The sequence below is a fragment of the Hordeum vulgare genome, chromosome 3H (genome assembly GCF_904849725.1).
Source record: "Hordeum vulgare subsp. vulgare chromosome 3H, MorexV3_pseudomolecules_assembly, whole genome shotgun sequence".
Classification (NCBI taxonomy): Eukaryota; Viridiplantae; Streptophyta; class Magnoliopsida; order Poales; family Poaceae; genus Hordeum; species Hordeum vulgare.
Window position 1 is genome coordinate 569,879,461 of NC_058520.1, and position 71,204 is coordinate 569,950,664.

Consider the following 71,204-nt stretch of genomic DNA (forward strand, 5'->3'; position numbering starts at 1 on the left):
GCGCATGGAGACCTATCATGGTGATGTCCATATATGAGAGGGGATTTCCGATCTACGTACCCTTGTTTATCGCACAGCAGAAGCGTTAGTGAACGCGGTTTATGTAGTGGAACGTCCTCACGTCCCTCGATCCGCCCCGCGAACCGTCCCACGAACCGTCCCGCGATCCGTCCCACGATCTAGTGCCGAACGGACAGCACCTCCGCGTTCAGCACACGTACAGCTCGACGATGATCTCGGCCTTCTTGATCTAGCAAGAGAGACGGAGAGGTAGATGAGTTCTCCGGCAGCGTGACGGCGCTCCGGAGGTTGGTGGTGATCTAATCTCGGCAGGGCTCCGCCCGAGCTCCGCAGAAACGCGATCTAAAGGTAAAACCGTGGAGTTATGTGGTCGGGCTGCCTTGAAAAAGTTGTCTCAAATCAGCCCTAATTGCTCCATATATATAGGAGGAGGGAGGGGAGGCTTGCCTTGAGGCTCAAGGAGCCCCAAGGGTTGCGCCACCAAGGGAGGAGGAGTCCTCCTCGAATCCTAGTCCAACTAGGATTGGAAAGTGGAGTCCTTCTCTCCTTTCCCACCTCCTTTTTTTTCTTTCTCTTTGATTTTCTATCCTTGGCGCAGAGGGCCTTCTTGGGCTGTCCCACCAGCCCACCAAGGGCTGGTGCGCCACCCCCAAGGCCCATGGGCTTCCCCGGGGTGGGTTGCCCCCCCCACCCGGTGAACACCCGGAACCCATTCGTCATTCCCGGTAACTCCGAAAACCTTCCGGTAATCAAATGAGGTCATCCTATATATCAATCTTCGTTTCTGGACCATTCTGGAAACCCTCGTGACGTCCGTGATCTCATCCGGGACTCCGAACAACATTCGGTAACCAACCATATAACTCAAATACGCATAAAACAACGTCGAACCTTAAGTGTGCAGACCCTGCGGGTTCGAGAACTATGTAGACATGACCCGAGTGACTCCTCGGTCAATATCCAATAGCGGGACCTGGATGCCCATATTGGATCCAACATATTCTACGAAGATCTTATCATTTAAACCTCAGTGCCAAGGATTCATATAATCCCGTATGTCATTCCCTTTGTCCTTCGGTATGTTACTTGCCCGAGATTCGATCGTCAGTATCCGCATACCTATTTCAATCTCGTTTACCCGGCAAGTCTCTTTACTCGTTCCGTAATACAAGATCCCGCAACTTACACTAAGTCACATTGCTTGCAAGGCTTGTGTGTGATGTTGTATTACTGAGTGGGCCCCGAGATACCTCTCCGTCACACGGAGTGACAAATCCCAGTCTCGATCCATACTAACTCAATGAACACCTTCGGATATACCTGTAGAGCATCTTTATAGTCACCCAGTTACGTTGCGACGTTTGATACACACAAAGCATTCCTCCGGTGTTAGTGAGTTATATGATCTCATGGTCATAGGAACAAATACTTGACACGCAGAAAACAGTAGCAACAAAATGACATGATCAACATGCTATGTCTATTAGTTTGGGTCTAGTCCATCACGTGATTCTCCTAATGACGCGATCCAGTTATCAAGCAACAACACCTTGTACATAATCAGAAGACCCTGACTATCTTTGATCAACTGGCTAGCCAACTAGAGGCTTGCTAGGGACAATGTTTTGTCTACGTATCCACATGTATATAAGTTTTCATTCAATACAATTATAGCATGGATAATAAACGGTTATCTTGATACAGGAATTATAATAATAACTATATTTATTATTGCCTTTAGGGCATAATTCCAACATATTCATGACCAGAGAGGTAATAAGTAGCATCAAGGATCTGAACATAAACTCTTCCACCAATTAATCCAACTAGCATCAACTACAAAGAGTAATTAACACTACTAACAACCTTACAAGTACCAATCGGAATCGCGAGACGGAGATTGGTTACAAGAGATGAACTAGGGTTTGGAGATGAGATGGTGCTGATGAAGATGTTGATGGTGACGAGTCCCCTCCGATGAGAGGAGTGTTGGTGATGACGATGGCGACGATTCCCCCCTCCGGGAGGGAAGTTTCCCCGGCAGGTTCGTCCTGCCGGAGCTCTAGATTGGTTCTGCTCAAGTTCCGCCTCGTGGCGGCGGCGAATCCTCCGAAAAGCCTCCTCCTGATTTTTTTTCCAGACGAAACCCTTCTTGTAGCCAAAGGGGGGAGCCAGAGTGCCAGCTGGGTGCCCACAAGCCCCCTAGGTGTGGCCAGGGGGGTGGTCGCGCCTAGCAGGCTTGTGGACACGTGTTGGCGCCCCTCTGGCACTTCTTCGGCCCAGTATTTTTTATAAATCCCGAAAAAAATCCTTGGTTATTTTTACGGCGTTTGGAGTTGCGTAGAATAGGTATCTCAAACTTGTTCCTTTCTCAGGCCAGAATTCCAGCTGTTGGCATTCTCCTTCTTCATGTAAACCTTGCAAAATAAGAGAGAAAAGGCATAAGTATTGTAGCGTGAAGTGAAATAACAGCCCAAGAAGCGATAAATATCAACATAAAAGCATGATGCAAAATGGACGTATCACCAGCCTCCTCCACCCGCCGCAGGTTGCTCTTCGCAGCCTCAGAAAAGCGGGCTAGTCCTACGCGGCTGTGGGGCATGATATGGGATGACTCGGACCGCACAAGGACCTACTCGCCTGTCGTGGACCATCACCACCTAGTCCTTCTCAACGTCCAGCATACAATGCCGCGTTCGGCCCGACTCGCTGCCACACCACCCGCCATGCCCGCGTCGGTTGACGGGGGCCTTACGGTAACTACAAGGGCATGGGCTTCGGCCCCGGTCTCCCCCGCTCCCGGCATTGGTGACATCATCAATTGCCGATTGGTCTCGGCATGTGCGACGACCGGTGTCCCTCCTCCTCTGGGCACTGCCTCTGACTCGGCCTTGACAAGCCCAGTCTGCTCATGTCCGACCATGGCTGGCTTGCGGGCCCGACCGGTCTTGATTGGCTCAAGGACCGAATCCACCATCCGCCTAGGCTCTGACACCCTCGACGGAGCCGGCTCTGGCGCCCGAGCCAACTCCGTCTCTAACTTTGCGGCACGATCCAACTCGTGTTGCTGCTTAATGCGCCGCTCCAAGGCCAGCACGGTCCCCGTCACCTTACCATGTGCCGCTTCTCGTGCGGCGGTGAGACATTTCTTTTCCTCTCGGACCGTGGTCTCGTGCTCCTGGTCGAGCAGCCTAGTAGCGTTTGGCGCGCTCAGGTCAGGCAGCTCAATGACAACACTCAGAAGGAAGGAAAGGGAGGGGAGGTGCGTTGTAAGAAACCAATCTGTCAACAGAAACGAAAAGACTAAAGATAGAAAAGGAACCTACCCTGCGACCATGGGGATCTGGCGTCTAGCCCAGGGTGGCGGTCGCGTTCCCGACAGAACGACAGACGAGCCCATTTTCTTCCGGGTCGGGGGCTGCACCGTTGGCTACTCCGTGGTTGGCTTCTTCTTGCATCGGGCCGCATCAAGTGCCCGACGTTCGGCCGGCTGCTCCTTGCTCCTCCCTCGCGGCTCCGTCCTGGCTGTGGGGGCAGGTGCATCCAAGACTCAAACATCATCATCATCATCATCGGTCCAGTCCATGATTGTGAGTTCAGGGTGGGACTCACCAACTGTTGGAAATATGCCCTAGAGGCAATAATAAATTAGTTATTATTATATTTCTTAGTTCATGATAATCGTTTATTATCCATGCTATAATTGTATTGATTGGAAACACAATACTTGTGTGGATACATAGACAAAACACTGTCCCTAGTAAGCCTCTAGTTGACTAGCTCGTTGATCAAAGATGGTTAAGGTTTCCTGGCCATAGGCAAGTGTTGTCACTTGATAATGGGATCACATCATTAGGAGAATCATGTGATGGACTAGACCCAAACTAATAGACGTAGCATGTTGATCGTGTCATTTTGTTGCTACTGTTTTCTGCGTGTCAAGTATTTGTTCCTATGACCATGAGATCATATAACTCACGGACACTGGAGGAATGCTTTGTGTGTATCAAACGTCGCAACGTAACTGGGTGACTATAAAGATGCTCTACAGGTATCTCCGAAGGTGTTCGTTGAGTTAGTATAGATCGAGACTGGGATTTGTCACTCCGTGTGACGGAGAGGTATCTCGGGGCCCACTCGGTAATACAACATCACACACAAGCCTTGCAAGCAATGTAACTTAATGTAAGTTGCGGGATCTTGTATTACGGAACGAGTAAAGAGACTTGCTGGTAAACGAGATTGAAATAGGTATGCGGATACTAACGATCGAATCTCGGGCAAGTAACATACCGAAGGACAAAGGGAATGACATACGGGATTATATGAATCCTTGGCACTGAGGTTCAAACGATAAGATCTTCGTAGAATATGTAGGATCCAATATCTGCATCCAGGTCCCGCTATTGGATATTGACCGAGGAGTCTCTCGGGTCATGTCTACATAGTTCTCGAACCCGCAGGGTCTGCACACTTAAGGTTCGACGTTGTTTTATGCGTATTTGAGTTATATGGTTGGTCACCGAATGTTGTTCGGAGTCCCGGATGAGATCACGGACGTCACGAGGGTTTCCGGAATGGTCCGGAAACGAAGATTGATATATAGGATGACCTCATTTGGTTACCGGAAGGTTTTCGTGCATTACCGGAAAAGTTTCGGGCTCATCGGTAGTGTACCGGGAGTGCCGGGAGGGGTGCCGGGGACCATCGGGAGGGGTGTCACGCCCCAAGGGGTCTCATGGGCTATGGGAAGAGATAAACCAGCCCCTAGTGGGCTGGAATAAGTTCCCACTAAGGCCCATAAGGTTTGAGAAGGAAAAAACACAAGGTGGAAAGAGTTTCCAAGTGGGAAGGTGGAATCCTACTCCAAGTAGGATTGGAGTAGGACTCCTCCACCTACAATTTCGGCCAAACCTTTAGGTTTTGAGGCTGCCTCCTCCCCTCCCTCCCACCTATATATACGGAGGTTTTAGGGCTGATTTGAGACGACTTTTCCACGACAGCCCGACCACATACCTCCACGGTTTTTCCTCTAGATCGCGTTTCTGCGGAGCTCGGCCGGAGCCCTGCTGAGACAAGGTCATCACCAACCTTCGGAGCGCCGTCACGCTGCCGGAGAACTCTTCTACCTCTCCGTCTCTCTTGCTGGATCAAGAAGGCCGAGATCATCGTCGAGTTGTACGTGTGCTGAACGCGGAGGTGCCGTCCGTTCGGTACTAGATCGTAGGACTGATCGCGGGATTGTTCGCGGGGCGGATCGAGGGACGTGAGGACGTTCCACTACATCAACCGCGTTCACTAACGCTTCTGCTGTACGATCTACAAGGGTACGTAGATCACTCATCCCCTCTCGTAGATGGACATCACCATGATAGGTCTTCGTGCGCGTAGGAAAATTTTTGTTTCCCATGCGACGTTCCCCAACACCAACGGCCTCGGTCGCTTCGGCTCTGAAACAATCTGGCACGTCTTCTCGCCAAGTCTCCCAGGGGGACCCGGACTCCTTGTTGTCCGCCCCCCAGCTCGAGGTCCGCCGCGTCGGATTCAGTGCGCCCCGTCGGGAAGATTTGGGGGTGCGGCTCGTCCAGCGTCATATGTCCCACGGATAGCTGCGGGCGAAGCCAACACAACTCATAAGAACAAGAACAAAACGCAAAGTAGGGAACCCAAAAACAGGACTCAACAAAGATTACCGTGGGCGCCGGGTAGAACTGGTTAATGTATCATCTTGCCGTAATGCTAAGTGGGCGAGTCCAACTTGAAGTTGGTGATAATATTTACTCGGATGGCTACATGGGCCAGTGGCAACTCGTGGGTGGTCAGTCGGCAGGGGTCCAGCCGGCCCCGCAGACCGCACATCCAATGCGGACGGTCCTTTAGCAGCAACACCCGGCGGTCGATGAAGGCCGCCACCAGATCCACATCCATTAGCCCCTCGCTGGACCTTCAGCTCATGCACCCGGTCGAGCATCCGACCGAGATCGTCCCCCTCCACCTTCATGGTCCAGTTCAGGTTGGTTGGAGGCGTGTCAGCAAAGGTCGGCAGCCAAACGTAGTCCAGGGCTAGGTCAACGTTCTTCACATAGAAGAACGACTTCTCACACATCTTGACAGAGTCAATAAGAGAAAGGCAAGAGCATTTACCCACACGGACGCACACCACTGCTCATCCGCGGGCATATGACACGATGCCTTTCTTCTGTGCCTTGAGGAAGAACAACTTCCTAGAGCTCGGGGAAGGAAAGGATTCAAGCCTCACAAAAACTAACAAAACCCTAAAGTTACAGAATAGAGCTAGGCCCTAGATGGTGTGGCTAAAGCCCAAAAGTATCGAGGAAGAGGTGGAAGAATCTGCTCGCCGGAAGGCCTAAACCCCGTAAGAAATACGAGGTGAAGACAACGTACTCTCCCTCCTCCGTCCATGGTGTCAGCTCGACGCTGGGGGCCATGATGGCGACGCGCTCCGCTGCCAGGATCTTCCGGGCACGACGGAGGCCCTCGATCTCCTTCAAGGTGACGAAGGATCCTTCCCAACTACCGAAGGGAGGACACTCCATCTCCGGGCATAGACGTAACTAAGCGAGAACGGCGCGGAGACAGGTCGCGGTGGTGCCAAGCGATTCATCGTCGACCAGCGTGGCGAGCGCACTAAGGGAGGAGAGGCAGTGGCGAGCGTCGCGGGCATGAGGAGGAAGGGGAGGCGACGGGGCGCAGCGTGCTCACGAACAAATATGGAGAGAAGAAGAAGAAGAGGGGTAGGAGGGCGAGCAGGAACTTCCTCGGCCTCTCCTCCTCCCCTCCCATTTATAGAATAGGAAGACGTGGGGGCATGGGGATTAACTCTGCCCATGAACCGTCGTCGCCCTCGGCCTGCGGGCATGATTGCCCACTTCGAGGAGGCTAACCAATGTGCATCATGCGCAGAAGAACCCGCTCGTGGGCCGCAATGCCTAGCAGGCTAGGCTTGCGGCAGCGTCCTATCATGCACACGAGGGTGAGGGCCACCCCTTCCACGGGCCACGCGTGGCACATTTAGACTGATGAGGGAACCGAGGCAACACTGTGCGGCCTGTGGCGCTAGCCGGCAGCGATGTTCGGCCTGTCGGCACCGGCCCGCGCTCCACGTCCATGACGCGCATTTCTTGAAAAGAGGAAGGAAGCCGCTGGCTCCCTCACGTCAAGGAACCTTGGTCCCACATCGGCTTCGGGGACTACTGCCCGGGATATAACCCTGGGTATGCCAACGCAATGGAAGCGCCGCTTCCAAAATGTTAGGGGCGGTTGCCCATCCCGTTGTTGGGGAACGTCGCATGGGAAACAAAAAATTTCCTACGCGCACAAAGACCTATCATGGTGATGTCCATCTACGAGAGGGGATGAGTGATCTACGTACCCTTGTAGATCGTACAGCAGAAGCGTTGGAGAACGCGGTTGATGTAGTAGAACGTCCTCACGTCCCTCGATCCGCCCCGCGAACAATCCCGCGATCAGTCCCACGATCTAGTACCGAACGTACGGCACCTCCGCGTTCAGCACACGTACAGCTCGACGATGATCTCGGCCTTCTTGATCCAGCAAGAGAGACGGAGAGGTAGAAGAGTTCTCCGGCAGCGTGACGGCGCTCCGGAGGTTGGTGATGACCTTGTCTCAGCAGGGCTCCGCCCGAGCTCCGCAAAAACTCGATCTAGAGGAAAAACCGTGGAGGTATGTGGTCGGGCAGCCGTGAGAAAGTCGTCTCAAATCAGCCCTAATTGCTCCATATATATAGGAGGAGGGAGGGCGGGCCTTGCCTTGGGGTCCAAGGACCCCCAAGGAGTCGGCCGAGCCAAGGGGGGGAGGACTCCCCCCCCAAACCGAGTTGGACTTGGTTTGGTGGGAGGAGTCCCCCTTCCTTCCCACCTCCTTCCTTTTTTTCCTTTCCTCTTGATTTTTCTTCTCTTAGCGCATTGGGCACTTGTGGGCTGTCCCACCAGCCCACTAAGGGCTGGTGTGGCTCCCCCAATGCCTATGGGCTTCCCCGGGGTGGGTTGCCCCCCCGGTGAACTCCCGGAACCCATTCGTCATTCCCGGTACATTCCCGGTAACTCCGAAAACCTTCCGGTAATCAAATGAGGTCATCCTATATATCAATCTTCGTTTCCGGACCATTCCGGAAACCCTCGTGACGTCCGTGATCTCATCCGGGACTCCGAACAACATTCGGTAACCAACCATATAACTCAAATACGCATAAAACAACGTCGAACCTTAAGTGTGCAGACCCTGCGGGTTCGAGAACTATGTAGACATGACCCGAGAGACTCCTCGGTCAATATCCAATAGCGGGACCTGGATGCCCATATTGGATCCTACATATTCTACGAAGATCTTATCGTTTGAACCTCAGTGCCAAGGATTCGTATAATCCCGTATGTCATTCCCTTTGTCCTTCGGTATGTTACTTGCCCGAGATTCGATCGTCAGCATCCGTATACCTATTTCAATCTTGTTTACCGGCAAGTCTCTTTACTCGTTCCGTAATACAAGATCCCGCAACTTACACTAAGTTACATTGCTTGCAAGGCTTGTGTGTGATGTTGCATTACCGAGTGGGCCCCGAGATACCTCTCCGTCACACGGAGTGACAAATCCTAGTCTTGATCCATACTAACTCAACGAACACCTTCGGAGATACCTGTAGAGCATCTTTATAGTCACCCAGTTACGTTGCGACGTTTGATACACACAAAGCATTCCTCCGGTGTCCGTGAGTTATATGATCTCATGGTCATAGGAACAAATACTTGACAAGCAGAAAACAGTAGCAACAAAATGACACAATCAACATGCTATGTCTATTAGTTTGGGTCTAGTCCATCACATGATTCTCCTAATGATGTGATCCCGTTATCAAGTGACAACACTTGCCTATGGCCAGGAAACCTTGACCATCTTTGATCAACGAGCTAGTCAACTAGAGGCTTACTAGGGACAGTGTTTTGTCTATGTATCCACACAAGTATTGTGTTTCCAATCAATACAATTATAGCATGGATAATAAACGATTATCATGAACTAAGAAATATAATAATAACTAATTTATTATTGCCTCTAGGGCATATTTCCAACAGTCTCCCACTTGCACTAGAGTCAATAATCTAGTTCACATCACCATGTGATTCCAACGAATCCAACACCCATATAGTTATGGGGCCTGATCACGTCTTGCTCGTGAGAGAGGTTTTATTCAACGGTTCTGAAACTTTCAGATTCGTGCGTTCTTTACAAATCTTTATGTCATCTTATACATGTTGCTACTATGTGCTATTCGGAAATGCTCCAAATATCTACTCTACTATACGAATCCGTTTCACTATTCATAGTTATCCGGATTAGTGTCAAAGCTTGCATTGACGTAACCCTTTACGACAAACTCTTTAACCACCTCCATAATCGAGAAAAATTCCTTAGTCCATTAGTTACTAAGGATAAATTTCGACCACTGCTAGTGATTCAATCATGGATCACTCTCTGTACCTCTCAACATACTTTGAGTCAAGGCACACTTCAGGTGCGGTACACAGCATGGCATACTTTACATTCTACGGCTAAGGCATAGAAGACGACCTTCGTCTATTCTCTTTATTCTGCCGTGGCTGGGTTTTGAGTCTTACTCCAATTCACACCTCACAACGCAACCAAGAACTCCTTCTTTGCTGGTCTATTTTGAACTCTTTCAAAAACTTGTCAAGGCATGCATCTTGTTGAAACTTCTATTAAGCGCTTTCGATCTATCTCCATAGATCTTTGATGCTCAATGTTCAAGTAGCGTAATCCAGGTACTCCTCTGAAAACTTCTTTCAAACAACCTTGTATGCTTCACAGAAATTCTACATTACTTCTGATCCACAATATGTCACCACATATACTTATCAGAAATTCTATAGTGCTCCCACTCACTTCTTTGGAAATACAAGTTTCTCCTAAACCTTGTACAAACCCAAAATCTTTGATCACCTGATCAAAGTGTATATTCCAACTCCGAGATGCTTGCACCAGTCCATTGAAGGATCGCTGGAGCTTGCATACTTGCTAGTATCTTTAGGATCGACAAAACCTTCTGGTTGTATCACATACAATGTTTGCTCAAGGAAACCGTCGAGGAAACAATGTTTTGACATCCTACGTGCAATATTTCATAAATAATGCATCAACAACTAACATAATTCTAACAGACCTTTAGCATCGCTACGAGTGAGAAAGACTCATCATAGTCAAGTAGTTCTACCAAAGTCTACACTTTGTTTTCACACATGGATCCTCTCTCGGATTTCATGGCTTCCAGCCATTTGTCGGAATCTGGGCCCACCATCGCTTTCTCCATAACTCGTAGGCTCACTGTTGCTCAACAACATGACCTCCAAGACAGGGTTACCGTACTACTCCGCAGCAGTACGCGACCTTGTCGACCTACGAGGTTTGTAGTAACTTGATTCGAAGCTCAATGATCATCATCACCAGCTTCCACTTCAATTGGTGTAGGCGCCACATGAACAACTTCCTGCGCCCTGCTACACACTGGTTGAAGTGATGGTTCAATAACCTCATCAAGTTCTACTACCCTCCTACTCAATTCTTTCGAGAGAAACCTTTCCTCGAGAAAGGATCCGTTTCTAGAAACAAACACTTTGCTTTCGGATCTGAGATAGGAGATGTACCCAACTATTTTGGATATCCTATGAAGATGCATTTATCCGCTTTGGGTTCGAGCTTATCAGACTGAAACTTTTTCACATAAGTGTCGAAGCCCGAAACTTTCAAGAAACGACAGTTTAGATTTCTCTAAACCTCAATCTATACTTTGTCATCTCAACGGAAATACGCGGTGCCCTATTTTAAAATGAATGCGGTTGTCTCTAATGCATAACCCATAAACGATAGTGGTACTTCGATAAGAGACATCATAGCATGCACCATACCAAATAGTGCGTGGCTATGACGTTCAGACACATCATCACACTATGATGTTCCAGGTGGCATGAACTGCGAAACAATTTCCACATTGTTTTGACTGCGTACCAAAACTCGTAACTCAGATATTCATTTCTATGATCATATCGTAGATAGTTTATCCTCTTGTTACGACGAACTTCACTCCGAAACAGAATTGAACTTTTCAATATTTCAGACTTGTGATTCATTAAGTAAATACTCTAGTATCTACTCAAATCGTCAGTGAAGTAAGAACATAATGATATCACTGCGTGCCTCAGCACCCATTGGACTGCATACATCAAAATGTATCACTTCCAACAAGTTACTATCTTATTTCATCTCAATGAAAACAAGGCCTTGCTCATGTGGTATGATTCGCATGTCACTAGTGATTCAAAATCAGGTGAGTACAAAGATCCATCAGCATGGAGCCTCTTCACGCAATTTATACTAACATGACTCAAGCGGCAGTGCCACAAGTAAGTGGTACTATCATCATCAACTCGTATCTTTTGGCACCAATATCATGAACATGTGTAACACTACGATCGAGATTCAATAAACCATTGAAGGTGATTATTCAAGAAAATAGAGTAACCATTATTCTCTTTAAATGAATAATCGTATTGCAATAAACACGATCCAATCATGTTCATGCTTAACGCAAGCACCAAATAACAATTATTTAGGTTTAAAACCAATCCCGATGGTAGAGGGAGCGTGCGACGTTTGATCATATCAATCTTGGAAACACTTCCAACACGTATCGTCACCTCGCCTTTAGCTAGTCTCCGTTTATGTCGTAGCTTTCATTTCGCGTCACTAATCACTTAGCAACCGAACCGGTATCCAATACCCTCATGCTACTAGGAGTACTAGTAAAGTACACATCAACATCATGTATATCAAATACACTTCTTTCGACTTTTGCCAGCCTTCTTATCTACCAAGTATCTTGAGTTGCTCCGCCTCAGTGATTGTTCCCCTCATTACAGAAGCACTTAGTCTCGGGTTTGGGTTTAATCTTGGGTCTCTTCATTAGTGCAGCAACTGTTTTGCCGTTTCACGAAGTATCCCTTCTAGCCCTTGCCTTTCTTGAAACTTAGTGGTTTTACAAACCATCAACTATTGATGCTGCTTCTTGATTTCTACTTTCGCAGTGTCAAACATCGCGAATCGCTCAAGGATCATTGTATGTATCCTTGATATGTTATAGTTCATCACGAAGCTCTCACAGCTTGGTGGCAGTGACTTTGGAGAACTATCACTATCTCATCTGGAAGATTAACTCCCACTTGATTCAAGTGATTGTCGTACCCAGACAATCTGAGCACATGCTCAATGATTGAGCTTTTCTCCTTTACTTTGTGGACAAAGAATCTTGTTGGAGGTCTCGTACCTCTTAACAAGGGCACAAGCATGAAATCACAATTTCATCTCTTTAGAACATCACTTATGTTCCGTGACGTTTTAAAACGTTTTCGGCGCCTTGCTTCTAAGCCATTTAAGTATTTTGCACTGAACTATCGTGTAGTCATCAGAAACGTGTATGTCGGATGTTCACAGCATCCACAGACGACGCTCGAGGTGCAGCACACCGAGTGTTGCATTAAGGACATAAGCCTTCTGCGCAGCAACGAGGACAATCCTCGGTTTTACAGACTCAGTCTGCAAAGTTTGCTACTATCAACTTTCAACTAAATTTTCTCTAGGAACATATAAAAAACAGTAGAGATATAGCGCAAGCTACATCGTAATTCGCAAAGACCATTAGACTATGTTCATGACAATTAGTTCAATTAATCATATTACTTAAGAACTCCCACTCAAAAAGTACATCTCTCTAGTCATTTGAGTGGTACATGATCCAAATCCACTATCTCAAGTCCGATCATCACGTGAGTCGAGAATAGTTTCAGTCGTAAGCATCTCTATGCTAATCATATCAACTATACGATTCATGCTCGACCTTTCGGTCTCATGTGTTCCGAGGCCATGTCTGCACATGCTAGGCTCGTCAAGCTTAACCCGAGTGTTCCGCGTGCGCAACTGTTTTGCACCCGTTGTATGTGAACGTTGAGTCTATCACACCCGATCATCATGTGGTGTCTCGAAACGACGAACTGTAGCAACGGTGCACAGTCGGGGAGAACACAATTTCGTCTTGAAATTTTAGTGAGAGATCACCTCATAATGCTACCGTCGTTCTAAGCAAAATAAGGTGCATAAAAGGATTAACATCACATGCAATTCATAAGTGACATGATATGGCCATCATCACGTGCTTCTTGATCTCCATCACCAAAGCACCGGCACGATCTTCTTGTCACCGGCGCCACACCATGATCATCCATCAACGTGTTGCCATCGGGGTTGTCGTGCTACTCATGCTATTACTACCAAAGCTACATCCTAGCAAAATAGTAAACGCATCTGCAAGCACAAACGTTAGTATAAAGACAACCCTATGGCTCCTGCCGGTTGCCGTACCATCAACGTGCAAGTCGATATTTCTATTACAACATGATCATCTCATACATCCAATATATCACATCACATCGTTGGCCATATCACATCACAAGCATACCCTGCAAAAACAAGTTAGACGTCCTCTAATTTTGTTGTTGCATGTTTTACGTGGTGACCAAGGGCATCTAGTAGGATCGCATCTTACTTACGGAAACACCACAACGGAGATATATGAGTTGCTATTTAACCTCATCCAAGGACCTCCTCGGTCAAATCCGATTCAACTAAAGTTGGAGAAACCGTCACTTGCGAGTCATCTTTGAGCAAAGGGGGTTACTCGTAACGATGAAACCAGTCTCTCGTAAGCGTACGAGTAATGTCGGTCCAAGCCGCTTCAATCCAACAATACCGCGGAATCAAGAAAAGACTAAGGAGGGCAGCAAAACGCACATCACCGCCCACAAAAACTTTTGTGTTCTACTCGAGAAGACATCTACGCATGAACCTAGCTCATGATGCCACTGTTGGGGAACGTCGCATGGGAAACAAAAAATTTCCTACGCGCACGAAGACCTATCATGGTGATGTCCATCTACGAGAGGGGATGAGTGATCTACGTACCCTTGTAGATCGTACAGCAGAAGCGTTGGAGAACGCGGTTGATGTAGTGGAACGTCCTCACGTCCCTCGATCCGCCCCGCGAACAATCCCGCGATTAGTCCCACGATCTAGTACCGAACGTACGGCACCTCCGCGTTCAGCACACGTACAGCTCGACGATGATCTCGGCCTTCTTGATCCAGCAAGAGAGACGGAGAGGTAGAAGAGTTCTCCGGCAGCGTGACGGCGCTCCGGAGGTTGGTGATGACCTTGTCTCAGCAGGGCTCCGCCCGAGCTCCGCAGAAACGCGATCTAGAGGAAAAACCGTGGAGGTATGTGGTCGGGCAGCCGTGAGAAAGTCGTCTCAAATCAGCCCTAATTGCTCCATATATATAGGAGGAGGGAGGGGGGGCCTTGCCTTGGGGTCCAAGGACCCCCAAGGAGTCGGCCGAGCCAAGGGGGGGAGGACTCCCCCCCCAAACCGAGTTGGACTTGGTTTGGTGGGAGGAGTCCCCCTTCCTTCCCACCTCCTTCCTTTTTTTTTCCTTTCCTCTTGATTTTTCTTCTCTTGGCACATTGGGCACTTGTGGGCTGTCCCACCAGCCCACTAAGGGCTGGTGTGGCTCCCCCAATGCCTATGGGCTTCCTCGGGGTGGGTTGCCCCCCCCCGGTGAACTCCCGGAACCCATTCGTCATTCCCGGTACATTCCCGGTAACTCCGAAAACCTTCCGGTAATCAAATGAGGTCATCCTATATATCAATCTTCGTTTCCGGACCATTCCGGAAACCCTCGTGACGTCCGTGATCTCATCCGGGACTCCGAACAACATTCGGTAACCAACCATATAACTCAAATACGCATAAAACAACGTCGAACCTTAAGTGTGCAGACCCTGCGGGTTCGAGAACTATGTAGACATGACCCGAGAGACTCCTCGGTCAATATCCAATAGCGGGACCTGGATGCCCATATTGGATCCTACATATTCTACGAAGATCTTATCGTTTGAACCTCAGTGCCAAGGATTCGTATAATCCCGTATGTCATTCCCTTTGTCCTTCGGTATGTTACTTGCCCGAGATTCGATCGTCAGCATCCGTATACCTATTTCAATCTCGTTTACCGGCAAGTCTCTTTACTCGTTCCGTAATACAAGATCCCGCAACTTACACTAAGTTACATTGCTTGCAAGGCTTGTGTGTGATATTGCATTACCGAGTGGGCCCCGAGATACCTCTCCGTCACACGGAGTGACAAATCCCAGTCTTGATCCATACTAACTCAACGAACACCTTCGGAGATACCTGTAGAGCATCTTTATAGTCACCCAGTTACGTTGCGACGTTTGATACACACAAAGCATTCCTCCGGTGTCCGTGAGTTATATGATCTCATGGTCATAGGAACAAATACTTGACACGCAGAAAACAGTAGCAACAAAATGACACGATCAACATGCTACGTCTATTAGTTTGGGTCTAGTCCATCACATGATTCTCCTAATGATGTGATCCCGTTATCAAGTGACAACACTTGCCTATGGCCAGGAAACCTTGACCATCTTTGATCAACGAGCTAGTCAACTAGAGGCTTACTAGGGACAGTGTTTTGTCTATGTATCCACACAAGTATTGTGTTTCCAATCAATACAATTATAGCATGGATAATAAACGATTATCATGAACTAAGAAATATAATAATAACTAATTTATTATTGCCTCTAGGGCATATTTCCAACACCCGTGTGAGCTGGTCGTTCGGCCGGCTGCTCGTGGTGGCCAGCTCTCCAGGCCACGGGCCGGCTGGCCGGTGGCTGGCTCCTCCAGCCGACCGTAGCGGCGGCTGGCGGGTTAGTGCATGTCCCATCCGTTCGTATCGACGCACGGCAACAAGACAAAGACCCCCCCCCCCCCTAACAAGGCCCGTGAGGCTACATGGATCGCTAACAGAGCACGAGTGGCTATAGGGCCCATTGACGCGACCGTGGCATGGCGATAGTACCGTGGGTGCCGCTGACCCTGACCGGGCGTGCTGGTCCTGTAGTTGCCATGTCCTCACCCACTCTATGACGCCGGCCAGGCTGGCTATATTGGAGGAGGTCATACCGCTAACTGGGGTCTAATGCCGCGAGGCGAGGCCGAGCAATTGATGCGCGTTATGACCTCCCAGTGACGTCAACGGCACGCATCAGTGGGTGTGGCCAGCCGTCAGGCCCCATCTTGGACGAGACCCAAGAGCTGGCGGGCCCCACCAACAACGAGACTATAGGGTTGATGGGCCCCACGGCCAACCAGGCGACTGCCAGCCGGGGCCCACCCCAAGTTTATACGAATATTGTAAGCCCGGGGGGTGGCCTATAAGACCGTTGGTATCCCCCCATGAAAAGGGGTTGAGATCTCTAGGTGTGATCATCCCTAGCCACATTCTCCCACAACAACATACTCACGTCGGGGAGGCAACAAGAGTAAGCTAGACCCCTTCTTCTTCCTCTCAAATACAGCTCAAGGAACACCATTATATTGCTTGTCTACCACATACTAGATGATGCAGGACTAAGTGTGTTACCTTTCACGGAGGGCCCCAAACTTGGGTATATCGCATGCCACGTACCGTTTGTCACAAGTCTCGCTCCCGGAGCCCGCCGACGCACATTAACCCCAACCACTCGAGATAAGCCATCTCATGACATGTGTCGTGCCAAAACGACAGCATCATAGAATATATTATTTGTATAGTTATCAAATCAGTAAATTAATACTTCCTTTATTAAAATATAAGATGTTTTTTGACATTGTTATCATGTAAAAAATATATTTCATTTGCATACGGAGAGAGTAGCTAGTTTATACACTGTTAATTGATTTTATTTAAAATATAATTTTCAGCTTATGTGGACAATGAGATTCGGAGATAATTGCTATCTTGTTACACAGACGAATTGTTTGATTCAAATTTGATAGTTTTCGAACTTGCACTTGTGCTTTTTTCCTAAAAAAATCGATGGTTTTTTCTCTTTTGCTGTGTTTCCTCGTTTGTGCCCCGGATTGCTCCGGTACTGGCCAACGTCGATGGATGACCTCACCTTCATGAATGACTCCCATCGTCACTTTGGTTCTTTCCGGGACAAAAGACCTCCACCATGTCAGACAACCTAGCTCTTGTAGAAATAATAGTACTAGTGTTCAACACGGACGGCTCTTGTTTCGAGACATGACGAGAACGGAGAACCTCACAATAGTATTCCTCCAAGTTGGTTGATTAGTGCTAGTGGCCGTGTCGTGCCAATTAACGGTCTCAATCTTCAAGTCTCGCTAGTGGAGCACTTGTCCAACAAGTAGTGGCTGCTGGCTGCCGCCTCTTCTTCTCTTCTACGGAGTACTTCCCTATACCGCTTTCACAGTCAACGGTCTCATGCCAGTCCCGTGTTCACACAATTGTATGAACACTACTACTTCTCAAACAAGAAAAAACAAATAATTACTTGTCTTTTCATTGTCAGCATCTTCTACGAAATTGCATTCCTAGGCCAAGCCTGCATCCATCCCTAGCCATGTATTCCTAAACCACATGGCTGGCCTCTATACAAATTGTATGTACTATCTCCGTCATGGTTTAATTAAATTTACGTGTATTTTCCTAATAGATAAGGTTTAAGACGCATTGTATTTACTTCTACCAGCTAATTAGTACTCTGTTGTACTACATCTATATGTATGTGTACTATGAATGCTATTTTTTATCTCATTTCACAGTCAATCAATAACTACCTAGGTTTCAGAGAATTTGCAAACGCGTCTTCTAAACCGCGACGGAGGGAGTATCCTTATTCCGGCAGAATAATTAAGGTGTGGTCAGGATGAAAGATGACATGATGCAATCTAGGAAGATGAGATAAGAAGTTAGGGCAGCCGTCTGTAGATATGGGGGGTCAGTTCGCGGACACGGATGCGGGAGACGACATCCAACGCTAGCCGCATATATTCGCCCAACAATTTAAACCAATCACATGAAATTCATGCAAACATGATCGAATTTCATGCAAACACAACCATATTTCATGCAAACATGATGGATTCCATAAAAACACGGCGAATTTCATTACATTTTGAATATCTAGATAAAAAAGATCCCCACCCCCAAAACTTATTCTACGGTGCGCCGCTCGGCGTCAAACCCGTGCCATTCTCCATCCGCCATCTCCATGACCACTGGCAATAAGACCGATGGAGTGAAGGTGCGGTCTAAGGTGAGGAATAGTAGAACACCGGAGATGGGCTAGCCCACATGGGACACTAGACCATGTCGCCTCCCGTGCCCTACTCATCCTCGGAGGAGTCCGCGCCCTGTCCGTCGCCGGTGGACATGAGCTCCACGAGGGAAATGGTGGCGCCTTGGTTGTCATCGTCCCACCAATCCGCCTCACAGTTCGCCGGCGGCGCGTAGGAGGCGCAACTCGCATTGCTATCCCCCACAAGTGCCTGCAACTCCGCCTCCGCGGCGGTCACCTCCTCGCGAGCGGTGGCTTGAGCACGGATGGCATCATAGATGGCACGTTACTCAGTGACGAAGTTTGGGTTTGTCGCGGCCATGGCCGCTAGGGCCTCCTAGCTCGTGTGCTCGCTGTCGATCTGACCCAACACAAGCTTGTGTTGCTTTACCACCCGCTCTAACGCTGACATAGGCGCCAGCATAGGCTGCCCCTCTGCCATGACGACGTTGTAGTGCGCATGGGCCATGATGTAGCCGGAGTGCACCGGAGGTGTGGGAGTTGGGGCGGTGGTGTCGTCGGAGCTAGTATTCATCATGGAGTCCTGGTCCTCGTAGACGAAGACCTCGGACGAGTTAGCCATCAAGCCAGCCTCAATCCGCCTGGCCCGTCGGCTCTGCGAGGAGGCCGCAAGGGCGGCCACCCTATGCTTCATCTCCAGCGACAGACTATCCCACAATGCTTTCCTGCTATTGGTCATGGCAGATGTGGACGAAAGTTGGAAGATGTGGAGGAGATGTATTGTGCTATGGAGATAGACGAGTTTGGCCGCCCTTTAAATAGCGGATTTCTGTGACGCCAAGCGTCAATTGGGGACGCCAAGTGGCTTTCTTGGCCGGCGAGCTTGCTTAATGGTAGATATCTGTCCCACCATGTCCAGACATGTGTCTCTGGCATTAAACATGTGCGTACATCGTAGACGTATTGCGGGCGGTGCCCTGACCGGTGAGCCGTTTTAGTGTTGACGCCAATGAGAAGTCAGTCCGCTCTTCAATGGTAAGCGGTCGCTCTACAACTGCATGAATGCGGGCAGCTGACGCCGGGCAAGAAGCACACACGGGAGGGAAGAGAGGTTTTTGCTGGGCCAGGTCGGTCAGAATCGGGCGAAGTAACGGTCCACACTCTCGCAAACCTTCCCCCGTTTGTCTTTGATTTGACCGCTCCATGGACTAATATAGGACCATGTTGGATGGCTTCCACGGTCCGGACAACACGGTCGAAACTATTACGGGAGGTTTCAGGGTCGGTGTTCAAGATGCCCTTAAAGGGATTTCCAATCCAACTAACGGGAAAGATCATTAAACTAGTTACCTAGAAGAGAAGGATGAAAGGACCGGGACTACATAAGTCCATTGTTTTTGGATCATGCATATGTACCTATCATGTGTTATCTATAAATCGGGGTAAAAACCTATTTCAAGACCTATCAAATATTATCAAGATGATCTAACAAGAGTCCAAACAAGTTTGCATGTTGGTGATATCTATCTACCTATCTACTCTCTCTGTCCCAAAATAAATGCCTTAACTTTTACTAATTTTTATATAATACTCCCTCCGTTCCTTGATATAAGATGTATAGATTTTTGAAAAAACCCCTGAAATATAAGGTGTATTATATTGCACCACTCGTTTGTATATTTGTTTTAGGGATTTGATTACATTTCCTTATCTCAGGCAAGCTCCTTTATTTTTTGATGCCAATTAATCAAGTGTAATCTCTACCAAAACTTGTGAAATTTTCCCTCCATGTGCGTTATTTAATTTCCGTGCCAAAAACTATACACCCTATATTTAAGAATGGAGGGAGTATTATACTAGACTTAAGACATTTATTTTAAAACAAAGAGATTGTTATACATTATTAAAGATGTACAAAACAAACCGCGGAGATTGATCTATGCAAACATAGATTATCTTCATAATGGAGATATATGACCCAACTTTGTTAATCCTTTCATTTACTAGAAGGAAAACATAAATTAAAATCTAATCAATCTCATTAGTGATCCTCTTCGATATGCCTCCACACGATGTCAATGTTTGTCATGCTACTATGCTATCACTATGAGATACCGAGGATTGGCCCCAACCAAAATGGTTAACTATATAAATACTCCTCTAGAGACGCTGATTGATCTGTTGGGTGGGCCTTGGGCATATCTAATAATTTCAGAAAAAATCTAAGGACCATGTGGCTTATATGACAATGGATGTGGTGGGAAGTTTACTCTCATACCATTAGTGGAATAAAAGTTGGACCTCCTTATAAGGGATTTACTTTCACATGCTATTGGAGTTTGAGAAGAGAAGTGGTTCCCGCACACTCCTCCTCCACCGTCCGTCAAACCATGTATTGCGGGAATAAGTTGATCCGAGATCACACTTATGTGCTTATTTTTGCCGGTCCGGAAGGGTCACGACCTGAGATGTCGGATCGTGGGTTGTTACCGACTTAGGCGTGCGCCCAGCGCACCATCTCTCCACATGGTCGCACTTAGACACCACGAGCGACAAATCTCATCTGCCTCTGGTGATCCCATCCCGTCCACCGCGTACATGGTTGACTTAAGAGCAGGCTCTGAAACCCTACCTCTTCAGATCCTATACGGGAGAGGGGTGATTAGGTTTTTGAGAAGCGTCTCCTATGCGTAACTCACCGCCGTTCGTCTATGTGTGGATCGTCATCATCTCCACTGCCAACAAATTCGACCGTCTCGCCGCTGAGAAACTTGAGGCCGAGAAGAAGGCCACCGAGGAGACCTCTACCACCGCCACCGCTGCTACGGCCAACTAGCCCATTAGAGGGTGTAAAAATGTTCACCCCCCTCCCATTTAGTTTCGTCTGACCTAATTCCACTTCTGTAAATTTCCAAATATTACAAAACCCCAGAGCGAGACCCAAAACAATTTTTCCGCCACTGTAAGTCTTTGTTTTTCCGTGATCCCATCTAGAGGTCTTTTCCCATATTATGCCGGCAGGGGAATGGATCATGGAATCCATCTTCATCAACCTTGCTGCCTTCATGAGGATGTGTGAGTAGTTTACGACAGACCTACGGGTTCATAGTGATTAGTTAGATGGTTTCTTCTCTCTTTTTGATCTTCAATGACATGTTCCCTTCAGAGATCTATTTGTTGTAATCTTCTTTTGTGGTGTGTTTATTGCGATTCTATGAATTATGGGTTTATGATCAGATTATTTATTGGAAGTAATTGAGTCTTTTTTGAATTCTATTATGTGTGATTTATAAAAGCTATGTAATGTTTTTCGATCTATGGGTTTTCTTTGGCCAAGTTGATTTATCGATCTTCAATGAAAATGATGCATAGCAGTGGGTTCAATCTTGTGTTGTTCTCACCCAATGACAGAAGGGGTAGCAAGACACGTTTTGTATTGTTGCTACTAATAAGGATAAAACAACAAGATCTGAACATATTGCTTGTCTTTCTTTGTCTACATTATGTCACGAGTTTAAAACGTTACTCTGTTCGTATGAACTTAATTACCATAGATGCATGCAGAAGTCGATCGATTGGAGGAGAGATGCAGGCAGAAATCAATTGATTGGTGGAGTAATAGTACTAGATGTAGACATGAGTCAGTCTACTTGTCGCGGACGTAATGACTATATAATTGATTATGCCATGAACAACGTCATAACTATGTGCTTATCTATTAATTGCCTGGCAGTAATTTGTTTACCCGTCGTACGCATGTTGTTAAGAGAGAAACCTCCAGTAAAAACTATGGCCTCCGGGTCTACTTTTTCATATTAGAAAATCCAAAATTACCTCCCTGCAATTTATTTACTTTTATTTTACTTAGCAACTATTCAATCTATAACTATCAGATTTAGTCTTGCCGTTAACGAGTACAAGGGGATTGATAACCCTTTTGTCCGCGGGTGCAAGTATTTTTTTATGTGTAGGTGCTGCTCATGGTGGTTTGTGTGATTCTCCTATTGGTTCGATAAACCTTGGTTGTGAAGTGAAGGAAGAACTTTTCACTACTTTACTACATAACCCTTCTTCTTCGGGGAAAACCCAATGCCATCACAAGTAGCAATGTTGAAGTGCGTTTGCGCTTGCGGCATGGTCAAGCCGGCATGCACAGGCACGGGCTCTGACACGGAGTCGGCGTCGGAGCCTATCTTCATCATCGGGTTGTCATCGTCGAAAGCCTCGAAGGAGTTGGTCGACATGCTGACCTCGATCCACCAGGCACGACGGCTTTGCCAGGCGACCACCTCATGCTTCTGCTCCATCGACGGACTCTCCCACAACATGTCGATCCCTCATGGTCATGGCGGATGTGATGCATGGGAGAAGGATGTGGAGTGGATGTGTTGTGGTGTGTTGTGTGTCCGGTGTGGCAACCCTTAAATAGCGGTTTTCGGTGAGGCCACATGACCGCGTGCGTCAATGCGCGAGCGTCGGAGTTAGTTCCTCGGCCGACAACATGTTTAATGGCGGTAGACTGGCAAATAGGCATTGAACAAGTGCGGTAGATATATGTTCGGTCCCTTCCAGTAAACGTCTCCCCCACATAGAACATGCATGAAAACATGGACGCGACACGGGCGAAGTCCTCGACCGGCGAACGACTTCAATGCCAGACGTGATAGGTCACGTTTGTTCTTGCCGGTGTCAATGTGGAGCGGTCACTCTAGAACGACATGAATGCAGGCAGTAAAAAGGGAAAATGTGCGGGTGAGGAACAGTTCCAGCGGCACTCTGTTTTTGATGTGTGAGAAAAAAGATCCAGATCAGTCCGCGGATTAGTACAGATCTGCATTGTATCACAAAAAGGCCTGAATTGGACGGTTTGAATGTTGTTTGACGGCGAAATCACTAATTAGGAAGTACTCCTTTCAAAGATCGATCTCACCTCCCCATGCATGCCACTTGTCGCAATCTAGGTGTTTTTCCTTTTTTCGTAGGTTCATATTTTCAAAACATTTTATCTCCTAAACCGTGCGTCCAAATCTTGAACCGTTTTCACTCTTGGATTTATTGCGTCGAGATCTTTAAAACTAGATCCCATGTTGATAGATTTTTACGAACTTTTCTTTACAAAAAAATCAGACCCAAGAAAACGTGCCTTTCACTGTAGGAAAAAACAGAAAACGCGTTTTTTCGCGTTTTTCCCTTTCCGAAGGACACGTCCGTGCCTATCATAAAGACAAAACGTGCCTCTCGCAAAAAAACATATTTTTTTCCTTTCCGAGAGACATGACCGTGCATCTTGTAAAGGCAAAACCATACCTCTCACAAAAAAACAGAAAATGCGTTTTTTTCATTTTCGAAAGACATGACCGTGCCTCTCGCGAAGGCAAAATCGTGCCTCTCGTGAAAGCAAAACCGTGTATCTCACGAAAAAACAGAAAACACGTTTTTTCGCAAAAAAAAAGTTTTTTTTAATGAAATGTTCTTCAGAAAGCTAAGAAAGACGAGTGGGAAAATGGAACACCAAAAAAGCATAAAAACCAATTTAAAACCAAAAACACGTGTGAAAAAAATAAAAATAAAATCCAAAAAAACATTCAAAACACGACACGTGATGACGGCTGAGAATACACAAATGACAGCGTGCAGGAATACGTGTTGAAAGGCTTCCGAAAACGCTCGTGTCAAAAAAAAAATTCAAAAAAACATTAAAAACACGACACGTGATGATGGCTGAGAATACATAAATGACAGCGTGCAGTAGTACGTGTTGAAAGGCTTCCGAAAACGCTCGCTAACTAGTGCTCCCGTTTAAGGTTCAGCATTGCCCTAAGGAACCGTAACAGCGACCCAACATACCGCCAATTTCAGCGAAGAAATAAGTCCCATGTGCTTCCAAATATACTTACATCCGTGTTGAACGGATGGCTTCGTGCCGACGACCCGCGGCCACATGCACGTCGTCACGGGCGACGGGTATCCCCACGCTATATAAGCCCTAGCCATCGCCCAAACGTGACACGCCCACACCACAATCAACTGCCCCACCACACACACGCACGCACGCACACATCAAGCGCAGCTGATCCACCAGTCGGTCGATCCGACATCTAGCTAGCCATGGCCGCCGGGAGGAAGGTGATGAGCAACTCCTCCGGTGTTGCCGCCGCGCTGGTGGTGGCGCTGCTGTTGGTTGCCGCGGCGTCGGGCGCGGCCGGGGCCCGTGTGTGCAACGTGGACACGAACAGCCTGGTGAGCAACTGCAGGTCCTACTGCACGGTGGGCAGCACGGAGGCCAGCCCCAGCGGCGCGTGCTGCGCGGCGGTGCGCGGCGGTGACTTCCACTGCCTCTGCAAGTACAAGAGTGTGCTGCCCAAGGACATCGACGGCAACCGCGCCATGCAGATCCCCGGAAAGTGCGGCTACGGGGCGGTCAACTGCTAGTCGCGCACTACCAGCAGCTCCATTCGCGCCGGTGTGGTCTGCCGGTCGCCGGTTACACGAGTACTGTAGATCATAACGTTGTGGTTTGCTGTCAACTTTGGCTGATCCGATCGTGCTCCTGCGTGGTGGGTGCATGCTCTGTGTTGGCCATGCATGCTACCTATGTATCCTCTTCTGCTTTTCGTAACTCGTAAGCCACATGCATGTTGCTGTGTGTCCACAACTATGTGGCAGAAATAAAACTAAATTTCCCGTGTCTTTCTCTTCTTCTTTTTCCCGTGTCTTTCTCTAATTATTTCTCCCGCTGTTTCTAAATATAGATCTTTTTTAAAAAATTACTAAAGAACTATATACGAAGCAAAATGAATAAATCTACGATTTAAAGTATGTCTATATATATCCGTATGTAGTCTTCTAGTGAAACCTCTAAAAAAATTTATATTTAGGAACGAAAGAATTATAATTTTTTTAGGATCATCTATTAATAATGCCAATAAGTTTGTTAAAGTTTAGAAAAAAAATATGAATACATTTTCTAAACCTTTGGGTCAACACTGCAAATGATCATAGGACAGAGGTTCATGGGAGAGTCTTCGGGAAATGTAAACAAAATTTAGTAAGGTATGTATAATGGAATCACTAATTGAGGGGTATCCTTGTAAAGAGTGAAATCCAGAAAGCCACCACAATTGTGATGACAATGACCAAAAACCACCACTTTATGTTTTATTAGCAAGATGCACGAAACACGACGTTAATATTTGACAAAGAACACTAAATGCCCCTTGATACAGGTTTTGACATGGGAAATGGCAAACGTGGCAAAGAGCAGAAGACAGGGGTGATGGTCGTTAACGGGCAAGACGTTAAGATGATAGAGGGCTCACACATCAGTTTGTTCCCCATGCTCACTTTTGCCAAGTACGAATTGGGGATGTAGAGCCGAACCACCTGATTACAAATGAGAATGTAGTGGCGAGACACATGGAGATGGGAATTATTCCATAACTATTGATTTCGCCCCGCAGGAGGTGCTGGCGGACTAGTTTTTTTTTCAGGTTCAACCAAGGCTTTGTTAACTCAAATTTCACAAATTGTGGGATACAAAACGGATCATGCGGGGTCGACATCCACATATCTCGCCCTTGATCCAGAGAGTGAGCAAACTTGGCTAGTCTATCGGCGTCATGGTTCGTCGCTCTACTTTCAAAAGAGAAATTACAAGAGAATTGAGTAGCCCTAAGGTTTATTTCAGTGATGATAGCTCCATATCTCGCACTACTTTGTCGATGGATGTCACCAATGACCTGCTTGGAATCGGAAGCGATTATGAAGTTGTGAACGAGGAGGTCAGCGGCAAGGGAGAGCCCTTCCCTGCATGCTAGAGCTTCCAGAGTCGCCACGTCGGTGATGCCGTTGATAACGAGCGCCGAGCTGCCCAAGAAGTTTCATGTCCCATCTATACAGACAGCCGTCGCTGCTCCCTTTCTGTGAACCTTTGAAATTGCAGCATCGACATGGATTTTATCATATCCCGAAGGTGGCGCTTTTGGCTTGACAACAACCAGTTTTGGTGTTGGCTGCTTCTTCACCCCCCGACGAGGTAGCAGACCGAGTTCATGTATGAACCTCGAGATGAACTGGTGGGTTGCAGCCGGACTTTGAAATATCTGTTTATGAATCACTTTCGTCTCGCCCACCATATGGCCTAGAGAGTGACTGATAAGCGGATGAAAGCTTCATGAGAAAGGGAGTTGATCATGGTGAAAAGCCATCGTTTAGCATCCGGTTTAGTCATCTCACATAGATGTTCTGCTAGTTCTCCATCTACTGTTGCCCAAATGCAGTGGGACATCGAGCACTCCAGCAGAGAATGTCACCAAGAGTCGGCTACACCACACATCCCACGGTAGCTCGAGGTCGCCATGTTTCTATGAGCCCGCACATCTTCGGTTAGGATAGATTGCTTGGCAAGCCTCCAGAGAAACATCCTAATCTTCCCAGGAACATGGGTGTGCCAAAGTTTCTTCCATGAATCAGCATCTCTAGCCGAGCTTCATGAACCTAACGATCTGTCCAGCCATGCCCCCTACGATATTTGGTTTCTATCATCATTCGATAAGCGGATCTTACCGAGAAGCATCCATTCTTCTCAAAAAAACCATGTACACGTGTCCGAGATATTGCTGGTACACAACGGAATCTCCAGTATTGCAGCAACGTCAATGGGAAGACAAACTTCTTCCAACCTAGCTATATTCCATGTGGCTGATGTGGCATCGATCAGTTCAGCAACCAACTAGGGAGGGTTATCAGTTCGAGCACCATAGGGCCTCATCATCTCCTTGCGAGGTATCCAATTATCTTGCCACATGTCACTAGAATTACCATTGCCAATTGTTCTGATCAGACCTTGCTTCAAGATATCTCGGCCTTCGACGATGGATCTTCAAACCTGGCTCGGGTGGGAACCTAGCTCGGCTGAGAGGATGGAAGACTCAGGGAAAAAACACTTTTGAGGATTCGAGCACTTATCGACTCACGGTGTTGAAGCATCCTCCAGGATTCTTTAGCTAATAGTGCTAGATTGAATAATTCAAAATCCTTGAACTCCAAACCCCCCATGCTCTATGATTGTATGATCACTTCCCAAGAGACCCAATTAGGCTTGCGCTTTCCATCTTTGCCCCCACCAGAATTTTCGGATGAGCATATCCAGATAGTCACATAATCCTCTTGGCATCTTGAAGCAAGACATCAAAAAAATTGGCACTGCCTGGGCCACTGATTTAACTAAAACCTCCTTTCCAGTTGACGACATTGACTTCTCAATCCAGCCTTGAACTTTGCTCCACAAATGATCCTTCAAGCACTTGAACGCACCATTCTTGGATGATCCCACATTAGAGGGCATCCCAAGGTATTTTGCACTTAAAGTTTCATTTGGAACTTGCAACAGAGCCTTTACCTCTATTTTTGTACTCTCATGGCACTTCTTGCTGAAGAAGATCGATGACCTGTCGTGATTAATCCTCTATCACGAAGCCTGACAGTACGTGTTCAACAGTTGATGAACCTCATTAGCCCCATTTGTACTAGCCTTAAAAAACAGCAGGTTGTCATCAGCGAATAATAATTGATTCACAGGTGGTGCCGAGGCCGCCACTTGTATCCCACCAAGATTGGATAACACATCAATATATTTTAGGAGGCACCAAAAGCTCTCTGCTGCAATCAAGAATGGGTATGGGGAAATTGGGTTTCCTTGTCGAATTCCACGAGAAGGTGTAAACTCATCTAGCTTCTTGCCATTGAATAGGACTGAAATTTCACCGATCGAACCATGCTCATGACAATGGTCACCCGGCATTCAGTGAATCCTAGTTTCAGCATGATCCCTTGGAGGTAGTCTCACTCAACTCTGTCATAAGCCTTCACCATGTCTAGTTTAAGTGCACAGTGGTTGTTCCTCTTAGATTTGTTGTGTTTCATAAAGTGAAGACACTCATAAGTAGTGATAATATTATTAGTGATAAGTCTACCCGGAACAAAAGCCGACTCCTCCTCTGAGATGATATTAGGAAGTACCAGTTTTAGCCTATTAGAAATGACTTTTTACGCTATCTTGTACAGAACATTGCAAAGAGAGATAGGTCTAAACTGTGTCAACGAAGTGGGGTTCTTTACCTTTGGAATCAGAACAAGAATTGTATCATTGATGTATTTTGCAGATTCTGTTCTGTTGATGATGCGAAGGACGATTTCAGTTACCTCTCTCCCGCATACTTCCGAGTGCCGCTGAAAGAAATGGGCTGGAAAACAGTCAGGGTCGGGCGCCTTAGTAGGAAACATCTGAAAAAGAGTCATCTTGATTTCCTCCTGATAGTAATCAGCTTCCAGGATCTGATTCATTGCCGGGGTGCCTTTTGAAGAACTGAATCAACCACGCGGTTCATGTCATGAACATCCTCAGATGAGAACAAGGTGCTGTAAAAATTCGTAACATGCTCTTCTATCTCTGCTGCAACCTCGGTAACCCTCCCGTCTGGCACAACTAGCGACTTGATACGATTCTTTTTCTTTCTTCTACTCGCCCTTAAGTGGAAGAAGTATGTGTTCTTATCACCATGTGTTAACCACTCAATCCGAGCCTTTGACGCCACATAATTTCTTCTCTATTGAACAATTGAACCAGCCTCTCGCAAGCTGATTCTCTAGACTTGAATCTCACGCTTGACATTGCCAGTCACTTTCGATCCCACTGAGCAAGATCTTCGAAGAGCGATCCCAATTTCTCTTTAATCCCTTGAACCGTTCCTCCCTGTCATTGTCCCCAGCTTTGCGCCATCGTAGCCGCCAAGTTTTCATGCGACTCCAACATCACTTCATATCTGAAGGGTCGAGGTCCCACTGTTCCTGCTCGCTCGTCACTCAGGCGGAGCAGCAACGATGCATGATCCAAGGAAGCATCAGTATCATGGCTCAGTTCTGTTTGTGGAGAAGCAAGAATCCAATCTGTCGAGGCTACACATCTGTCCAGCCTGACACGAGTGAATGCCCCTCCTGCGACCTTCTTCTCGAAATTCCATGAATTCCCCTTATACCCTATGTCGGAAAGACTGCAGGTATCCAGGGCATCTCTAAACACATTCATTTGAGCCTGACTGCGGCTGCCAACTCCATCATGTTTATAAGCATGAAGCACTTCATTAAAATCGCCCATGGCTATCTGAGCAAGCAGGCACAATACATCTCATCATGTCCCATGTTTTGTACCTCTCGGGGACCCGAGCCTCGCCATAAACAAAGGTGACGCGAAAGGGATACACCGTCAAGTCCTCAACTTCCATGTCAATGTGATACTGTGAGTAACCAATAACTTTAGCTTTTATTGAATCTCTCTAGAATACACCCAGGCCACCGTTCCTTCCCGAGCTACCAACAGTTGAACCCTAGAGTATTTACCATGTTTTCTACACTAGATCCATCTACCTGAGTTTCAAGGATACATAATATAGAGGGGGCAAAATGCCTCGTCATATCATGAAGTTCTTGAACTGTCGCGAGTTTATAAGCACCACGATAGTTCCAACTTATGATACTCATTGAGCCCGGCGGCGCCCATCTAGTGAGCCCGCCAAGTTTTTTGATACTACTGTCAGGTTCTCTTTAGCTTCAGATGTTGCCTTTGATCTCTTTGGGTCCCTTTTCGGTGGAGGACTGGCCATTGAGAAGCCATGGGATATTACAACAAGATGGTTGTTTTGTTGGCTCTTCTCCTATCGCTCAGCGTTAGCGCCCTTCCCTTAGATCATATTGCTGCTATCTCTCTTCCTGTTGTTGTCCTTCATGTCCACATCGTCGAAATCCTTCGCCAAATCTCCCTCCATGTCTTCCCTGCTAGCATTGTCCGAGTCGGAATTGCGTCCTCCTCGGCGACCTCCCCTACGGCCACGCCCCCTGCCTGGGCCGTGACCTGTCCTCATGAACCATTTAGCTCGGAGTTCCTTGAAGACCAAAGCATACGGGGGTGAATCCCATTGTCATGTTCCTTATAGAGATGCCCGAGCATGCCACAAACAGCGCACCAATCTGGGAGTTTTTCACACTTTACCCTATAGATTTGGCGCTTCGTATCCCGTATCATGGACACAACGTTCTTGAGTGGCTTCGTGACATTGATTCGAACCCGCACACGATAGAAGTTGCCCGCGAAATCTTGGGATGGAGTTTCAGTGAACAACACCTCTCCCACCTTGGTCGCTAGTGCAGGAACTAGATGGGCATAGAGGTGAGGGCGTCATGGATCTGGATCCAAATTTCGATGGAGTCCAGATTGTTCATCGATGGTTTTGTAACCCCCACCATATTCCTTGATGATAACAGCATCGACTCAGAAGTTTCATGGTCCATCTTGCATCACTCTTTCCTAGTCCCCGAGGCATGAAAACTGGATGGTGTATAGATTTTCTTCTAGCGGCCTGAACTTTGCCTCCTGTGCTAGATCCCAGGCCACGCGCATGTTTCTGAAGAACCAGGTCTGGCTATAGGTTTGTTGGGAGTGAACTCTAGCCACAGCTATCCAGCGGGCGGCCTTCGGTGGAGCATACTTCTCATCGAAGACGACGTCATCCAGATCCTCTTCACGGAGGCCTAATTCCTTCATCATCCTGTCGACGTCACCGATCTCAGTTGATCCCGATGCGTCTCGTGAAGCCATGAGATTCCTAACCTAAGAAAGGTCGACCGGGTTTTGTAGAGGAACCCTAAGTCCGTCGCTACCCCGGCAGCCCAGCCCAGCCCCTCGTGGTCCAAAGGCCACCGACGGAGCGAGGAGGCTCCGGAGATTCGGCGGCAGGGAAGGTTAAAACCTCATCGGTGACGCAATCACCTCCGGAGGGGGAGAAACCCTAACGTGAGGGAAAGGGGCTATTTGTGTTTTTGCCGGCGGACTAGTTGATCCCTGTATATATATAGCCCATCACATTCGTAAAAGTCCATGAGGGTCTAACCATATATCCTTATTATTTGACGCTTCAGGCACCTAGTTGTCGTCAAAGCGCTCACAAGGAGGCTCGTGTGCCACAACCCATATAGTAGTCCATCCCTCGCCAAGCTCACCCGGTCCTTTTTTTGTTTTCTTTTCTGGCTTACTGGTTTAGAAAAAAGCAGCTACCATTACTCTTATAGATTTCAAAAAAATATGAATTTTTAAAAATGGTTTGTTTCTGGAATAGATGATCATAGTTTTAAGAATGCTCATGGATTTGAAAAGGCTAATGAATCTCAAATAATATGATTTTTCGAAATGTTCAACCAGAAGAAATTCATTCAAGAATTTTGAAAAGTAAAAAAACTAATAAAGATAGAAAAACACAGAAAAAGAAAATTTGTGTAAAGCGGAATGGAAGCTTTCCAAAACTGTGACTCTGTGAGAAGCTTACGTGGGCTGGCCCATCTATAACCTATAGCTTGTGCTACGGGTGCCCTCGACCGATAGTGAACTATACGGCGCCTCAAGCGCCAAATAGGATTTCCCCTTGTCCATTGGACATGCAGTATATAATCTCGAGGACAAATGCACCCATATGAACAGTAAATTCCTAAAAATATTTTAAAAAATCTGATATTTTGGTTATGAACTTCAACAAAAGTTCTAACATTCCTGCAGAATCTCACTTTGAAAAGACATACATGCAGTCCTGTAAAAGGGCGAAATTTAGGACTAAAAATATGCATTTTCGAGCACTCATTTTCGGGTTTTTGCTAAACACCCCGACAAATGTCTTTCCGGGACGAAATTTTGCTGGATGTTCATCTGCAAAACAAATCAGATTTTTTTTTACTATGTTTTCGGAATTTACTGTTCATGCAGTGCAATTGTGCTCGAGACCAGATTAACACTTGCGTTGCCATCTTCCTTCTCATAGGCTATCAACAGTTGCTGGCCAGTTGCTTCGTTTAGCCCAAGTTAGGGCAGTTAGCCCTTCTTGAAATCCCTCCATCATTATTTTTGTTGAAAGAAACGGCAACTGCCGTTGTTTCATATATTAAGCAGAGAGAGGATGACAAATGCGTTCATGATCAATTGATCATGGTGGATTACAAGTTTTTGGTGAGGTATCACCAACGACAGAGCTATCTTGCAATTTGAGGTGAAAAAATGGCACACCTTCCAAGAGTGAAATCTTGCAATTTGAGGTGATTGAGACTTAAAAAAAAGGGACTTTCAAAGACTAGGAATTTGCAAAAGCTATTTTTTCAAGTTGTGTGTGCGCTGCGGCACAGATCCTCTGTTGTAACAACATTGTAGTTGCAGTCGTTGTCGTGTGGAGCCGACCCTATGTATTATCTGCACTACTGCACCGTGGTATCCCAACCCATGCATCTGATGCTGTATCAATCACTTTATGATACACCGGCGACAAAGAAGATCACAAACCTTTGCAACCCCATGATAAAGCTTGCCACTTGTTCAGATCCAATAGTATCATTTCTGCCCCATGTCAGAGTGATTATAACTCGATCGACTCAGAAATACCTGTGCTTGAAGAATAGCAAAAGCCGTATCGATGCATAGCACATACTGTTATCAAATTGTGTTTGTGCCTGTTTGTATGGCAGTTGAGCTGTTGTGGCCGTGTAGGTATGCAATAAGTGTAACACACTAACGCTCTACCGAGTACACATGGGTTCAAATTCTGGTATCGCGACACCAGAATGATGGCAAAATATGGATTTTGTGAATGTCTTTTAGTCGGGCGCCATATCCTTGTGATCCGTGGGGCTCAAAACAACGGAGTCCCCTTTGGCACGACAGGGTGGAATGCAGATCCCCGCTGCAAATATGCTTAGGCAGCGTAAATTAGTCCAGTAAGTTCTTGGGATTGGGAGCAAAGAACAATTTACACGCTGCCAAAATGTCCTGACTTGGGCAAACAGTACCCACTTGGCTATTTTTCAGATTGGACCAAGATCTTGACCCAGTTGGCGTCTCGTGACCGCCAGCATTGGTCCTCTCCCGGTGGTAGCCACTGCTCTGTACTGAAAGCAACCACAGCTGAGCACTGCCCATGTCCACGGCCAGCCAGTGCATCTTCTTCAAGGAAAAAAGGGAGGAGAAGAAGAAGCACACAAACAATATGACCAAACGCACCCCGCAGATCCCGAGCTTCCGAGAATTGCTCTCTGCGACTGCTGCTGCAAGAAATCGCCAGACTGCGCGCGGTACGGCTCTGGACACTGTCCCAGAATCCAGAGGCAAACCCACGCCCGCCGTGCTGAAGGAGGAGAGGAGAGCTAGAGAAGAAAACAAGAGCAAGGCTCGGAGAAACGCAGAAATCCAAGCACCTCCGCCAAGCTGCTCTCTCCGAAATGCAGAACCCAAGCATCTTCACCCCAGCTGCTTTTCCAGTTCCCCTGGCATACAGACATACACCTCTGCGTGTTCAGAGATGATGATACGCCATACCTGTGTGCTCTGCTTCCCCTTGGCTTTCACCGCCATCACTACCCAAGCATCCTAGGCAGGTAGCTCCTTGAAGCATGTTTCTTCTACTGAATATAAGTTTCCATTTCTCACTTAGAGACTCCTTGAAGCATCTTCTTTCGCCGACTATTAGGTTTACTACTATTGCCGCATAGATTTTGCGCACTGTATCCGCCGTTTCGATGTTACATATGATTGGCGCAAATAATTGGCCCATCTTCCCTACATGGTCTGGCTCTGCTCTGTTGAACACAAGGAACAAAAAGAGGTGAGCAGAACGGCTAATGAAGCACATTATTTGAGTCCTTAACTTCAAAACTGGGATAAAGAAAATAAGATGGGTGCAGAGAAGGCACATGTGTGGTGAGAAGGGACAAAGGTGATGCGGTGCAAAAACAATGCAAGGACGGTCCCCCGTTGCTAAGTTTCAGAGGCCTCTGTTATCCCGTGTGTGCGTGCATACGAGAGAGAGAGAGAGAGAGAGCGGAGCGGAGCCACCTGTTGGTGGTCACCTCAGTCCCCACCGCGCCCCTGTCTACACCATCGTCTGCATGGTATGGCACAGGGATATGCATACATATGCTAGGCAACAGCGGAGCCACAAGGCAACGCACACATACGCACAAGAGCTCTTGCGGTATATTGCACCCGTCTGCCATCTATATAGCCTCTAGCATTTGCTCCCTTAAGCAGTTTCTCTAATTACAAGCACACCTCCATTCCATCCTCCCATTCCCTATCCATCTTCCCATTCTGGAGAAGGGGGGGTTATGGCCAGTGGTAGCCCCACAACTACCTCGAGCTCCCTGCTCCTCTTCTTCCTCCTCTCTTGCTTGCTCGTCGGCCAGGCTCTCTGCAACCAAGGACGCCATGGCAGCATCTCAGGTTTCACCTCTTCACTACAAATACCGAGTATTCTTTCTCTGTTCTTGCATACGAATGGCTTGTTTTCTTTTATCCTTTCTTTAGTGTGCATATGTTCACTATGTATCACTTCAACCTACTGTACATGTGCAGACTATGGAGAACAATATGCTCACCAGGGATTAACTGAAGAACATATGGAGTTGCAAGAGAACATCAAGGTACATATGCCATCTAGTTAATACTAAGAGCTTTTCTTATAGGTGTCTAATGTTTTCAGCACATGATAAATAATGTCTGAATAAAGATTCTGTAAACTTCAAATTGCTTGAAATACTGCGTACCTGTCTATGGAGTTTTTGGTAAGCGGCTAGAAGAGTATACAGTAGTCACTTGCCTCCTTCCTTACTCCTACAGTACGAGAAGTTCTAAGAACAAGAGCATGGGTGCGGGATATGAAAGTTTATTCGGAAAATGGGGCCCATGACATGGCCATCTGAAAGCAACAATACCTAACATGATGTTCACATGCTTCACAGCAGGGTCTAAACAAGGAGAAACCGCCCAAGTATGCAAGGAGAATGCTCATTGGCTCAATTGCTCCCATATGCACGTACAACGAGTGCAGGGGGTGTCGATCCAAGTGTACCGCTGAGCAAGTTCCGGTGGATGCAAATGACCCCATGAATAGTGCCTATCATTACAAGTGTGTCTGCCACAGGTGATAATTGATGATTAGTAGGAGCTTCTATGATATGATATGTCTTAGTAGAGAGTAGTGGTTTTCCTTCAGCCTCCTCTTCTTTTCCTTCTATTCTCTTTCTCTGTTAAAAGGCTTCTTCTTCTTTTTTCCCTTTTTCTTTTTTATTAGAGGTTGACTAGTAGCAGGCTGGAAGGGCATTTTGTACTGTAAGATGTCTAGTTCAGCTTGTGGACTAGCAATTTTGGGAGTAAATGGTCTGAAATTTTGATATCAAAAGAGCAGCTTGGCTGTGCAAATAACTAGTTTCCTTGTTAATATACTGCAACTAGGAATTAAATCTATAAGCAGACCTCGATGCAGTCTTCTGCTTGACTAGGCTTAGAACTTCAGACTGGATCTTCTGGACTGTTGGCCTCCTACTGTGCAGTGTACAAATGCTGTAAATCTTCTTCTGTTCCACAAGAAGTTTGGCAGTCTCTTCTCTACCCTGGGCATCTTCAGCTCTCCTGGGATTTTGCGCCATCCCTCTTTTCATGTAACAACCACCTGTACAAGGGAGCAGTAGATTCATATTGACAAATTAGAAAAGAAAAAAGAAGGTGACTTCTGTGCAGATTGCATTTCCTCAGCAGAGCAGACTTCATCTGTTGAATTTAACCGACCAGGTCTACTTTCATGTGTGTACCATATTTTTACGCAAAACTTGTAGCATAGGTAATAAACAATCCAGTACGAAGCAGAGCATTTATTTTGCAAGCAGAGAGGCCGCAGGGTGCCTTGTATGCATGCAACACGAGAACAGTAGAAGATTTGTCTCAGTTGGAAATATTTATTACCAATAGCTCTTTTACTGGAGCCTGGAGGGGTAAGGATGATTATATACAACGGGACACTCTGGAGTAACTCATGTATATTTAAATGGCACTGGCAGGTGCCAGTTCAGGCACTACTGTCCGTTGGCAAGTATTGCTCCCTTTAAACCTTTTTTTTCTGCTAAAATAGATTACTACGGTTCTACACAAAGCACTGTTCATCCTATATTCAGATTCTGCTTGTGTGTGATGACCCAGTTGCCTACGGGGCTGGTGTGGATCACTAACAGGGTGACATAGTTACCTGCAGAACCATGCTTACTTTGGTAACCCGCCACCCACGCTCAAGCCCCAGGCTCCGCAGGTTTGTGTTTCCTCTTAATAAATTGCCACATGGTCTAGTTCTTGTTGGTCTCATTTTTATGTTTTACTTTAGTAAGTCCATTTGACCAGTAGACAAGTAGAGCTCACAAAATTCTATAGTGTTTCACCCAATAGAAAGAGGTTAAGGCATGAATTTATAAAGTTAACATACAGCAAAACTATTGGAAGTCTTCAAAATCGACAGGTATTCTGCTTAAAGCCTTAATTATGCCTGTTTGAAAAACAATTCCCTATTCACCAAATGAATTCAGTGAGAATCATGCCTAAAGACAGAGGCGGACAATGTAAATGCTGGCCACCACATTTAAACCGCAATTACAGTTGAACTTAATAATTTCCAAACCAAGAAAACACATAGCATGTAGGGAAATGCTCAAAGCAAGTAAATCGCACTATGCTGACCATGGACCGATTACACGTGAAGAACTGAGGGTAGCAGCTTTACCATTTGCTCCTACTGTAGCTTCAAATGGCTTCAGGACCAGCATGTAGATCTCCTAAAAAGACAATGAGAAAAAAGAAGATCAATCCAGTTGTATCCTGAGAGGGACATTACAGAAGAGGGTTCCTAGGGTGAGAGGAATAAAAAGCTGCGGTGCGGTGGCCCTAGTGCTACCCTCTAGCGGTAGAAGCAGGTCAGCATTTTTCTTAAGAAAACAACGAGAGGTCTCCTGTGAAGTGGCCCTGCAAAACATTCACATGGAAGTAAGCAGGAGGATCCATCTCGAGCTATTTTGTTTTGCACAATACATGGGTTGCAGCTCCTTCATATCAAGGCCTGCAGGTTGTGCTCATCATAGTTAATGCTATTATATATTTATATTGTGATCTATGCTAAAGCATGCTTCTAGATCGGCAGCATACAGGACATAAAAAAAATGGCCAGCCAATTTTGACATCACTAAGGTTAGGAAATTTGCCTATGGCCATCCAAGAGAATCTCTGGTCAGGAAACTGGATTCAGAACAGCTTTGTAATGTGGAAAAGAATGAATTTGACATGACGCCAAAGAATTCACGTAAAGATAACATGGTTGGTCTTTGCACTTTTATGCTTAGATGGCCATTCCTACTATATTTCACATTTCCATCTATTCTCATTCAAACGTAAAATAATGATCTAGAAAGTAGACAGAAATAGCTGGCGACATTGACAATTGGACTTGCTGCATACTATCTTGATGACGTCAGCCTTCAATCCGAGTTTCACTTTTCTTCATTCTGATGATGTCAAAGACCAACTCAACAGAGGTTCAGAGTCTTTTTATTAAGATCACACTTGTGGTTAAGCCTGAAATCGTTATTACAAACCTCATGATCATCAACTGGTTACCCCAAACTGTTTCTTACCCATTAAAACTGGCTGAAAGAAGGGGTAAAAACATCAAGCTCAGATCGACTTAACAATTCAACCAATATGTTTTATATAGTAAACTATGAAGGTTGAAATCAGTTACCTCCGTGCAAGTAAGTCAATGAAAGCAAAATGGACCACCATCCCATGGATCTCAAGATCTCTGCGTTTCGGAACCCCTTTAGTCAGTCTGCAACTAAGTCCAGTAAAATGAATACAAAGAAAGGCATGGACCAGTGTGCAAGTAACTAAGCACCCATTTGGCTGTTATATCGATAGACCTTGGGAGGTAACTCTTCCAACAGCGTAATTAACTATCAGCTGCAATTTTCGATCATGTTGATATCTCGAAAGTCCTCTGGGAAATAAGCCATAGCTCCAACCAAAAACTTTGTTTTCCTGAAACCAATAAAGTGTGAAAATATTAGGAGGACTAACTTGGATTCGGACACCAAAAAAAGGCAACAGTAGCAATTATGTTTTTATCATCTGGAAACTCACATTTGCAAATGTTTGTCATGACAAGCAGCTTCAGAAAGAAACCCTGGGACACTGAGTTTTCAAGAGCTCCATCCAGCAATGTAGCATTTCATGCCAAGAATTTTCAATCAACAAACAGGCATCACGCCAAGGGATTAAACACAATTTCGGTGCAACAGAGCATTCAAGCAGATGCTACCATGTTAGATAAATTCCACAGCATCATGTAAATTTCATCCTTATCAGGATGTGAACTGCCTCCATTCACAAACTCGTGTATTTGTCCATCCGCCTCAATCACACTCCTTCCAATGTCCTTCTTCATCCCTTCAGCACTCATCAATCTCCTAATCCTCGAGACACCATCCCACATTGCTTCATCAGCATAGATATTCGACAGAAGAACATAGACTCCAGAGTCATCTGCTCCAAGACTTGCTAGGCGTTCAACTGACAGCTCAGCCAGCTCGACGCACCTATGACTTCGGCAGGCAGCAAGCAGAGATCCCCATAATTCTGGAGTTGGTTCCATGGGCATTGTCTCTATGGCATGCCTAGCCTGATTCAAATGTCCAGCACGGCCAAGGAGATCAACCAATGCACCATAGTGTTCAACCTTTGGATCTATCCCAAAATCCTTCTTCATTCTATGAAATATCTGTAAACCCTCTGAGACCAACCCAGCATGTGTGCATGCAGTCAGCACGGCAAGTACACTAAGATCATCCATTGGTGCTCCTTCAGACTCCATTTGGCAGAAAAGCTTGACAGCATCAAGTCCGCAACTATGAGTTCCAAGTCCAACAATCATCACATTCCATGTAACCACGGTCTTGTCAGGCATGCTTTCAAAGATCAACATAGCGAGATCCAAGCGTCCACATTTCATGTACATATCTATCAGAGCTGTCTTCACCACAACATCGAATAGAACCTTCTTCTTCTCCAAGTAAGAGTGCAGCCACCTGCCTTGCTCCAGAGCACCCAGCTGTGCGCAAGCCGTGACAGCCCCAACTGTAGCGACCCTATCAGGCCTGATACCGGACCTTAGCATCCGTCGGAAAAGTTCCAAAGCCTCCGAAGGCTCCCCACACCTGACATACCCGTCGATGACGATGCTCCATGAGATCACATTCCTCTCAGGCATTTCATCGAATAGCACCGTCACCTCATCCATCCTCCCCTGCCTAGCGTATCCATCGATCATCGAGTTCCAGCACACCAGATCCCTCTCGGTCATTTGATCAAACAACTCGCGCGCACGGTCTACACCTCCAGGCCGCTTCCCGTAGGCATCAATCATGGCGGCCCAGGAGAACGCGTCCCTATGCGGCATTACGTCGAACAGCTCCTGGGCCAGCTCCAACTCGCCGCATCCGACGTACCCCGCCACCATGGAGTTCCACGAAACGAGGTCCCGCGCGCCGTCATCGAACACCTTCCGTCCGGAGCGGCAGTCCCCGGTCCTGCAGTAGAAGCTGACGAGCGCGTTCCGCGTGAACAGGTCGCGATCCAAACCCCTCCTCACGGCCTCGGCGTGCACCAGCAGTCCGATCCCGCAGCCGGGCGCCTTGAGGACGGCGGGGAAGGTGTAGGCGTCGGGGTCCACCGCGCTACGGCGCATGCGCACGAAGTAGGCGAGGGCCCTGCGGGGGCTCGCGGAGGCGTGGAGGCGGATGAGGGTGTTCCAGGGGAAGGCGTGGCCGGAGGCTGCCGGAGGGAGGCGGGCGAAGACGGCGTCGGCGTGGGCCGCCGCGGAGGCGGACGCGAGCGCGAGGAGGAGGAGGTTGGAGAGGCGGATTGGGGAGGCGGCGAGGTGGCCGGAGGTGAGGAGGAGGGCGTGGCACTGGAGCGCGTGCGAGGCGGTTGTGCCGCAGGCGCGGAGGCGGGAGAGGAGGATCGAGAGCGCGAGCGGGGGCGGCGGAGAAGAAGGCATGGCGATCGAGTTTGAAATTCTGAAACGACCGAGCTGTTCCACTTTTGAGCCGCACCAGCGCACAACACACAGCACACCACAGCACAGCACATCGCTCTACACACCACAACACGTATTGAAGTGGGCGCGTGCTCCGGATCAACCGGAAATCAGCCGTACAATCAGACCCTCCCAGCCGTACGATACACTCCCATGGTTGCAGCTTCGTGGCAATCGCTGCGCAACATCGATCGGACCCGGCGGCGTTTCATTGTAGCGTCGACGACGCTTCATTGCAACCCCGTCGAAGCTTCATCGGCTCCGACGACGCTTTATTGCAACCTCGACAATGTTTCACTACAGCGCACAACCGACGCGGCGGGTTCCATCGCAGCAGCCGACGATGCTTTACTGTAGCTCCTTGACGGCCGCCGACGAAAAGCTTCAGTTCAGCGCCACCCGCCGCACGGCGGTCTCCGATGAAGGCTTCACAGCAGCGCCCCATCGCGCGTCGGAGCTTCATGGCCGCACCGCTGCCCCGTCGAAGCTTCATAACAACACCCTGTTGCCCGTCGGCGAAAGCTCCACTGCAGCGCCGCACCGCTGCCCTTGTTGAAGTTTCACTGTAGCGCGACAGCGACGGCGGATGCTGCAACGCAATTGTGCGGCGGAGATGCACGAGGAGGTGTCGTCCTCCTCCTCCTCTAGTTCAGAGCAGCAAGAATTGTTGTGCGTGTGACAAAAAGACGTGTGGTTGAGAGCTTCCTCGGTCGGGGATAAGAAAGAGAGGTAGGGAAGGGAGATGTGATGCGCAGGACGCGTGACAATCCATGAGCGAGGCTTACGCTTTGAGATAGATCAGTCGGCTGATTTAGATAGTTTTCCAAAACTTTTGAAGCCATCCCACTCCGTACTTTAGACGGAGCTGTCTTATAGGCATTGGGGTCAGTTGACTTAATGAAATTTAAAAATCCTTCACTAATTTAGTATTAATCACTGACATTTATAGAAGGATGAACATGTACATGATTCCAATTAAAAAAAATTATAGCTTTGTCCCTGCAAGGAAAAAAAATACTTCGGATGAGACACCGAGGTAGATCACATGGATCGAACTTGGGTGGGTTGCATGGCCACTATCGACCCCAACTATCAAGCCACGGCTCGTCCTCATGACCAACTATTCTTGAGATCGAATCGAAAACTATTTTTTTCTTAAATTAAGTTAGAAATCAATCAATGCCGCGCTAGAGTTTGAATTTATTTTTCTCGTTGCTTATCACCTCTTCGCCTTGCCCTCATCTGCGGGGCAGCGGTAGTACGTCATGAAGATGGTGTATGGGTTATCGTTTCGGTGGCCATTTGAGTCAGAGGAGGGAGCACGGCGAGGCGTTGGGCGGCGCGGGCTTTCTGTTGGAATTATGCCCTAGAGGCAATAATAAATATATAGTTATTATTATAATTCCTGTATCAAGATAATAGTTTATTATCCATGCTATAATTGTATTGAATGAAGACTCATTTACATGTGTGGATACATAGACGAAACACCGTCCCTAGCATGCCTCTAGTTGGCTAGCCAGTTGATCGATGATAGTCAGTGTCTTCTGATTATGAACAAGGTGTTGTTGCTTGATAACTGGATCACGTCATTAGGAGAATCACGTGATGGACTAGACCCAAACTAATAGACATAGCATGTTGATCGTGTCATTTTGTTGCTACTGTTTTCTGCGTGTCAAGTATTTATTCCTATGACCATGAGATCATATAACTCACTGACACCGGAGGAATGCTTTGTGTGTATCAAACGTCGCAACGTAACTGGGTGACTATAAAGATGCTCTACAGGTATCTCCGAAGGTGTTAGTTGAGTTAGTATGGATCAAGACTGGGATTTGTCACTCCGTGTGACGGAGAGGTATCTCGGGGCCCACTCGGTAATACAACATCACACACAAGCCTTGCAAGCAATGTAACTTAGTGTAAGTTACGGGATCTTGTATTACGGAACGAGTAAAGAGACTTGCCGGTAAACGAGATTGAAATAGGTATGCGGATACTGACGATCGAATCTCGGGCAAGTAACATACCGAAGGACAAAGGGAATGACATACGGGATTATACGAATCCTTGGCACTGAGGTTCAAACGATAAGATCTTCGTAGAATATGTAGGATCCAATATGGGCATCCAGGTCCCCCTATTGGATATTGACCGAGGAGTCTCTCGGATCATGTCTGCATAGTTCTCGAACCCGCAGGGTCTGCACACTTAAGGTTCGACGTTGTTTTATGCGTATTTGAGTTATATGGTTGGTTACCGAATGTTGTTCGGAGTCCCGGATGAGATCACGGACGTCACGAGGGTTTCCGGAATGGTCCGGAAACGAAGATTGATATATAGGATGACCTCATTTGATTACCGGAAGGTTTTCGGAGTTACCGGGAATGTACCGGGAATGACGAATGGGTTCCGGGAGTTCACCGGAGGGGGGCAACCCACTCCGGGGAAGCCCATAGGAATTTGGGGGGGTCACACCAGCCCTTAGTGGGCTGGTGGGACAGCCCACCAATCCCCTATGCGCCAAGGAAGAAAAAATCAAAGGAAAGAAAAAAAAAAGGAAGAAGTGGGAAGGGGGAAGGACTCCCTCCCACCAAACCAAGTAGGACTCGGTTTGGGGGGGGGGAGAGTCCTCCCCCCTGGCTCGGCCGACCCCTTGGGGATCCCTTGGACCCCAAGGCAAGGTCCCCCTCCCTCCTCCTATATATATGGGGCTTTTAGGGCAGATTTGAGACGTTTTTCTCACGGCTGCCCGACCACATACCTCCATAGTTTTTCCTCTAGATCGTGTTTCTGCGGAGCTCGGGCGGAGCCCTGCTGAGACGAGATCATCACCAACCTCCGGAGCGCCGTCACGCTGCCGGAGAACTCTTCTACCTCTCCGTCTCTCTTGCTGGATCAAGAAGGCCGAGATCATCGTCGAGCTGTACGTGTGCTGAACGCGGAGGTGCCGTCCGTTCGGTACTGGATCGTGGGACTGATCGCGGGATTGTTCGCGGGGCGGATCGAGGGACGTGAGGACGTTCCACTACATCAACCGCGATCTCATATCGCTTCTGCTGTACGATCTACAAGGGTACGTAGATCACTCATCCCCTCTCGTAGATGGACATCACCATGATAGGTCTTCGTGCGCGTAGGAAAATTTTTGTTTCCCATGCGACGTTCCCCAACAGTGGCATCATGAGCTAGGTTCATGCGTAGATGTCTTCTCGAGTAGAACACAAAAGGTTTTGTGGGCGGTGATGTGCGTTTTTCTGCCCTCCTTAGTCTTTTCTTGATTCCGCGGTATTGTTGGATTGAAGCGGCTTGGACCGACATTACTCGTACGCTTACAAGAGACTGGTTTCATCGTTACGAGTAACCCCCTTTGCTCAAAGATGACTGGCAAGTGACGGTTTCTCCAACTTTAGTTGAATCGGATTTGACCGAGGAGGTCCTTGGATGAGGTTAAATAGCAACTCATATATCTCCGTTGTGGTGTTTGCGTAAGTAAGATGCGATCCTACTAGATACCCTTGGTCACCACGTAAAACATGCAACAACAAAATTAGAGGACGTCTAACTTGTTTTTGCAGGGTATGATTGTGATGTGATATGGCCAACAATGTGATGTGATATATTGGATGTATGAGATGATCATGTTGTAATAGAAATATCGGCTTGCATGTCGATGGTACGGCAACCGGCAGGAGCCATAGGGTTGTCTTTATACTAACGTTTGTGCTTGCAGATGCGTTTACTATTTTGCTAGGATGTAGCTTTAGTAGTAATAGCATAAGTAGCACGACAACCCCGATGGCAACACGTTGATGGATGATCATGGTGTGGCGCCGGTGACAAGAAGATCGTGCCGGTGCTTTGGTGATGGAGATCAAGAAGCACGTGATGATGGCCATATCATGTCACTTATGAATTGCATGTGATGTTAATCCTTTTATGCACCTTATTTTGCTTAGAACGACGGTAGCATTATGAGGTGATCTCTCACTGAAATTTCAAGACGAAATTGTGTTCTCCCCGACTGTGCACCGTTGCTACAGTTCGTCGTTTCGAGACACCACGTGATGATCGGGTGTGATAGACTCAACGTTCACATACAACGGGTGCAAAACTGTTGCGCACGCGGAACACTCGGGTTAAGCTTGACGAGCCTAGCATGTGCAGACATGGCCTCGGAACACATGAGACCGAAAGGTCGATCATGAATCATATAGTTGATATGATTAGCATAGGGATGCTTACCACTGAAAGTACTCTCGACTCACGTGATGATCGGACTTGGGATAGTGTAAGTGGATCATGAACCACTCAAATGACTAGAGAGATGTATTTTTTGAGTGGGAGTTTAGCATATAATTTGATTAAGTTGAACTCTAATTATCTTGAACATAGTCTAAGTCCACTTTGAATATATTTTGTGTTGTAGATCATGGCTCACGCAAGTGTCATCCTGAATTTTAATACGTTCCTAGAGAAAGCTAAGTTGAAAGATGATGGAAGCAACTTTGTAGACTGGGCTCGTAATCTTAAGCTAATCTTACAAGCTGGAAAGAAGGATTATGTCCTTAATGCTGCGCTAGGAGATGAACCACCCGCTACGGCTGATCAGGATGTTAAGAACGCTTGGTTAGCGCGTAAGGAGGACTACTCAATAGTTCAATGTGCAGTCTTGTATGGCTTAGAACCGGGACTTCAACGTCGCTTTGAGCGTCATGGAGCATTTGAGATGTTCCAGGAGTTGAAGTTCATCTTTCAGAAGAACGCCCGGATCGAGAGGTATGAGACCTCCGATAAATTCTATGCTTGCAAGATGGAGGAAAACTCGTCTGTCAGTGAACATGTGCTCAAAATGTCTGGGTACTCAAACCGTCTAGCTGAACTGGGGATTGAACTCCCGCAAGAGGCTATCACTGACAGAATCCTCCAATCACTGCCGCCAAGCTATAAAGGCTTTGTGTTGAACTACAACATGCAAGGGATGAACAAGTCTCCCGGCGAGTTGTTTGCGATGCTGAAAGTCGCAGAGTCTGAACTCCGTAAAGAGCATCAAGTGTTGATGGTAAGCAAGACCACTAGTTTCAAGAGAAACGGCAAAGGCAAGAAGGGCAATTCGAAGAAGAGCGGCAAGCCTGTTGCCAATCCGCCGAAGAAACCCAAGGCTGGACCTAAGCCTGAAACAGAGTGCTTCTATTGCAAGGGTATGGGTCACTGGAAGCGCAATTGCCCCAAGTATCTGGCAGATAAGAAGGCGGGCAAAGAAAAATCAGGTATATTTGATATACATGTTATTGATGTGTACTTAACCAGCTCTCGTAGTAGTGCCTGGGTATTCGATACCGGTTCTGTTGCTCACATTTGCAACTCGAAGCAGGAACTGCGGAATAGACGAAGGCTGGCGAAAGACGAAGTGACGATGCGCGTAGGAAACGGTTCCAAGGTTGATGCAATCGCCGTCGGCACAGTGTCACTTCAACTACCATCGGGATTAGTGATGAACTTAAATCATTGTTATTTAGTGCCTGCGTTGAGCATGAACATTATATCTGGATCTTGTTTATTGCGAGACGGTTACTCTTTTAAGTCTGAGAATAATGGTTGTTCTATTTCTATGAGTAACATCTTTTATGGTCATGCACCGAATGTGAGAGGATTGTTCATATTGAATCTCGATAGCGATACGCATATACATAACATTGAGACCAAAAAGGTTAGAGTAAACAATGATAGCACCATATTTTTGTGGCACTGCCGCTTGGGTCATATTGGTGTAAAGCGCATGAAGAAACTCCATGCTGATGGACTTTTGGAGTCACTTGACTTTGATTCACTTGACACGTGCGAACCGTGCCTCATGGGCAAGATGACTAAAACTCCGTTCTCCGGAACAATGGAGCGTGCAAGTGACTTGTTGGAAATCATACATACCGATGTGTGTGGTCCGATGAGCGTGGAGGCACGCGGCGGATATCGTTATTTTCTCACCTTCACTGACGATTTAAGTAGATATGGTTATGTCTACTTGATGAAGCACAAGTCTGAAACATTTGAAAAGTTCAAGCAATTTCAGAGTGAAGTAGAAAATCATCGTAACAAGAAGATCAAGTTCCTACGGTCTGATCGTGGGGGTGAATATCTGAGTTTCGAGTTTGGTACTCACTTAAAACAATGTGGAATTGTTTCGCAGTTAACACCGCCTGGAACACCACAGCGTAATGGTGTGTCCGAACGTCGTAATCGTACTTTATTAGAGATGGTGCGATCTATGATGTCTCTTACTGATTTGCCGTTATCATTTTTGGGTTATGCATTAGAAACAGCTGCATTCACTTTAAATAGGGCACCATCAAAATCCGTTGAGACGACCCCATACGAACTGTGGTATGGCAAAAGGCCAAAGTTGTCGTTCCTTAAAGTTTGGGGATGTGATGCTTATGTCAAAAAGCTTCAGCCTGAAAAGCTGGAACCCAAAGCGGAAAAGTGCGTCTTCATAGGTTACCCAAAAGAGACAGTTGGGTACACCTTCTATCTCAAATCCAAGGGCAAAGTGTTTGTTGCTAAGAACGGAACTTTTCTCGAGAAGGAGTTTCTCTCGAGAGAATTGAGTGGGAGGAAGATAGAACTTGACGAGGTTGTCGAACCTCTCATCCCTCTGGATGGTGGCGTAGGGCAAGGGGAAACCTCTGTCATTGCGACGCCGGTTGAGGAGGAAGTTAATGATGATGATCATGAAACTCCAGTTCAAGTTTCTGTTGAACCACGCAGGTCGACGAGATCACGCGCTGCTCCAGAGTGGTACGGTAATCCCGTCTTATCAATCATGTTGTTAGACAACAATGAACCTGCAAATTATGAAGAAGCAATGGTGGGCCCAGATTCCAACAAATGGCTAGAAGCCATGAAATCCGAGATAGGATCCATGTATGAGAACAAAGTGTGGACTTTGGAGATGCTGCCTGAAGGCCGCAAGGCTATTCAGAACAAATGGATCTTTAAGAAGAAGACGGACGCTGACGGTAATGTGACCGTTTATAAAGCTCGACTTGTGGCAAAGGGTTTTTCACAAGTTCCAGGAATTGACTACGATGAGACTTTCTCTCCCGTAGCGATGCTTAAGTCCGTCAGAATCATGTTAGCAATAGCTGCATTTTTCGATTATGAAATCTGGCAGATGGATGTCAAAACGGCGTTCCTTAACGGTTTCCTTAAGGAAGAGTTGTATATGATGCAACCCGAAGGTTTTGTCGATCCTGAAAATGCTGACAGGGTGTGCAAGCTCCAGCGATCCATTTATGGACTGGTGCAAACATCTCGGAGTTGGAACAAACGCTTTGATGAGGTGATCAAAGCATTTGGGTTTATACAAGTGGTTGGAGAATCTTGTATTTACAAGAAAGTGAGTGGGAGCTCTGTGGCGTTTCTAATATTGTATGTGGATGACATATTACTGATTGGAAACAACGTAGAGCTTTTGGAGAGCATAAAAGGTTACTTGAATAAAAGTTTCTCTATGAAGGACCTAGGAGAAGCTGCTTACATTCTAGGCATTAAGATCTATAGGGATAGATCAAAACGCCTGATAGGACTTTCACAAAGCACATACCTTGATAAAGTTTTGAAGAGGTTCAAAATGGAACAGTCCAAGAAAGGGTTCTTGCCAGTGTTACAAGGTATGAGATTGAGTAAGACTCAGTGCCCAGCAACTGATGAAGATAGAGAGCATATGCGCTCCGTCCCCTATGCTTCAGCCATAGGTTCTATCATGTATGCGATGCTGTGCACTAGACCGGATGTTAGCCTGGCCATAAGTATGGCAGGCAGGTTCCAGAGTAATCCAGGAGTGGATCACTGGACGGCGGTCAAGAATATCCTGAAGTACCTGAAAAGGACTAAGGAGATGTTTCTCGTGTATGGAGGTGACGAAGAGCTCGCCGTAAAAGGTTACGTCGATGCAAGCTTTGACACAGATCCGGACGACTCTAAGTCGCAAACCGGATACGTATTTATTCTTAATGGGGGTGCAGTAAGCTGGTGCAGTTCCAAGCAAAGCGTCGTAGCAGATTCTACATGTGAAGCGGAGTACATGGCTGCCTCGGAGGCGGCTAAGGAGGGTGTCTGGATGAAGCAGTTCATGACGGATCTTGGAGTGGTGCCAAGTGCACTGGATCCAATAACCTTGTTCTGTGACAACACTGGTGCCATTGCCTTAGCAAAGGAACCAAGGTTTCACAAGAAGACCAGACACATCAAACGACGCTTCAACCTTATCCGCGACTACGTCGAGGAGGAGGACGTAAATATATGCAAAGTGCACACGGATCTGAATGTAGCAGACCCGCTGACTAAACCTCTTCCACGGCCAAAACATGATCGACACCAGAACTGTATGGGTGTTAGATTTATTACAATGTAATTCACATGGTGATGTGAGGGCTAGATTATTGACTCTAGTGCAAGTGGGAGACTGTTGGAATTATGCCCTAGAGGCAATAATAAATATATAGTTATTATTATAATTCATGTATCAAGATAATAGTTTATTATCCATGCTATAATTGTATTGAATGAAGACTCATTTACATGTGTGGATACATAGACGAAACACCGTCCCTAGCATGCCTCTAGTTGGCTAGCCAGTTGATCGATGATAGTCAGTGTCTTCTGATTATGAACAAGGTGTTGTTGCTTGATAACTGGATCACGTCATTAGGAGAATCACGTGATGGACTAGACCCAAACTAATAGACATAGCATGTTGATCGTGTCATTTTGTTGCTACTGTTTTCTGCGTGTCAAGTATTTATTCCTATGACCATGAGATCATATAACTCACTGACACCGGAGGAATGCTTTGTGTGTATCAAACGTCGCAACGTAACTGGGTGACTATAAAGATGCTCTACAGGTATCTCCGAAGGTGTTAGTTGAGTTAGTATGGATCAAGACTGGGATTTGTCACTCCGTGTGACGGAGAGGTATCTCGGGGCCCACTCGGTAATACAACATCACACACAAGCCTTGCAAGCAATGTAACTTAGTGTAAGTTACGGGATCTTGTATTACGGAACGAGTAAAGAGACTTGCCGGTAAACGAGATTGAAATAGGTATGCGGATACTGACGATCGAATCTCGGGCAAGTAACATACCGAAGGACAAAGGGAATGACATACGGGATTATACGAATCCTTGGCACTGAGGTTCAAACGATAAGATCTTCGTAGAATATGTAGGATCCAATATGGGCATCCAGGTCCCCCTATTGGATATTGACCGAGGAGTCTCTCGGATCATGTCTGCATAGTTCTCGAACCCGCAGGGTCTGCACACTTAAGGTTCGACGTTGTTTTATGCGTATTTGAGTTATATGGTTGGTTACCGAATGTTGTTCGGAGTCCCGGATGAGATCACGGACGTCATGAGGGTTTCCGGAATGGTCCGGAAACGAAGATTGATATATAGGATGACCTCATTTGATTACCGGAAGGTTTTCGGAGTTACCGGGAATGTACCGGGAATGACGAATGGGTTCCGGGAGTTCACCGGAGGGGGGCAACCCACTCCGGGGAAGCCCATAGGAATTTGGGGGGGTCACACCAGCCCTTAGTGGGCTGGTGGGACAGCCCACCAATCCCCTATGCGCCAAGGAAGAAAAAATCAAAGGAAAGAAAAAAAAAGGAAGAAGTGGGAAGGGGGAAGGACTCCCTCCCACCAAACCAAGTAGGACTCGGTTTGGGGGGGGAGAGTCCTCCCCCCTGGCTCGGCCGACCCCTTGGGGATCCCTTGGACCCCAAGGCAAGGTCCCCCTCCCTCCTCCTATATATATGGGGCTTTTAGGGCAGATTTGAGACGTTTTTCTCACGGCTGCCCGACCACATACCTCCATAGTTTTTCCTCTAGATCGTGTTTCTGCGGAGCTCGGGCGGAGCCCTGCTGAGACGAGATCATCACCAACCTCCGGAGCGCCGTCACGCTGCCGGAGAACTCTTCTACCTCTCCGTCTCTCTTGCTGGATCAAGAAGGCCGAGATCATCGTCGAGCTGTACGTGTGCTGAACGCGGAGGTGCCGTCCGTTCGGTACTGGATCGTGGGACTGATCGCGGGATTGTTCGCGGGGCGGATCGAGGGACGTGAGGACGTTCCACTACATCAACCGCGATCTCATATCGCTTCTGCTGTACGATCTACAAGGGTACGTAGATCACTCATCCCCTCTCGTAGATGGACATCACCATGATAGGTCTTCGTGCGCGTAGGAAAATTTTTGTTTCCCATGCGACGTTCCCCAACACTTTCGTGGAGGGCGCCACTTGCTCAATCGTGACCCGCTCGGATGCCTCAATGACATTTGTTTGATAGGTGCCGCATGATCAACTTGGGGAGGTTGACCTTGCGTGACAACGGGCATGATCAGCGAGATCTACTAGGTAAAATCAACACAAACTTCTTACATAGGTATCAACGAGATCGACTGGATTAGGTTGAGCCCACTCTCCCTAACAAGCACTAACGTGACTTTTAGGCAAGAATGGTCAGTTTGCCAACGGCCATCACCATCCGTTCAAGTTGAAGCTCTCAAGGAAGTGGAAAGTGCTAAGATGCCGAAAATATCATACTAGGGTTTATGATACTCGTGAAAATGGTGGTAAAGCCAGATAATGCGTTTTGCCTATTGAGAAGATGTGCAAAGCCATGTGAGGTAAAAAGTGTAACATTATAATGATCCTCTTCATGGTGTTGCCTTCTTCAGTATGGAGATAAATCCAAGTTATAATTGTTCTTATGCTATGAATGAAGAGAACAACCTCTCTCTCTCCCTTCCTCCCTCCCTCCCTCCATCTCCATCTCCCCTTCCCCCTCCCTCCCTCCATCTCCCCCTCCCCCTCCCTCCCTCCCTCCCTCCCTCCCTCTCCCTCTCCCTCCCTCTCCCTCCCTTCCTCCCTCCCTCTCTCCATTGCATCCTGATGTTCACCCACAAGGTTTTGAGTAGCTAGCTGAGATCGGGATGAACAAGTTCTCAAGTGCCCCTCTGTGAAAGCACAGATTCAAAAGGAGGGATCTTTACTTTACTGTCCGAAGGAGTAGACGATAACACAAACCGAGGATAATTTCAGGGTTCAAATCAATGTGTTATTTTCTAGAAGTTACAATCATCTCATATAGTTAATAATTATTGAAAAATGCATATGATAAATCTTCACATAGATTTTTGATGTAAACAAGCAATATATACATTACCAATATGGGTATTACAAATGACTCACAAATCATAGTTGATACATGTACCTTCTTATGGATGCGTATGCATCACATAAACATGATTTTGGAAAATTTTACTTGGATACATGACTTAGAATTTTATCGGACCTAGCCTTTGTGATTCTCATTTCTCATTCCAGGTATTTCTTGAACCAGTTGAGCATTAGGGCAAGAGCATGTTCAGCTGTTCTAACTGCAAATGGGTCAGTGCTATTGTATCGACAAGCAAAGCCATGTGCAACTCCTGGAAAGATCTTGCCGAAGTATGGTACCTGCAATAAGCAAGCATATGAGGCTAGCTAGCTTGTGGGTAAAAGGCTTCTAGGAAGCTGAATACACCATTGTGGTGAGTTTTGGGTAAAAATAGTATGTAGTTGGTTCGGTGAAACACCATTTTCAAAGTTCTACCTCTGTTCTCATTCACTCGTCCAAGAATTCATCCCAGGTTTAACTTTGTACAACAGTTATATATCCTTGTTTCTATTAAAACTGTATGTAGAGTATTTAGCTATGTTAGCACATCTTAATGTAAATTGAAGTTTATATTAAGTACCACCATTAACACTCAGAAAAAACCAGAAATGTGAAATTATAGGAAATAGACTGAGTAATTGTATACATTGAGATTTATCCGCCAACTAAATCATGAAATATGAGCTCTTATTCGAAAATACAGATGTATTTCTTTCTCGATCATGTTAACATATGAAATGTGTGTCAATTATACCCACTATGATCGTCTAAAACAGACATTAACATCAACAAATTATATTTTAAATTTTGGAATAACAGTGTGAGTAGACCTATATAAAAGAATTCCATATCAAGTTTCAACAGATCCGGTACTTAGAGCATCTCTAGCAGACCTCGTATAGTCGTCGGAACTGTAAAATTACGGCGACTATACAAGTTTGGGTTGTTTTTCTGCCAGAGTAGATACTGCAAACGCGGTCCGACCCGTAAATTTTTTGAAGTGGCCCGTAAACGCGACCGCTCGAACGCTACTTCTGCGGGTTCGGTCGCAGGATGGGGGTCGAAACCCTATCCCTCCGCTGCCGCGAAGAGCCCCCCACCTCACCGCCGGCGCCTTTGATCCGCCGCCGCGCGCCTCCATTCCGTCGCCTAGACGCTCCATTCCACCGTCCTTAATGGCCAACTCCGGCGGCCGTAGGAACGACGACCCCGAGAGGGCTCGTCGCATCAGATCTGACGCCGCCCGGAAGCACGCCGCTCGCCTGTACACACGGTGGGGCATGACGACGCCTCCGTCGCTCCTCCGTCGTGAGATAAGAAGAGTACGACCGCGCGCGCGGCCGCCTCTTCTCCGGCAGCTCCTCTGAGGCGTCGAGCCCGCGCTCCTCTCTCCCCTGGTGAAGAGGGAGCGAGAGGAGCTCCCGTCGGTGATGATGGAGCCGGAGGCCGAGGCGGTGCCGCAACGACCTGCCGGGGGCGTCATTGGACCGGAGGATCCCCCCCCCCCCCGGCGGAGGCGGATAGCCTGTTGCCCGCGCTGCTCGCGCGGAGTGTATGGGAGGTGGAAGATGACCAACAGCACCGCCGGAGGGAAGAGGAGATCGACACCGTGCCCTACGAGTAGGGTGTCGCGTTGGCGCTCGCCTTCGGCCACAAGCAGGAGGAGTGGCGCCGTGAAGCCACTGCCCAGGAGAGCATCTACGTCGAGCTCTCCTCCGATGAGGACGATGAGGACGGCGGCTGAGCGATGGAGAGCATCTACTAGCGCACAAGCTCGACTTCGGTGAGCTCACTTTTGCGGAGTGCGGCAGAATAGTTGCTCCGGTGAGCTCCAGTACGATAGTTTACCTCTACCCACCTTGTAGTATGTATGATCGTCTACTACGTAAAATGAACTATGAATAAAGTGTGTTTTCAATTTTACCCGCGAATGCCTTTTTTCAAATTATGCAGTTTGATTATACGGGGTCTGTTCTGCACCGTAACATTTTGCCCCGCAAGACGCAACTTCGACGAACTGTAAAACGATTTTGCAGGTTACAAATATGTGGGATCTGCTAGAGATGCTCTTACTCACCTTATCGCTTCTTTTATGAAGGGCGTGCAAATACTGATATATGAACTTCTGTGGTGTAGTTGTGTCATTCTGAGCTCCAAGGATCTCAATGGGGCATTTGACCTCTGATTGCCATGTAAACTTAAAATAAGAATAAGAGTGATCCACACTTAAACCAGCCACCATAGCAGTAGAAACAAAAGGCCACCTCTCATATCATCAACAACAATGGATGAAGGATGGGAGATGACGATTGCCTTCACCTCATCCATTTTCGCTATCTCCACTGCAAACTTTCCTGTTAGTTCATTTGTACAAGAAAAATATTCAAATTATGTTTTGAATTGTATAACGAAATAATTTATGTCAATTGTATTCCTAATGATGCAGTAATGTGTATTGATTCCACGAACCACCCCAACAGTATCCCCCAACACCAATAATATAGTTTCGCTCTTTTTTCAATGTTGTGAAAATTGGCTTAGCATCTCGAGCAGCTTTTACCTGTAAGATAAACAGAGTAATTACGATATCAATTTACGAAGTGTTCCTTGTGACTTAGTAGATATTTTTTGAATAGTCCACAATGGAGCATCAACATAAATATACCTAAAATCTTTTGGACCGTACCACTTTGAAAATAGTATGTTTCAAGGTATTTTGTAGGAAAAAATAAAAGTTGAAAATGTTTAATAGAAATCAGAGAAGAGTTATCATTGAAATGTATTACCGGAGAGTGATCATCTATCCACTGTGTGATGTTTACACTTGGATCACCCGCGTAAGGTTTCCCCTTGAAGAAATCGGGCACCACAACGTAGTATCCAGCTTCAGCAACTTTGTCGGCTGCATGCCTTCCTTGTCATGTAGAAACATTATGCACAATCATGCATTGCATGATTATAATTCAGATGCAAAGATATGGAGATAAATAAGTTAACGATCGCCCACGCCACTCAATGCTTTCTCATTTCACTTTGCTTTTCTACATATGTAAATGACAAAAGTACTATCTTGCTTTGCTTTTCTATGATAGAATGGAAAAGTTATTGCTTAACCCCATGGGCATGTACACCCTCTCTCTATCCAAGCCATCAGTTTTTGCATTGAGATCGTATGAATTTCCTTTTTAGTTCCTCCTGAACACAACGATATATAAACTTGAAAATTTTCATGTCAACAAAACATTAAGATCAAGCCTTTGGAGGATAACGTTAAACATTTTTGCTAAATCTCAGTTGATTGAGATTGTATGTCTCAACCAATTTAGAGAATGTAATTTTAATTCGCCAAAAGGCGTAACTAGGTGAAAAGGTGCAAGTTGCACTCTTCATTAAACTAAAGTTGCACTATGTTGGATTGATCGAGACTTTTATTTTCACATTTTACATATTTTTTTGCACACAAAAGCCTGAAAAATATTTTCTGCACATTTTTTGTTCTAATGATCCATTGACCTACAAAGTTTTGAGTTTTTATGTTGTTTTGTTTGGGAGAACCAAAGAAGAATCTATATGGCATAAGTATAGTGAGCTAGCAGCAGATCCGGGAAAAAATGGATGGCAGGATTAGAGGTTGTAGACATTTCTATTGGAGCTTGGGCGCTCCAACCTTCTTTTTCACACTTTCAGAAAAATATATGAAACAATACACACGCACATATGGATGTAGTCTACATAAAAATGTAAAGTTTCATGATGAAATGCGTTAAGATGTGAGCTACACAAGAAAATAAAGTCATAATTTTTAAGCACATGCACTATTCACCATAAAGTCAATGATTTTTTTAGCTCACATCTTAACGTAATTCAGAATCATGTTTAAAATCATGTGTCATGGATTTAGTGAGGTTAGGTAAACGGTAAACTTCAAATCATGTTTGAAATCATGTGTCTTGGTTTTGCACTGTTGATAACTTTTATAAATTCGGAAATAATGAAGAGTGTCATGGTAAATGATTGTACACGTCTTCAAGATGCAAGAGGTTTTAGGCTCTTGGAAACAAACATTCAAACAAAATACTATTCTAATGAGTGGTCTCATCACCGTTTGTCAAAAAACTGCGCAACTAATTTCACAGTAGCACATCTTTTCTCACATTTAGCCATAAACAGCATGCGGCTCCTAGGGACGTGCCCATAGGGAACAAAACAGAACATACATGCTGGATCAGAACAAATAAGTAAAAACCACCCATTACATCATGCCATGCATTTGGGAAAAAGAATACTAGCTTCTATCGTTTCTAAATATAAGTCTTTTTAAAGGTTTCATTAGAGGATTACATATGGATGTATATAGACATATTTTAGAGTGTATATTCGTTCTTTTTATTTCGTATGTAGTTCTTTAGTGAAATCTCTAAAAATACTTACACTCCCATCGTCCGGAAATACTTGTCATATGAATGAATGTATATAGATGTATTTTAGTTCTAGATGCATGCATTTTTATTCATTGATGCGACAAGTAATTCCAAACGGAGGGATTATTTAGAAATGGAGTGAGTAGTTTTTATTGTAGCTAAGGTTAAATATCTTAAACGGGAGCTTCCAATGTACGAGGAAAATATGTGATATAAGTTAGTTCTCAAGTCCCTCTCTCTTAAAGATAGCTGCAGATGTTTGACTAAAATTTGCTATGGCATGATGTTAGTGGGTCTGCTTTTTGGAGTTGTTAGGGCATGTACAATAGTTGACAAGACAGTCTTATCTTAAATATTGCATGTAATTTAGAGATGACAAAAAAGAAAGTCTACAATGAATCATCTCTTAGCCTTATCTTCTATAATTAGTTATTTCTAAAAACATGATGAGACGTATTGTGCTAAGAGATCATCTCTTGTCTTCTCTTAAATAAGAGAAGGCAAAGCCTTTTTTTTTTTTGAGTTCTCTCTCCTCCACCTCATCATTTATTCTATGTGGCACTCCTAAGATAACACCATTGTACATGCCCTTAGTGGGTCACTTTCACTTCAAGAGTAATTTGTGACCTTGCCCCTTTTTTCCGTGAATAAAGAATATATATTTTTGTGACCTTGTACTTTTCTAGGTGTAGAGATGGAAGGTGACGAACCTTCTTTTGAAAAAAATATACATATTGAAAAAAATACATAGGAGACCGAGCGACAGTGAGTAACAACGGGAGAAGATGGCCGAACCTCAGCAATGGCGCTTCGAATCCTGAAGAAATCAAAATGCAACAGCCATATTCATAGGCAAGTATATATGCAGTTTTTCATCGGAAAAAGAGTTACATGCAGCTTATTTTTAAACCCAATGAACTAACCGAAGATGTCGGAGGCCAAGACAATGGCCCGGTCGGAATGGACGGGCCCGGTGACGTACGCCGCGAAGCCGGCTAGGTCATCGACGACCTTCCCCGACTCGGCTCCGGCGGCGGTCAGGTCCGGCGGGTTGTCCAGGCACTGCAAGTGCAGAGGAGCGGAGGTGGCTCTGCCGGCGAGCACGGTGAAGCAGAGGAGGAAAGTGTACAACAACTCCAGAGCCATGGCACTCTGGCACACTATGTTCTCCTTACTTCAGTGCGTTGCCCCGTGCGCTTATATGGACGGTACTGGCTGGGTTTTTGCTGCTTTGCAGCGGTAGGTGGCTTGGGCAAATAGGCTCCCTCCACCTTGCCCTTTTGCCTGTTATTTTTTCCGTTTCTTTTGTCATCTTTTGATACGTGTTGTTCTCTGTTTAGGCGCACCATCTTCTTGCTCTCTATTTAACCCCTGCGGCTGCTAAATGATTACCGAGGATAAACAAGGGTTGCCATCGTTCTTTTTCTTTACCCAAAAGCTAACGCTCACACATGTGGGCGTTTGTAATTTGCCCACACGCCTTTACTACCATTCATTTTGTCACGTCAAAACAAACGTATGATGGCTTTTTTTATCATCGTTATTCTTGCCTTTAATTGACCTGACCCAAGGCTGCTAAACGAATACAGTAGAATGTAGGGCAACGACACGTGTGAACCATCCCTTCATAAGAAAATGGATATGACTCTGGTCGACAAAGTAGTAAACAACTCAAGAGCGTTCCATAATAAATGTCCTGATTTTAGTTCAAACACTTATTATGGAAAGGAGGCCAAAACAGCGCCACTGGTTTAACTGAAAACATTAAGATAAATCAGTAAAAAATGACATACTATTCATTTTTAAATCTAGTCATGTGTAATTTACAACATCTTTAAAACTTTAGCATTAATGCCTCAAAGATCATTTACAACATCCTTCATCAACTCAGTGTCGAAACCTGATTACCTAAAACTAAACGAAGGACGTGCAGTTATAGCACAGACTCAATGCCACAACGATAGAACATGGAAGTGATGCTTTTGTGCTTGATCATCCGCAACATGGTCCTTTTTGGTCGTCTGTCCAAAAAAGATGACTTACTATTCATGTAAAACCTAGTCATGTATAATTTACGAGCTTTGCTACAACTAGGGATGTTTTACATGACTTTTACGGACAAGGATGAGATGAGTTATTTTAGTTGATGATTAGATGAGGTCGGCCCCACCCTAAGAATCAGGGGGGATTAGTGAGGGGACAAGGGTTGATCCGTAACTTCCTGTAAAACAATTCGTAAGTCTAGCATTTTTCATAATTTACAACATCTTTAAAAGTCATTGTAGCATGAATACCTCGAAGATCACTTACAGCATCCTTCAACTATTCAGTGTCGAAACCTGAAACCAAACAAAGGACGAACAGTTATAGCACGTCCTTTGTACAGGGAGGGCCAGTGCTGATGGTGCTGGTCCAAAGTAGAGTCGTTTGCGGGGCCAACCCGGGGCAACTCGGGTGTTGTCTATCAGGCCACTATACACCATGCTTATCCGTCGTGTCCGCTATGGGGTTATTGGATGATCATCAGTAGTTGGTCTCCAATTTCATGCCTTTCTACATATGAGACGACGAGGGCAAGATCGTCGCGATCGACTCGACCGGGCACGCCGCCCTGCACGACGCCGACGCCGACGTCGCCGACTCCGCCGGCTCCATCAAGATGCCGCCCCGTCTCAACGCTTCCAAGTGGCACAATCCCATCTCCATATGCGTAACCACCGCTAACCCCAGCGCTGCCAAAGACCATCACCCTGACGACCTCTACGCCATCAACACGTCCAACCCGAGCGACTTCGAGGTCTTTGTCTACTTCAACCCACTCGGGTTCGGGAGGAGCAAGGAAGACAAGGGCTGGCACTCGCTCCGGCTCCCACCGGCTCCTCCTTCTTCTCCTTCTTCTTCTTCCCCTCCTCCTTCTCCTCCTCCTCCTCCTCCTCCTCCTCCTCCTCCTCCTTCTTCTTCTTCTTCTTCTTCTTCTTCTTCTTCTTCTTCTTCTTCTTCTTCTTCTTTTCCTTTGTCCTTTTTCCTTTTTTTATCATCGTTACTCTTGCCTTTAATTGATCTGACCCAGGGCTGCTAAACGATTACAGTAGAATGTAGGGCAACGACATGTGTGAACCGTCCCTTCATAAGAAAATGGATATGACTCTGGTCGACAAAGTAGTAAACAGCTCAAGAGCGTTCCATAATAAGTGTCCTGATTTTAGTTCAAACACTTATTATGGAAAGGAGGCCAAAACAACGACTGGTTTAACTGAAAATATTAAGATAAATTAGTAAAAATGACATACTATTCATTTTAAAATCTAGTCATGTATAATTTACAACATCTTTAAAACTTTAGCATTAATGCCTCGAAGATCATTTACCACATCCTTCATCTACTCAGTGTCGAAACCTGATTACCTGAAACTAAACGAAGGGCGTGCAGTTATAGCACAGACTCAATGCCACAACGATAGAAGATGGAAGTGATGCTCTTGTGCTTGATCATCCGCAACATGGTCCTTTTTGGTCGTCTGTCCAAAAAAGATGACTTACTATTCATGTAAAATCTAGTCATGTATAATTTACGAGCTTTGCTACAACTACGGATGTTTTACATGACTTTTACGGACAAGGATGACATAGGTTATTTTAGTTGATGATTAGATGAGGCCGGCCCGACCCTAAGAATCAGGAGAAGATTAGTGAGGGGACAAGGGTTGATCCGTAACTTCCTGTAAAACAATTCGTAAGTCTAGCATTTTTCATAATTTACAACATCTTTAAAAGACATTGTAGCATGAATACCTCGAAGATCATTTACATCATCCTTCAACTATTCAGTGTAGAAACCTGAAACAAAACAAAGTACGAGCAGTTATAGCACGTCCTTTGTACAGGGAGGTCTAGTGCTAATGGTGTTGGTCCAAAGCAGAGCCATTTGCGGGGCCAATCCGGGGCAACTCGGTGATGTCTATCAGGCCACTGTACGTCGTGCTTATCCGTCGTGTCCGCTATGGGGTTATTGGATGATCATCAGTAGTTGGTCTCCAATTTCATGCCTTTCTACAGACGAGACGGCGAGGGCAAGATCGTTGCGATCGACTCGACAGGGCACGCCGCCCTGCACAATGCCGACGCCGACGTCGCTGACTCCGTCGACTCCATCGAGATGATGCCCCGCCTCAACGCTTCCAAGTGGCACAACCCCATCTCCATATGCGTCACCACCGCCAACCCCAGCGCCGCCAAAGACCATTACCCTGACGACCTCTACGCCATCAACACGTCCAACCCGAGCGACTTCGAGGTCTTTGTCTACTGCAACCCACTCGGGTACGGGAGGAGCGAGGAAGATAAGGCCTGGCACTGGCTCCGGCTCCCACCGGCTCCTCCATCTTCTTCTCCTTCTTCTTCTTCTTCTCTACTCCTTCTTCTCTTCTTCTTCTTCTTCTTCTTCTTCTTCTTCTTCTTCTTCTTCTTCTTCTTCTTCTTCTTCTTCTTCTTCTTCTTCTTCATCTTCTTCTTCTCCTTCTCCTTCTCCTCCTTTTCTTCTTCTTCTTCTTCTTCTTCTTCTTCTTCTTCTTCTTCTTCTTCTTCTTCTTCTTCTTCTTCTTCTTCTTCTTCTTATTTTCTTCTTCTTTTCCTTTGTCCCTTTTCCTTCTTCGTTTCCCTCTTCTTTTCTTCTTTTATTCCTTTCCTTCTAATTTTCTTCTTCTTCTAATTAATAATCTAATTTTCTTCTTCTTCTAATTAACCTAACTAATAGTAGTTAGCTAATTACTAATCTAATTAGATGAAACAAACAGAAAAATTCTCAGTAGCCGGCGGCCGGACGACAGAGGATACAGAGAGAGAGGAGGAGAGGAGGCAGAGTGAGCTCAGTGGAGGGGCGACCAGGCGGCCGGGCGACGAGGGCGCTGGGATGGCGGAGCGCCGAGGCCGTGGGGCGGCGGCCGGTGGGCGGCGAAGAGAGGAAGGGAGGGAGGGAGAGAGAGAGAGGAGTGGGGGCGGGGCACGATCGTTAGTAAGCCGTGCTCTTTTCCGTCTGCTAGCAGACAACAAAGAAAGCAGCCTCTTTGCCATCTTCTTTTGGGCGGTTTGTCGTCTACTATCAGACGGCGAAGAAGGCATCCATTTGACCTAACCAGGTCCACGGTCTAGTGGGCCCAGGTGGGTTCTTTGCCGTCTACCTTTGGCCTTGTTGCCGTCCGCTAGCAAACGGCAAAGAATGGACTGATGGCAAATAATATCTTTGACATTAGTCGCTTCTTCGCCGTCTGTTTTTGGGAAGAAGCTGATGGTAAAGAAATGATTGATGGCAAATTCTCTGATTCCAATAGTGTCTCTCCCTGTGCTCTGACCCCGTTGCTGCGGCGTTGTCTCCGACGTCATGGTGGAGTAGGGAGGTTTTGTTGTTCAAGAGTACGCGCACACGGTTGTCTACGCAAGTGACGTCTGAAAGGTGGTGCATCTTGTGCTGGGTTTGTGGTTAGTGGATGGCAGTTCTGGTTTCCTCCTCCAACGTTGTCGTCATGCGAGGGTGTTGGATCTGGAGTTTGATGGCGTGTCCGGAGACATGTTGCCCTAGTATGATTCTTTCAACGACAATGGTTTTGCTTCTGTCAAACTACTTTGGAGGTCCGTAAAGCTGCAGATCAGTGATGGAGCCGCGTCGAGCTCAGGTGAAGAGGTGATCTGGCTTCTTTCCTTTTGGTGACCGCTTTGGTGGTGTTGAAGGAGAGGGGCACGCGATGGTATTTGCATAGGATTATTCTATCTTTTCAGTCTTGTAAGGTCGGTGTTTACATGCCTTATAACTTGATCTTATTTTATAATTGAGACATGTATTACCATGCAAAAATATATATTCGATATTCCTTCAATAAATATACTACATGTGTTACTCATTCATATAGCCAATTCTCTCTCCCACTTCTTTCCTCTCGAAATAGGCTTTTGCCCCGCTATATGGATATAACAACCACCAGATACAACATCCCAAACACCGTTGGGCGGACAGCACAAGCACACCCAAAAGAAAATACAAGAGAAAATAAGAGAAAAAAATGCCAACAACGCCGGATCAACGAAAGCTATGATTCCCCGCGACCGTTGTGCCCACCGAAGATAACCACCACGCTCCAGAGCCACCGAGTTGTCGTGTACCAAGCACCACCTTCAAGAAGGAATGCTACGATGTCGACGCTGTTGCCCGGACGAATCCTAGGATTTCTCCCGGTACACGGAGGGTGGTAGGGTGAGAGGGTCACCCGACGCCCTTCAAGAAGGATGGTGGCGCCCGCAGGCGTCACCGCGTTGGTGCCGGCAAGATCCGACAGGGATTTCTCCCGACCCCCTCCCACCCGCCACCCAGGACCAACCTACGGCTTCACCACACCCGCCGCCCACCAACATGCACCAGCATAGTCACGAGGAAGCCGCCGTCATCTCACCATGGCCAACGAAGCAAGGCCGGTCGAATCCAAACGAGACACCCGAAAACAAGGACCGACAGCACCGCAACCACGAGGGAGGGAACAACCTCCACCGGCTTAGGCGGTAGCGGACCGGGCATAGCAGCAGAGGCACACCAGACCAAATGTCCAGCCGAGCCCAGAACGGGCCCGTGAAGCTCCGCCGCCACGCTGCAGCAGTCGCAGCACAGCAGCCGCCGTCCCTGTCGTGAGGAGCTCGCCAGAGCCACCGGAGGATAACCCACCACGGCCCCCAGCAGGCCCGCCCTGACCCAAATCGGGCCCCTAGGGCCTAGATCTGGGTCAGTCGGGCGCCGCCGGCCGCCGCATGCCAGGGCCATCACCACCGCCAAGGGGCAGCGCCTCTGCACCGCCATCATCCAGATCCTCGCCGGAGCGCCGCCGTCCAAGGGGCTCCGCCGCCAGGACCTCCTGCTCGAGCCGGGATCCAGCGACGGGGGAGGAAGGGGGCCGCCACCGCCGGGCTGCGGGGCGCCGCGCGGGCAACGCCCGGCCGCGCCCGCCGGCGGCAGCGGCGAGGGGGAGGGGCGGCGGCGGCTCACTGGGAGGGGAATGAGAGCTGGGAGGGCGAAGGGGAGGCAAATTTAAAATTTTGGGAAGAGTAGAAGTGAAGTAGCTCCCACTTCTTTCCTTCTATAATATCTCTTTACCATAAGATTTTTTTTGTGCGAACATGACTCGGATATTTTATGAAGGTTCATCAAAAAATACAAAACATACCAAACATAATAAAAATGATATCAAGGTTCATGAGCCATCGAAAGGTCACTGCCACCGCGATGCACCACTTTCGTCGCTTCTACATTGGAGCCGGCTCAAGGGAAGTCCTACCATTGACAAGGAAGGTGCGATTGCAAGTTTTGAAAGATCCATGGTCACGTCGAATTGGAACAACATTAAAATCAACCGGCAAATTACAACGCGGCTTAAGCCTCCTCGAGGTGTCGACACATGCCCCTATTGTCCCACCGCTTCTCTCTTATCTTTTCCTTTTCGATGCATTCTCCTACAGTCGCCCTGCTCATCTTCTTCCTCCCTTTCCCCTCCACGGGCTCTCTCCGCATGTGCTGCAAGGAAGAGGCGACACCGGCCCACCCCGAAATAGCGTGCGTGCTGCATGGTGAAGCTCCGATTAGGGGCTACAATAGTGTTCGTCGGTGCTGCAGACGACGAAGCACCTGCATGCCGCCGCGTGTTGCATCGCAACATCTTCCTGTCGTCGCCGTGTGCTTCGTCATAGCAACCTCGCCGACGTCACGTTGGGATGGAGCACAGCCATGCGAAGTGGAAACACTGCAGTGAAACTTCGTCGGAGGACATCGGGTGCTGCGATGGAGCTACGACGGGGGTTGCGAGTGCTGCTACGGAGTACCAAAACGTGCTGGTGGCGCTGCAGTGAAGCTCCGCCCTTGGCATCATGTCGTGGTGTTGTCATGAAGCTTGCCGCGCCGGCATGGCGCACTAGTGAAACATCGCCACCGGGTGCTAGAATGGAGCACTGATGGAGCGCCGATGCCGCTGGAGTGAAAGCGCCATTGGCAACGTCTGGTGCTGCGTTAGAGCTCGCCGCGCCGGTGTGGCGTTGTAGTGAAGCCCCGCCAATGGCACATCGAGGTGCTGCCATCAATCCCGCCGCGTCGGCGTGGTGAACTGAAGCTCCAGCCGGTGGCACACGTCGAGGTGCTGCCATGGAGCTCGCCGCGTCGGTGTGGAGGTGCAGTGAAACATTGTCGGACACCGCCAGGTGATGGGATTTAGAAGGGATGAAGCGACGATGCCGCTGTAGTGAAGCATCACCGACGACATCTGGTGCTCCTTGGAGCTCACCGCACCGGCATGGCGCTGCAGTGAAGCTTCCCCGCCGAGTGGATCATCGTTGTGGGCCGGCGAAGGGCGTGTCTCCTGCTACGAGCCAGGTGGCATTGCTCCCACCAAGATATGCTTCGCTACGACGAGAGGAGGACGAACCAACCGTTGACTTTGACCGAATCCAACGGGTAACGATAGATGGACCTTACAGTCCAGGACCCGACTAATTTCCTCGGGAAATCAATCGGATGATTCATAGTACACGACCATCAAATTAGCCGAATCTTTCTTTTAATGCAGTTCACATGGAGTCCAGTTGCCTCGGTGAAAAGCTCTAAAATTTTCATTGTGGTTTGGACATGTCCACCAGATGATGATGGACAGTTGCATATTCATAATTGTTTCTATCATTGAGAGAATTCTTGTAGTATTGGATAAAAAATGCAAATTGTTTCCATTTAGATTGTTGATTCTTTTTTTTCATCAAGTCGGCTGAGTTTGAGTGAGAGCAAAAAAATAAAATCAGTTATTGAATGTTTTTCGATAAAGGGTAGATTTTATTGACTTAAAATAAAATATCAAGCGGATACATTATAATAAGCACACATCCAGCCTTTCCATAGCTAGGATGCACGTAACTGACATCAACAAACACAAACCACATGGGCAAAAAGATAGTCATACAAGATCAAAGCCATGCCTAAGCGAGAAAAAAGAAAAATCCTTGAAGCACCCCACAAACAAAAATATTGACATACTCGCATCAATCATCTCTTTGGCATCACACATACAATGATATTCTTTAAAAACACCTATATGAAGGGAACGACACTCAAGCATCGCCGTTAAGTGATCAACCACCAATGGTCAGAATCTAGGTTTTCATCCTAAAGAACAAGTGTGATCATATTCGAGCAACACCTTAAACAAGGAAACGACGTAAAGCATCACCATTTCAAGTATAATCAACTCGGTCCAGATCTAGGTTTTCACTCTCGAGCTCGAGAGGTACTTGAGAAGCACCACCAATTCAAAGTCAATCATGTGATGTCGCTATTGTTTTTCTATGATCCGAGCAAATACATGTGTTGGTGTGGAAATCCCACCGCTGCAGCTGCACAACCATACTCTTTGCGTCAAGCTGCCATCCATAGATTGCATCTCACCACACCGGCTACATGGACGTTGTCGACGCAGTCCCAATCCAGGCGAGGTCTCGTACCAACGCTAGTTGTTGGCTACCACCACACAGACCAAGATGGAGAGCACCGAACGCAGCCATGGGGCCCAAGATACTGCCGCAACTGTCGGACATTGGGAGGCCAGATCCGGCCGCCCCCTACATCACGAGGCCACCAGTGCATTCCTATGGTGCGATGTTGTTGATGGGTTTGATCCTCTACTTGCCTTCTCCGGTTGCTACTCTTGCGCTACCCTTTGGCGCAGAGTAGTCGAAGATGTTGCGATCTGGCACAGAATCAGATGAGAGACCCAAAGATCGGAGCAGGAATCATGCCCCGCGAGGAGCGTCCGTCGCAGCACCAGTGGAGGAGTAGCCATCCGGAAGATGGAGAGCAGATCAATTTCACGAGAGAGAAAGGAGGTAGGAGAGAGGGGTGAAAGAGGGGGTGTGGGAGGGATGGTTAAGACTTAAGAGGGTGGTGGTATCCCAGCTCATGAGATCAAATCCCGAATCTGACATCTTGTTATTTCAATAATGCGGATCTTATTTAAATGGAAGGTGATATGTTCATGATAGCAGACACATGTGATCTTTCTTTTTTTTCAAGCACAACATAATCAAAATCACTCACGTACACGAGCATACATTTAAAAAAAATACAAACACCAATGTTAAATCCGTGACTTAAACTTTAATAAAAAAATATCATTGTCTTGCTAAACATCAAACCACAGTTCGCGAAGACACATGTGGTCACTTCGTTAATCTTCAAACTTCACAACTTTGACCACCCGATCTTTCATAAACGTTGCATTTGTGGTGGGGTGAGTGTACGCGTGCACGCCTACATCGTAATCAGTTCTGGCACCCGCCGGATGCTAGCTGATTTGACGGAGGCGTAGAGAGCGGACGACAGAGCGCGCGAAGGCATGGTCGGGAATGGGAGGAGAACTTGGAACAGAAGAGGAGAATTTCAGTTTGGGCTTCCGATCGACTTGTTTAATCGCGACATGCCGACATCCCGGAGTAAAATGGCGGGCCACTGCCGTTCCATTCGCCAGTGGCACCGGCGCCAGCCATGGAAGCGGACGAGCTGCTGAAGAAGGTGCGGGTGCTGGAGGCAGGGCAGGCCGAGCTCAAGCGTGAGGTGGGCAGGCTCATGCCGGACCGCCCCCGCGGCGCGCAGTCCGCGGCCCGCCGCCGCGCTTTCCGCGCGCGGCTCTCGTCGTCGTGGCAGGTCGCCGTCCGTGGCAGGTTGCCCGACAGGCACTGTCACTGGATACTGCAGTCGCTGGGGCAGGCCGTGCACGTCATCGCCCCCGACGGCAAGTTCCTCTACTGGTGAGGTCGCCTGCCTATGCTGTTTCGGCCGTGTATGCTCATTGCTCACCATGTGCTCGACGAAATGATTGACAAGCACCATTCATAGATTTCCTTTTTTTCTTTGGGTCGCGATAACGCCCACATGTGTGATGGAAATAACATCCGTCCACACGTCTATAACACACAGACTGCGTCACGTCATTGCATACATGCATGTATGGATTTTTTTTTAATTTCCAGTTTTTAAAATGTTTTATCTTTTAAATGAAAAATTCGATTGAAGATCCATTTTCACCATTAAATCCATCGTGACGAGATGTTCAAAACAAGATCTCATATTAATATGTTTCAACGACTTTTTTTGAAGTTAAAAATTGCCATGTCTATTGCACATGAATTGCTATGATGTTTACACTGAAGTTGTCATGATATGTTTCAGCTATTTTCTCTTCTACCTTTAAAAGTAAATTTTGATGGATTACTACAAATTGCCATGATCCATGCATTAAATTTGCCGTGGCTAATTACTAAAAATTGCCATGGTCAATTAATAAAAATTGCTAAAATGTAGTTGAAAATATTACGGTAGCTTTACATCTAGAAGAAAAAATAGGTAAAACATGTCATGACAACTTTAGTGTAAACACTATGACAACTACAGTGTAAACATCATGGCAACTTTGACCAAAAAAAAATCATCAAAACATATCAACATGGGATCTAGTTTTGAAGATCTCGTCGAGACGGATTTAATGATGAAAATGGATTTTTAATTGGATTTTGTAATTAGAAGATAAAATATTTTAAGCCAAAAACCAAAAAAGATTCCCGTTGATATCATTTGTTTTGACGTGGCAAAATGGATGGTAATGGAGGCGTCTAGGCGAGTTGCAAAACGCCCACACGTGTGGGCGTTAGCTTTTTCGTTTCCTTTTAGCTGGCACGGTGAGTGTGATCAACTCATCGTGCATACATAAACTTGGTTTAGTTAGTTCAATCACTCAAGGGAGTTATCACCACAATGTTTTTCGCTGGCTGTCGTTTCATTGCGATATCATTCAAGAAATATTTTATGTTACACATGATAATAAGCAAGCTTGATCCCTCCATTTTTCTTTAGCAAATGTTGGAGCATCATGTCTCCCTTAGAGGCCTACAATGTTGCAGCATCATGTATACCTTGGTTTTGATGGTGGGTATTTATCAGGCGTACTCTCTCTGCATAATATTTCTTATACTGTAACTTTTTTATGATTTCTTAAGCGATTGTTGGCGAAGTTATGCTGGTTTCTGGGAAGCTGTTTAATGTAAGATATGAGATTTAAGAAGGAACATCTAGTGAAAATGATGGCTCTTTTTTAATATTGAGCCCTTGCTATTTTGTGAGTAGATTGCCACTGTGTCATTTTGCACCAAGTTTTGCAGAAGTTTTCGCTCTGTACCAGGTTGAGTAGCATAACTACGCATCAGGTCTCTTCAAACATGCATATAAAGAGTTCCAAAAATCTAAGTAAAATATATACATGTGTATTATGCATTAATGTATATGCCTGTAAAGTTTGGTAAAAGAAATCATTTTTTGGTTAAAAATTGTGTACATATCTTTAAAGGAGCATATACTCATTTTTTTGTGTGAATGTCTCCAATATAAATATTTTTCAACCAGAAATTATAGATATATATTTTGTCAAATAGTACAATCAAAATGAGAATTTTTGTATTTGTGTCTATGAGTATTCCTGGTGCAAAGCGCAATATAACGAAGTCGCCTGGGGCAAAGTGAAAACTTTTGCAAAAGTGGCAGAACTAACAATTTACCTAGTGCAAAGTGCATTTCACCTTTTTTTAATTAAAATACATAGCATATCTGATGCATGTAATTAGTATAGATCCAATTCTTATGTAGTAGGCATTCCTACTCACCACTGACTCTGCTCATTTCTACATATGCATGTCTTACCAAATTCTTCCTTTTTGTTCTGTAATCTAGGAGCCGGTATTCTGAGCATATGTTTGGTTATTCTGCATCAGAAGCAATTGGTCAGGATGCCGTTGAATTAATTGTTCATCCCGCTGACTACGATGCAGCAAAAATTGTCATCCAGAAAATATTTAGGGGGAAGTGTTGGAGAGGGAAGTTTCCTGTTAAGAACAAGTCAGGAGAGAGGTTTTTCATTTTAATCCATAACAGCCCTTTATACGACGACGATGGTAGCTTGGTGGGCCTAATTGGTCTGTCGCTTGATGTACGGACATTAGAGGAGATATTTAGTCCTTCAGGCTCTGCGGAATCCTACCCAAGTACAACAAAGTCCCAGTTTCATGCTAACAACCGGCCTAAAAGTGATTCACTAAACAAAGGTTCTCTTCACTCACAGCAACCTCTTCGATCTACTACCACCTCCAAGATAGTAACTTTGGTAAGTTGCATTGCTGAACAACAGAAGATATGACAACGCTGTTTAATTTCAATGGAAAAACTTATTCTTTCTGGTACTTATTCTTCATTAATTTCTTAATGTATTCTTTCCTTGATGTTGGAATAACAACACAGGTTACCAGTGTGACAAGTAGAGTTCGTTCTCGAAAAAGGACATGTCAGAATAGCGATAAACAGTATGGTAGTGACTGTGAGGGCCAGTATTCTGGACTTGATCTCCTGACCGAGCTGGCATCAAGTGAAGAAAACACCCGTAGTGGTGATGTAGTGCATCGTGCCTTTGTGGCTGAAGAGAAGTCCCCTGGCAAGTCGTGCAAAACAAGTAGTGATGATTCAGGAGAGGGAAAATTAGGGTTTCACAAGATATTTAATGCAAAGGCTGAGGCATTATTGGCCAAGAAGAGCATATGGCCTTGGAAAGGACATGCAATTGATGGGAGTTCTGGAAAGAATAACATGAACTCAACACAGTTGCATGATAAGCAAGCGAATGACCAGAATCATCAGAGAGTTGTGGTTCTAGAACCTTTCATAATTCCAGACAACCAAAACAATGAATACACTTGGGCTAGCAAATATGAGGTCTCAGGTTCCTGGTGGGATTACAACATGAACAGCGTGAGTAGCATTAACAGCACTGGGAGTACTAACAGCAGCGGTATTGAGGCAGTAGATTATGAGGCAGACTGCTTAGATTATGAGATTCTCTGGGAAGACCTAGTAATTGGAGAACAAGTAGGTCAAGGTAGGCACTCATATCTCTTGTTAACATGTACTTCAAACAATTTAGTACTCCCCCCGTCTCGAAATAAGTGACTCAACTTATACTAACTTTGTACTAAAGTTAGTATAAAGTTGAGTCACTTATTTTGGGACAGAGGGGGTATTAGGCATAGCCATAGCTTGTAATCGTAAGAACTACTCGAGCTGTTTGTTCTTTGTGAGCAATTCACACTACGAATGCATCTTAGCTCATAGGCATAGTCCAGATCAGTTATTTCTCAGTAAAATTCCTTGCTTTTCATGCTTCTTAATAAACGCTTGTGTATTCTCCTCTTATCGTTCGCATAATCCAGCTCAGTTATGTTTCTTCTAATCTTCGATAATCATAATATTTCAGTTAATTTCATGATTTTAGAGTAGTCCTGGTGGCATGAATGTCCATTCTGAGATTCTAAATTGCAAGTGATACGCTCCACAACAGTGATGGCATTTTGTTCGTATGGTTATGCATGTACCTGTAACCTGTTTACTCCTGAAAGTCGATGTAGATAATCACACAGAATTAGCAATGATATCCCTATTCTTAGACTGTTGTATGCAATCTGGTATTGTCCTTTTTCTTGTAACAAACAGACTCGTCTGTGCTACTTTGATGTTCGATGCATACAGGTTGTTGCGGAACAGTGTATCATGCTCTGTGGCATGGCTCGGTAAGTCGGTATATCATTTCTGTTGCATCATGACAAATGGAGTTTTACATCTTAACCATATTTTTTCAGTATGTATCCATATTTCTGTAGGACGTGGCAGCTAAAGTATTCTCCAAGCAGGAATATTCAGAAGAAATGATAAATACCTTCAGACAAGAGGTGGCCATATATACCTACATACAACTGCTCTAGAATTTGGGTATAATGGCAATGAAACTGCTCCATAATATGTACTGTATTATTGAGACAGACACTCCACTACAGAAACTAAGTGCAAAATCGTGACTTGACTCTGACACTCCATGATGTTCACAGAACCTACAGTTACCATTGTTCGCTATCCTATGTCAATATAACCATGTGGCTAAATATGAAGAAAATATATGGTGTTGACAAATCTTCACTTCTGTTGATTTTTTTTGTCGGTCTATTAGCACTACATCGACAACTTTTTAAATCTGTCCCTTTTCCATATTTTGTGGCCATGACTAAATTTGTATCCTTCGAATGTGTAGGTATCATTGATGAAGAAACTACGGCATCCCAATATAATACTTTTCATGGGTGCAGTTCTGTCGCAGCAACGGCTTTGTA

At 46.3% G+C, this 71,204-nt stretch overlaps 5 protein-coding genes and 1 long non-coding RNA gene across 7 annotated transcripts in view; 3 read left to right on the plus strand and 3 right to left on the minus strand.

Annotated features, from left to right (window-relative positions):
- The first annotated feature begins 24,308 nt into the window (after positions 1–24,308).
- Positions 24,309–24,984, plus strand: LOC123440677 (protein MEN-8-like). The gene has a single exon (XM_045117235.1). The coding sequence runs from the start codon at positions 24,403–24,405 to the stop codon at positions 24,724–24,726; it is 324 nt and encodes a 107-aa protein (XP_044973170.1). The 5' UTR covers positions 24,309–24,402; the 3' UTR covers positions 24,727–24,984.
- Positions 24,985–33,045: 8,061 nt separating this feature from the next.
- Positions 33,046–35,184, minus strand: LOC123445191. Its single transcript, XR_006631060.1, has 3 exons — positions 35,092–35,184; positions 34,924–34,990; positions 33,046–33,957 (listed from the first exon to the last, which is right to left on the minus strand). It is a non-coding gene; the product is annotated as an uncharacterized LOC123445191 (long non-coding RNA).
- Positions 33,951–35,558, plus strand: LOC123445190 (EPIDERMAL PATTERNING FACTOR-like protein 9). Of its 2 annotated transcripts, none has more exons than XM_045122144.1 (3): positions 33,951–34,600; positions 34,733–34,800; positions 35,119–35,558. In XM_045122144.1, exons 1-3 carry the CDS (start codon positions 34,486–34,488, stop codon positions 35,302–35,304), a joined length of 369 nt encoding a protein of 122 aa, XP_044978079.1. In that variant the 5' UTR covers positions 33,951–34,485; the 3' UTR covers positions 35,305–35,558. The 2 variants fall into 2 exon arrangements, with proteins under 2 accessions (XP_044978079.1, XP_044978080.1); XM_045122145.1 differs by having other exon boundaries at positions 35,122–35,558.
- Positions 35,559–37,433: 1,875 nt separating this feature from the next.
- Positions 37,434–40,297, minus strand: LOC123445189 (pentatricopeptide repeat-containing protein At3g29230-like). The gene is made up of 3 exons (XM_045122143.1): positions 38,333–40,297; positions 37,935–38,230; positions 37,434–37,840 (listed from the first exon to the last, which is right to left on the minus strand). The coding sequence occupies exon 1, from the start codon at positions 40,245–40,247 to the stop codon at positions 38,496–38,498; it is 1,752 nt and encodes a 583-aa protein (XP_044978078.1). The 5' UTR covers positions 40,248–40,297; the 3' UTR covers positions 37,434–37,840; positions 37,935–38,230; positions 38,333–38,495.
- An 11,336-nt stretch (positions 40,298–51,633) lies between these two features.
- LOC123440678 (endo-1,3;1,4-beta-D-glucanase-like) lies at positions 51,634–57,088 on the minus strand. The gene is made up of 7 exons (XM_045117236.1): positions 56,864–57,088; positions 56,736–56,757; positions 54,306–54,429; positions 53,989–54,079; positions 53,784–53,873; positions 53,597–53,700; positions 51,634–51,818 (listed from the first exon to the last, which is right to left on the minus strand). Exons 1-7 carry the CDS (start codon positions 57,084–57,086, stop codon positions 51,678–51,680), a joined length of 795 nt encoding a protein of 264 aa, XP_044973171.1. The 5' UTR covers positions 57,087–57,088; the 3' UTR covers positions 51,634–51,677.
- Positions 57,089–65,925: 8,837 nt separating this feature from the next.
- Positions 65,926–71,204, plus strand: part of LOC123442062 (probable LRR receptor-like serine/threonine-protein kinase At1g53420) — a 9,479-nt gene continuing 4,200 nt past the window's right edge. The window contains exons 1-6 of the mRNA XM_045118177.1: positions 65,926–66,755; positions 68,728–69,157; positions 69,292–69,922; positions 70,570–70,610; positions 70,701–70,769; positions 71,126–71,204. The exon at positions 71,126–71,204 is cut by the window's right edge and continues 22 nt beyond it. Of these exons, the coding sequence (XP_044974112.1) occupies positions 66,493–66,755; positions 68,728–69,157; positions 69,292–69,922; positions 70,570–70,610; positions 70,701–70,769; positions 71,126–71,204 (1,513 nt within the window). The 5' untranslated portion in view covers positions 65,926–66,492. The remainder of the gene's footprint in view (positions 66,756–68,727; positions 69,158–69,291; positions 69,923–70,569; positions 70,611–70,700; positions 70,770–71,125) is intronic.

Bases quoted from the DNA above. Each gene is read 5' to 3' on its own strand.
- LOC123445190 (XM_045122144.1), top strand. From the start codon at position 34,486: ATGGCCAGTGGTAGCCCCACAACTACCTCGAGCTCCCTGCTCCTCTTC. The intron at 34,601-34,732 runs GTTTCACCTCTT...GTACATGTGCAG, and splicing joins ACGCCATGGCAGCATCTCAG to ACTATGGAGAACAATATGCT. The intron at 34,801-35,118 runs GTACATATGCCA...CATGCTTCACAG, and splicing joins AGTTGCAAGAGAACATCAAG to CAGGGTCTAAACAAGGAGAA.
- LOC123440678 (XM_045117236.1), bottom strand. From the start codon at position 57,086: ATGGCTCTGGAGTTGTTGTACACTTTCCTCCTCTGCTTCACCGTGCTC. The intron at 54,080-54,305 runs GTAATACATTTC...TTTATCTTACAG, and splicing joins GGATAGATGATCACTCTCCG to GTAAAAGCTGCTCGAGATGC. The intron at 53,874-53,988 runs GTTCGTGGAATC...ATGAACTAACAG, and splicing joins TGGGGGATACTGTTGGGGTG to GAAAGTTTGCAGTGGAGATA.
- LOC123445189 (XM_045122143.1), bottom strand. From the start codon at position 40,247: ATGCCTTCTTCTCCGCCGCCCCCGCTCGCGCTCTCGATCCTCCTCTCC.
- LOC123440677 (XM_045117235.1), top strand. From the start codon at position 24,403: ATGGCCGCCGGGAGGAAGGTGATGAGCAACTCCTCCGGTGTTGCCGCC.